This window comes from Lygodium microphyllum, chromosome 24, assembly GCF_053477565.2.
Source record: "Lygodium microphyllum isolate KBCC chromosome 24, Lygodium_microphyllum_v1.1.10, whole genome shotgun sequence".
In the NCBI taxonomy this organism is placed as follows: Eukaryota; Viridiplantae; Streptophyta; class Polypodiopsida; order Schizaeales; family Lygodiaceae; genus Lygodium; species Lygodium microphyllum.
The window spans coordinates 99862785-99934873 of record NC_141158.1 but is presented as its reverse complement, the minus strand read 5'-3'; the positions used below and the strand labels follow the sequence as shown (position 1 = coordinate 99934873).

Sequence of the window (72089 nt, the reverse complement as noted above, 5' to 3'; positions counted from 1 at the left end):
ATTTTGATTATGTCTATAGAGACATCGACTATTTATTATTATTTTGTATGCGCTTATGCGCCTGGATATGTTATTTTTATTTGGACATTGAGATTGGGCGTGCCAGACTCTTTGGGCACCGTTCATTAGCTTTATTTTCCTATTTTTGGTAGAAAGCAAACTCAAAAGCTAAAAGCTTGTCATATTTTTGTAATTGGGCTATTTTTGAGCAAAAAGATTGAAAATATATATTAAATACATGCTTTGTGAAGCGCTCACACAAGGCATGGGGGAGATTCAACCCAATTTGTCTCTTGTCTCATGTCGTGCTTGTTTTTACATTGGTCTTTGTGCTAAAAAGTAGAGTGCTTTGTTCTTGGGGACCTTTGGGAATTCACTACGTGAGCTACCTGCGTCCGATCTGTGCACCAGTGGTATCAGTGCCAGGAGGCATATTCCACGGTGGATTCCGTGAGGTTTTACGATGGATTCCGTAAACTTAGATGACCGGGGCTCATACGCAAAGAGGATTCTTTGTGCGAGAAGTTGATGGGGACGCCTGTCCTTTTCGGGCGTTTCATTAATTTAGTGTGTACATGGGTGATTCCATAGCGGGTGATTCCGCAAAATGCATATTAAATTAATAAACGTTTATGAGTTTAGAGTGCGCACTCGTAATAAATTAAGGTTAGGATTTATTTCTAACCAGCTGATTTATTTATGTAGCTGAAGACTGCTAGGTATTCACTTTTGTCGGTTTAATTGTGTTATTTTACTAACGATTGTGAATGCTTCAGTTGATGTGTAGAGATAGCAGCAGTGGCGGAGGAAAGCATTGGAGTCTAGCGGGTTTCCGACCTTTGGATATATTTTGATAGGCGCCACGCCTATATTTTGATTATGTCTATAGAGACATCGACTATTTGTTATTATTTTGTATGCGCTTATGCGCCTGGATATGTTATTTTTATTTGGACATTGAGATTGGGCGTGCCAGACTCTTTGGGCACCGTCCATTAGCTTTATTTTCCTATTTTTGGTAGAAAGCAAACTCAAAAGCTAAAAGCTTGTCATATTTTTGTAATTGGGCTATTTTTGAGCAAAAAGATTGAAAATATATATTAAATACATGCTTTGTGAAGCGCTCACACAAGGCATGGGGGAGATTCAACCCAATTTGTCTCTTGTCTCATGTCGTGCTTGTTTTTACATTGGTCTTTGTGCTAAAAAGTAGAGTGCTTTGTTCTTGGGGACCTTTGGGAATTCACTACGTGAGCTACCTGCGTCCGATCTGCGCACCACTAGAATCTCATAGTACTCAGGCAACAATATCGTTAAAACTCCTTGGATTGAACTCACAACATCTTCACATGTTTCCCTAGTCTCTCCACTTGCTAGGCTGAAACTGTAAGCTTACACCTCCTATTGTGCCCATCAAGTAGCATTTAGAATTCATTACAATAACATCCATGGGTGATGAAGAATGACACGTGATTTCAATAAACCTTCAATTTTGTGTTGCATCAATATATATGAAATAATGTCATGCATATATAACCGACCAAATATACTTCAAGACAAAACCAATAAGATATCTATACAATCCTAGAGCTCACAATTGGTGTCCTTTTTTAAAAAAAAAATAATTTTGATTAACCATTTATATAAATCTCTACAAAAAAATACTAAATAATACACATTAAGTGCATGGATTACATGTAGGTTTTGGCACATCTCGAAGAAAGACTTCAATGTCTACATTTTTCCAATCTTAATAAGCCTTCAACATGGGAGCTAGCTTCTAATTATCCATTTCATGGAGAAACAAATGAGGACGCTAGAAGAACTTTTTATTGGTTCCTTCTTCAAAGCTCCAACAAAAGGCCTAGCATCCTTCTCCATTTGTTTAGGAGGAAAGTCTTCCCCCCACTTGCTTTGTTGTTTCAATTTATTCTCCTCTTTTGTCTTATCATTTTGTGTCCCTATCTCAAACTAACATATGTAATGTCCTCCAATATGAATTATTTCTATGCTGATAATACAAATACAAAGACAATTAAGTGCTACAAGACAATAGCATGCATGCTCAATATATAACAACCCTAACAAGCTTAGCAATCTCTAGTCATAAAACAACATGATCATATCCATGGCATCTTCAAAAAATGACACATCATGTACACAATCTTAACTCTTTATATAAAATAGAGGTTTGATTGGTTATATTCTCTAGATTTCAATATGCTCTCTTGTATGTGTGGTAGTAATACATGCTCATGATATAGCAGCCCTAACATGCTCAACATTGGTAGTAGTACATGATTAGCATATAACAACCCTAAATACCACAAAGGAATTAGATCTTTATAATGCCCTATTTAAAACTTCATGAAAATGCTTGTTAAAAAACTAGATCATTTAAAAATTCATCTACAATATTATTCAACAATACATTGAATTAAGTATTTACTATGATTAACATAACAAAATATCAAAAACCCTGAATAGTAGAGAGCACTTAGTGCATTATCAAATGGGTGAAATTTTTTGCTAACTGAGTAGCTAGATAACTCATTAAAAACCATGTTAAAAAACATGTTTGATATGTGTTTATAGTGATTAACATAAGAATGAAACTTAAAACCCTAAATAATAGAAAACACCTTTAGCATTTGTAAGTATGACATAATGTCATTTCTTGATGCCTTAACTCTAGTATCTACCAACACCTTGAACAAAGCATTTACAATTGTTACTACATATTTGCACTCAAATCATTAGCATTGAAAATGCCTTCAGCCAATTCAGTCATGTAGTAGTCCAAACCCTTTCCCCCCATTCTTAGATTCTTTTAGATGGAGTAATGGCATACTTCTTATTTGAATAGTCCTCTGCCAAATGGATCTATAGATCTCAAAAAGTGACATCCCTTATCCTCACCTCCAAAATCTCTTATCTCTTGTGGTTGGTTCTATTACTAAGATTTATGGATAGGTGAGAAGACCCTTAAGAATGCCATCTTTATTTTATCCCAGAAGATAATTAAGTACATTCCCAACATGTGGTTTAATCTTATGAGACCTAAAATCAGCCTACCTATTTGTGTAGCCTATGGCCTCAATGCCTTTGCAAATATGCTTAAGCTTGGAATCCCTTGATTCATTGGCCTAATATTTATTTTGTAGGTTTCTCAAAATGTTAGTCATATCAAGGCTCAATAAGTTTCCATAACCTTGCATGCACCTAGAACATAATATATTTGTGATGCAAGCTTGGTAAAAAATTTTGAAATTCACATGCTTGATGATCTCAACAATAATTGACATATCCTTGATGGGACCCATAAATGAATTAAAGGTCCAAAGTTTCTATGAACACAATTGATTTATTTTGAGGTACCCCTTAATACTCGAAGAAAAGCCTAGGTAAACAAGCTACCAGAGCCCATGACCACCACATGCTCAAAATCTCCACCTCCTATGCAATTGTATTGGAGAAATTAATGTCATGTTGGAGCCTTGTTACTATTGCAAAGATGCTTGCTAGTCCCCCAAAACAAAAATCCCGTAAGCCCCAAGTATAATAAGTTAAAAGTTGACTCCAAAATGACCTAGACTATTTATGATACTTTTTTTTCTTCAAAGTATCTAGTGAAGAGTCCTCTCTCACATAGCCACTTTAGGATAAAAACTTAACAATGAATAAAAATCATGAAATCCTTGACATCTATCTAGGACACTTGGAGGAGAAACATGGGATTAGGCACTTGTTACCCAAGGAAGAGATTGCACTCACAATGTTTATACTTAGCATCCACCCAAATTTTGAGAAATTTTGTGTATAAAATCTTTTGAGAATGGCCAAGGTCATTGAGGATGTGAAAAATTAAAGCTATAAAAAACATCTATACTTGATCCCCTAATCTAATCAATGCAAACTTGAAAGATAACTAGTTTCTCATCCATGTGAATGGACAAACAAGTATCCTATCTTCAAACATGGCTTCAGTACATGAGTTATGCCACATCTCAACTTAAGGAAAACACCCTTACATAAACATAAGAACTCCACAAAGTAAGAAAGATGTGGCTTCTTTTTAGGACTCATTGCCATTGCTTGATGGGCCCTATGCAACATATGTATCAAGTCAAAGATATGATGCATGCAATCATATACAAGTGCTATACATAGAGCTTATAATATGTGTTCCTTAGTAGCATAGCATGTGGGTGCATTCCATGCCATGCACCATGAGTAGCTCCAATGTGGAACACTATGAAGACATACAAAGGCAATTCTTTAAATCAATTTGGGGTAATAAATGTAAAAATAATAAAGACAAATCAAAACAACCATAATTGTGCATAGTCCCAAAAATGAAGCTTTACTATACAGTTGAAGATCCATCACTAGAATGCAACACAAAATCTCTAGCTCATAGACTTGGTTACAGCACTGCACCTAGCCAATGGAATCCTTGCAAAGAGTCAACGAAAGCATAAACTACTTCAACTCATTTCAATGGAAGAAAATGACCAAAATTGAAATAACTTTTGGAAAAACTACTAGCCATAGTAACCATGACAAGCAAAAATCCTCTATCTACAAGACAAGTATAGGGAGCATTCCCATAATGCACATAGTCTTCCTCAAATATATCCCATGGTGGGTCAATGGGTAATGCATGTGCTCTTCACCAAATGATAAGTAGAAAAAGACAATATCATTCCCTAATAAACTTTCTTGCCATTTCTAATATATGCCCATGCTAGTATGCTGGTTTCTTCCATCATGTGATCATGAATTTTCATATATCGTCGATTTTTCACTTGAGATGCAAAGTTCATTGAATACTAAGATTGTCTTCCACATTTACAATCGAGTTCATATATGCAACAAGGCAGATATAATTATACACATGTGCTAACACATATATTGACTCATAAAATTTTTGTAGATACATATATCCACCTACAAGCCTACATGCATACCACATTGGTGCAACAAATAAGAATCAAGAACACAAAATAGTGGAAAGTTGTGATCTAGACATACTATGTGCTAATAAAAAGTGGAAAGAAGTGATTCCAAACCTACTACAAGTGCATCTATTGAGCCTCTAGTGCTCACTCCTCTTGGCTAATCTTGTGTCTACTTCTATGTCTCCTTCTCTCTCTTTGGCTTTATTTTATCATGCAACCCACTCTCTCTCTCTCAAGGAGTTTTCTTGGCTCCATAATACTAATAAACCATAAACCCTAAACCCAATCCTATGGAATTCATGGTTGTTATGTTGCTTTTGGGTCTACCTCATAGAGGAAGCACCTGCTTGATCTACAAGGATTAGCTTGAGGGTTCCTATGATGCACTAAGTCACCTAGCAGCAATCTAGTGTTGAGTTAAGAGAGATCACTTGTGTGGTCAGAAAGCAAGTTAGCATCGCACTTGATTTAATCAAAGAGAGAGATGAGAGGGTGTAGAATGTCAACCCCTCTACCTGTAAGCCATTATCTCACCTAGTCCTCTAAAATAGTGCTAAGTTAGTTCTAGGGCATGCGTCATAAACCCTAGGTTTGTTATTGCATCGATTGTATTAACTTGGTTCCTAGTTGAGAAGCATGTGACTTATTGGGTCCACCCTTCTAGGAACTTCCTTTGAAGACGTTTTCCACGCACTTTCCACACACATACCCATATGCGTACTTTAGTTTTCTAAATAGTCTTACTACATTTATTTAGGATACATAAAATAGCTTCATTGTGTCTCTTAGTACAATGCTCGTTCACATAACTTAGGCACAGACACAAAAACAATGAAATTATCCCTTGACAAATAGTTTTTTAATTTTGAGAAAAAAGAATAAAATTTATTCCACTCTCGGCTTATAGCCACCCTTAACTAGGTTAAGTCTTAGGCAATCCACCGCCACCCCTAGCTACCTTTAGGGACCTTCAAAGTCCATTGGGCTCATAGAGTGCCTATTCTTTATTTGGCATCATCATATTTATCATCAAAGCTCCCATGATTCTCTGAAATAAAAGTCACGACTATGGAGAGACCTCTTGGTTGTCAAGGGGCTAGTCCTAATGCCCGTAAGAGTAATTGGTTCTCTGTGGAGGAGGAACCCAGTGGGAGACATAGGGATATGTATACCCTCTTCCCACCCATGGTACTATCTGTATGGAACCACTAGGGAAAACTTAAACTCTTGTTTAGGATTTTTAATTTTAGAGAGAGAAAGCCTCTCGATCAACAACGCGAGGGCTATTGTTATGGTAAAATTGAGATTCTTAAATTCTAAATATTTTCAACATAAAAAATTTTAAGATAGTTTTGGGATGCAAATTTGTTGAGGCACAAAAAACAAGAGATTCTCAAACAACTTAAGAGTTAGATGGTAATACTTTTTATCATTCATATACATCCTTGTATCCCCCCTATCATTTTCTTAAAATTCTTGCTTATTATATCAAAATGCTCTCCATTTATTTTAGTGTCCTTATCTTTTTCTTGAAACTCTCCAACACTTCAATGAAGACCCTCCCCACCCCCCGCCCCGCCCCATATTTTGCACCTAGCCTAAGGCCTCCCTCGTGTGATTTTATCCTATGCAATCATAACAAAAAAAAAAGGACAGGAGGTGGGGGTATTCCTTAATAGTTTTAGGGTCCCCCTTCCCCCTTGCATTATTTTGGCCTAGGGGAGGCCACTATAGTGCTTGAAAAGGCCCTATCGCATTGTGCTAGCAGTCACTACTCAACTTCTTTCATAATTTGGTCTCTTATGTTTGTTTTGAGAATCTTTTTGACACCCCACAGGGCTTTCAAGCCATTTTGAATACGATACTCAATTGATAATACCCAAAAACGAATTTTAAATTATGAATATGGCAAAATCTATGGTGCCATTATGTTTAACATGTCCCACATTTCGTATATGGGATTAAAAATGTTCAAAATGGACACAAGGAGGCCAAGATATATAGAAATTGAAAACGTACCTATCTTTTCAATTTCTTCATATCTTGCCTCCCAATGTGTGTATTAAGTGTTTTGAAAGGCCCTCTCATGTTTTACCAATCCTTTTAGGTATCTTTTCAATTTCTTTATACCTTGGTCTCATGTGTCCATTTTGAGCTTTTTTTGACCCCAAATTGATGTTTTTGCTTCAAATGCAATGGAACCATTTCTTTTGCCACATCCTCTATTCAAAGTTTAGATTTTGATAGCATCAATTGATAATATATCTAGAATAGTCTAAAATCCCTATTGGTTGTCCAAAAATCCTCAACACAAGCACTAGAAGACCTCATTATGAAGAAGTTGTGTGGTGACGAGCACAAGATGATAAGCCCTTTCCAACCACTATGGTAAGCCCTTCATAACCACTTGTAATTATCTTAGACTAATTAGGGTCCTAGTCCACCAAGAGCCCGCACCTCAAGAACTCCACCTCCCACCCCTCTACTTTGACCCCAATGCCATAGATAACAGCACCATGACTCGCCTCATGATGCGCGCTTCTCTTTTGCCATCCTTCTGTGTTGCACTGCTCGAAGATATGAGCGACAGCAAATTCACCCAGTGCAACCACCCCTTCCTTTCTACCACCACTCTCAAAACTCGCCTCAACCTCAAGGGCTACTTGTTGAGTCATAGATTCCTTAACAAGGCCCCCCGCCCTCCGCCATCCCCTACCCGCCATTCTGATAACGAGGAGTAAACTCCTGTCATGCCCTTGTATCACATGTCTCCATGTATACGCCTCTTTATGGGGAAAAAAAAAGAGAGAGAGAAAAACAAACAAAAGAAGCACCACAGTCACTGCACCTAGGGTTCTCCCTAGCCCCCTCCCCACTTCACACTTAGGGCACATCAAGGGAAGGACTTTCAAACCTGTCACCCTAAGACTTGCCCCGCACCTCCAACGAAGCACAAACTGGGTCCTCAAGGGTGGGACGTTACCAAGGGCTTGCCCAAGGTTAGACCCATCTCCCAGTTCCACTGCCATGGGCACCATACACTACACGGCGAGACAGACACACCCCTTAGGGAGTGCACAACTTTTCTTGCAGGCTATGTTCGAGTTTCAAGAAATGGCTACTCCGCGGAAGAGGATCACCCACGGTATCCTTTAATGATCAAAACTTCTTTTCATGTGCCGGCATCCAATCATCTGCCTGTTGATGGCTACCATGATTGAACCAAGTCAAGGTAGAACTGCCATTGGCATAGATCTTGGAACCTCATCTTCCAATGATCCATGCCCAACGCCTCAAGATCTACGGATCGCTTATTGATTCCACAAGCCTAAAGACTTCAACTCAAAGATGAAGACCTTCAAGTCAAAGACAAGGATCTTCAATCAAAGCCACGGATTTTCAAGGCAAACAGCGTTTGGGGGGTTTCTCCAGAATAAATCCCTCCAATACCATCCTCCTAAGGGAGTGCTTATTGCTTCAAGCATTTCTGATACTCAAAGGACGACCCGCTACATAAGAAGCGCCACAACAATGTGAAAGATGCCGCGTATCTTCATGGAACCTAAAGCACGCCGGAATCTCTCCTAGTCATCGTCCTTAAACTCCATCACTTGTCATTCACCCAACCACCTCGAAAGCAATGTCATCCACCTACCTGTTCCACCTAGTAGCCGACCTAACTAGCCACTACGTCCCACCGTAGTGCCATGGGACTGGCACTTGGCTAGGAGGGGGTAATGTTACCGTGTTTCCTGCAGCACCGTGTTTCCTGCAGCACAGAGGAGTGGAAAATGGAAAAAAAAAATGGAAAATAGCAAAAAAGGCGCAAGATAAAAGCAGAAAAAGGCGCCTTAACCAGTCTCTGAAAAATTTAAATGTTCGGGCATAACCCTCAGAAAGCCTCGGTGTCACCCCAAGACAACAAAAGAGAAAAAGGGCGTACCATTAAAATGTGGGAGTGCCCCCGAATCTTTGTAAAAGAGTGCCAGACTCGCTCCTATGCAAAGTGTACGCATTAGTTGGGGATAGGATAAATTAGAATGGTGGGAAATGGAAAAAAGGGCCTAGGCTATGGCCGGCCATGTAAAAGAGGGAAAAGGGGATGACCGTCCAAAAAGGATTTAGGGCTTTGTATATAAAGTTGAAAAGTGAATGAGAAGCTCATTCTTTGGTGTGTGGCAAAAAGAGCCTTCTTCTTCCTCTCTTCTTCTCTCCTTCTTGCTTGTGTGTGCTTGTGAGAAAGGGAGTGTGAGAGTGTGGGGGAGTGAGTGTGTGTAGGAGTGAGGGATCAAGAGGGTGAAGGTCTTTACCATCTCCTCTTCTCTTCTTCTCTTCTCTTCTCTTCTCTTCTCTTCTCTTCTCTTCTCTTCTCTTCTCTTCTCTTCTCTTGCACGCGGCTATGGAGGATGGAGCTTGGAGATGGAGGAGGCTTGAGGATGCTTGAGCTAGCATCAAGAATCGTGGAGCTACCGGAGTGCAAGAGAGAGAAGGGTACTCGATCGAGCATCAAGGTAAGCTCACTACACTCGTAGGATCGACGGCGCATCGGCTAGGTGAGAGATAGCCATTAGAGCTCCTTGAAACGCTTGAAACAATAGGCGGTCCGTGGGTCTTGGTAGTTGAGCGTGAGCTCCCACATTTTGGTTCCGTTGCCGGGACCAACGGATTCAAGCTTGAGCACTTGTGCGCCTCATATCGAGCATCGAAGTAGGGTATTCATCCCCAAAACGGAGCTTGAGATAGGTAGGAAGTTTGGGTGTTTTTGATCTTTAAAGCAAATAAGTATTTTGGGATATTTTGGTTGTTTAATGATTGGAAAACATGGAGAAATTAGTTCAGTTTTTTGCTTTCGATTTGTGTTGTGTTTAGAGTAGGTTAACAATAGGAAATCACACCCGAGAGGCATAGGGTTTGCTGCTGTAAAACAGGGAGAAAATCGGGAAAAATAGGGGGAAAATGGAGGAAATGAGCATTTAAATGTGTAGGAATCGCAAGAAGAGTGATCTCTAGCATCCGGGGAATATCCAGTAGGGTTATAAGTTCTTGAAGGGCAAGGGAATCCTCATTTGCAACTAGTTGAGAGAGAGAGAGAGAGAGAGAGAGAGAGAGAGAGAGAGAGAGAGAGCTTGGGCAACCGTTCGATCGATCACGGCAAGGAGTGACGCTGCTATCGGTGATCCCCAGGTATATAGATCTCTCCCCCATCACTTCAACATCACTCCTGGTGAATTTTGTAGTCTATAATCATTGATGTCTTGAGATTTTGGATGAATTTGTGCTCGTAAGTGCATTCGGGCCAGCGGAATCGGACACCCAATTCAGTGTCCAATTCTCAGAATCGGACGCTCCCGATCGAACCAACCCGTTCGACTCGGACACTCGGATTCGGACACTCGGACACTCGAACACTCGGACCAACCCCGTCCGATTGGACTACTTGTCTGATTGTCCGATCGAGGATATCGGACTCACAAATTAGGACACATCAACAATCGGACCACATGCCTGGTCCGATCGGACCACTTGTCCGATTTTCGAAAATCAGACACCAAACCCCCGTCCGATTCTGAGACTCGGACGGCTCAAACTCGGACCCACTTGGTTCGATTCCTAGAATCAGACCACTAGTAAATCGGACCACTGGTAAATCGAACACACCTTAGGCAAAAAAAAGGGGGGAAAACATCAAAAATTGACTCCCACGAGCGACTGGAAGCGCAACCCGCTCCAGGATAACATGGCGAATGCCTTGTAGGCAGCTCCCGACATAGGAGTCAATACCAAGGGACAGGGGGACAGTGTTGGAGCACTCCCTAGCAACCTAACACGTCGAGAATGGAAATCCAATCGAAGGACCTTTGATCGACCCCCCTAATGAATGGCAAGAAGCAGCGCAGACCCTAGAACCTGCTAGAACGGCCAAGACTTGAGCAATGAAGCCTATCAGGACCAAAACAAGCGAGAGTGTGTAAGACGCCGAGGAATCCCTTGCAGCACTCACATTGAATTTCTACACTTGAAGTACACTTAAGAAACCTGAAAGCCTGATTGGGCACAAGTGCACAAGAAACGACACACTCACCGAGTGACCATAAATTGAGGTTTGCATTCAGTAACCAAAAGAACTCACTCAGATAAACCACTCAAGGAACCCACCAATAGGAGAGGACCCAAGACATAAACAAACAATTGAAGTGCAGGGTAGGACCAAGCAAGGAGCGCCAATGACGAGGATATGTCATCAAGACTATTCAACCTGATCGACAGCGCAGCGGGGTGCAAGAATTCGACCATGACGGAAGAAAGCTCAGACCATCAGTCTAATGGGGAGATCGATTTGAGTGTATTCCCAGATGCTATACAGTAGATGGTGAGCAGTTACGACGTGCACGCCCGGTACGAGCACCGCGATAGGACAACAGATGCAATCATTGTAGATCTAGAGGAGGAGAGAAGGCTAGCCTGCAAGGCATTGCAGGGAATAGTTGATTATAATAGGGATCAACAGGCGAGGAGCCAAAGGCAAAGCATGGAGCTGCATGAGGTGCAGCGAATGCTGAACTTGGCTGGCTGAAACCGAACGGACCATGAGAGAGCACTAGAGGGAGACTTGACATTGAGCGAGCTCCTCATGAAACGACTGCTCGATAATACCACAGTAGAGCAGAGTGCCACCGCACTAGCGACGTCGCTGCTCACAGAATTAGGGGCAAACCAAGGCTCAAGGAGCCATGCCAAAATACCCATTGTTGCCAAGCAACTCGATAAGTACCAACCTCATGACGACCCCTACAGCTTTGTTGAGCAGTTTGAGCAAGTCTGCGAAGCCAACGGCCTCAACGACCAGACTCAACATTCGCAAGCATTTGGGCTTTGCCTAGGCGACAAGGGTAGGACGTGGTATACAAGCCTGGATGCCGTAGAGCGAGCCAACTTCAATAATCTTAAGGATCTCTTCGTTAAGAGATTCGCCGAGCCAGGATACTCCGATAACTTGCTGGTGCACTTGATGAACGTCAAGCAGAAAGGGAAGGAGGACATCCGCGACTACGTGACCCATGTGAGAAGTCTCTTTAAGAGAATCCCTCTAAGTGAGCGACTGACTAACAGAGCAGTTTCAACTGTATTCATCAGCGGAATTCGAGACGGGGAGTTATATAAGGCATTGGCAGGCAACTCAAGCTTGTAGCGGGACGTGGTGGCTAGAGTTTTTTAGGAAGCCATCAAAGTCGATGACCAGCTGAAAGAGTGGAGCTCTAGGAGCTCAAATCTAGAAGAGACCAACCCGCGAAGCTCAGAGAGAACGTCAGCCTCTAGTGAGCGGTCAATCCCATCATCCCAAGATAAGGGGAAGACCACCGAGACTGGCTGAGGTCAAGATGGAATTAGCCAAGCTACAAGACATGTTGAGACGACCAACGCGCCCGCACGTCCAATGCGTGTACTGTGGCGGAAACCACTTGTCGGCCGAGTGTCAAGACCCTAGGTCAAGACCTTGTGCTAATTGCGGTAGGTTCGGCCATGATGTCGCACATTGTAGATTACCAAGAAGACTTCCATACTCGCAACCTTATGGCCAGCCTTATCTAGCTAATAGGCCGCAGCCATTCTTCGGAAGGGGAGTCCCATTGGCTCTTCCCGCGCCTAACGATATGAAACCAGCCATCCCTAGAATGGACATAAATCCTACATGCATTCCTAGACCGCCTAGTCCTTACGTGACCCACCCACCACCGAGCGACGCTCCAGTACACTATGTGGAGGAGCCGAATGATGAAGAGACCTACATATACCCTTACGTCTCGCACGACGACGAGGGCAACGCGGTCCTCATGGATTATCGACCGGTGTCGGTGATGGCGTTAGGACGAGGATGAGGTAGAGGCCTAGGAGGGCAGCCATAAGATCCAATCACTTGTTGGACTTGCGGACACCCCGGTCATGTCTCATCACGCTGCCCTGAAAGAGAGCAACAAAATAGTGACAAGGCTGACTAAAGGTGCATAGAGTGCGGAATCACCCATCTTTTCATAGACTGCCCAAAGCGGAAGCCACCATCTAGCTCAGGCAACTTGCCATCCATCCCATTGGGGCTGTTTGGTGTCGAAAACCCCGATGGGGAAGCCACACCCATTCCCTTGTGCGTTATGACCCGAGCCCAAACGAAGCACGCCGGCATCTCTCTGCCAGGACCTAGCAATCTTGATGCAACCTTGATAGGAAAGAAAAGCCGCAGGCGGAAAAAGAAGAGATCGGAAGCTAAGGTCACACTAAAGACCGAGAGTGCCACGACTCTACCTACAGGACAGAAGGTCTCAGACAACGCAGAGGCAGAGACTTCAGCCCCTAAGACAGCCGAAAAAGGAAGCGCTAAGGTAGGGGAATACCTGCATCTGAAGTGACAATTGGAGGCCATAGAAAAGGTGAAGGAATGGGTGAGGGAGGCTCAACAGCATCTCAAAGACCCTACCCTATGGCAAGACCTTAAGCAGTGGGTCGAAGGATCACAAGAGCAGGTAACGGCAGATCGAATTTTTCGTGGAGTAGAAGAGGCTAAAAATCAATGGAATTTGTGTTAGCATAGTATTTGTCAGCTCATGTGTGAATCTGAGCTTGATCTGGGCTAGGTATTTTTATTAGGTATTTTAGGTATTTTCTGGTGTGGCATTTTATGCTAGTGGAGCTTTGGGAAGGCTTTGAGATACACGCGGTCCTGCCGGTCCTAGCCCTGGGTGACACAACAAGGAAGGGAATCATAAACACGGGAGCCGAGGTTAGTGTGCTTAGCCACGCAGTGCTTCAAACTTGGGGAAACCCGCCTGTCGAAGCTGCTAGGTTTAATGTCATGCTAGCAAACGGTATGAGAGTGAAGCCATTCGGGGTACTGAAGAATTAGCCAGTGAAGATCGCAGGTGTCCAGCTCTTTGTCGACTTTATAGTCATGAAGGGAGTGGACTACGATGTCCTATTAGGCCGACCCTAGATGCGCAATGCTAGAGTCATCGAAGATTGGGGTAACGGCTTGATCTTCCTTGGCAATAGAATGGACACCGTAAGAATAGAGATGGACACTTGGAAGACCTCACCAGTCGACCTAGACGCCATCTCTGCTATGCTCATGCCCAGAGGATGAGCGGGATTGGATGCACGTCCTCGCTACAATCGACCTGCCATTCTCAGACCATGAGGCGTATGAGCAGGCTATCAAAACGATTGGCAAGACCAACGAAGCACTCTCTACACCAGTCTGCATGATGGCAGCAAGTCTCCATGGAAAGCCTAAGCCTGTCACCTTCCATGTACCTTCCAACAAAAGGGAACTCCAGGGCGTACTGGAATACCTAACGGACCAGCTAGCTAGCAACCCAGCTGCAAACTTCAAACCACTCTAGGATCTCTTAGAGGATTCCAAGTGGCAATGGACCAGGGTGCATGAGTTAAACCTCATGTATAACTGGGCCCTGGTTCCTAACCAATGACACGAGGCATACCAAGCCCTAGGAGACGACGAGCAGTCGAATGACAAAGATTCCAGCGATGAATACGAAGATTGCCAATCCTTCAGTGAGATGAGAGCGAGAGTGAAGTAGATACCATAGAATATGACACTGAAGGACGAGAAATTGAGCAGATACAAGCAGACGCCAAGCCACAGAAAAGGCAGGCCCTTAGAATAGAGTGAGGAGTCATGCGCATGGAATGTGATCATGCTTGGTTGGAATGCATAGGAGCCATAGACCTTGAGTAAGCAGGCCTAGCCGGCCAGGAACGACGTCAATACTTAGGATCGAATCGCCATCTGAACTGCAGCCACCAGGGGAGACCACCTCTTCTAGCGAAGATGGAGGGTTTGACTCTAAATCGGAGGTTACTTCGGATAGTGACCCAGAGATCCCTAGGCCGCCCATGACCATACGCACCAAGGGGGGCTTACCCGTCCACCTGAGGCGCAGATGGTTAAGGTAGGATAAGGCAAAGCACCCCGGGGATACAAGATCAGAAGAACAGCGGAAGTCGCAGGACCTTCCTAAACGCTTCACGAAATTCAAAAAAGGGGATAGGGTAGTAGTTCTGTTAGGTGCCAAACATCAAGGGCAGGCGAGCGAACCAATCGAAGGACCAGCCAAGGTCAAGGAGGTAGACCTAGCCCAGGAAGGGGAAACACCCTGACCAGTGTTCATTGCCGATGACTTGACTGGTAAAGAAGAAATGAGTCTTGTCGCTCTCTTGCGAGAGTACATAGACGTGTTTGCCTAGTCCTTAGAAGAGCTACGGGGGGTAGATTCGAGTGTTGTGACTCACAACATACCCATGACGACGAACGCAACGCCGGTCAAGCAGCGATCGTACCCTATGAATCAAAAACATGCTCATGCTGTCAAAGCGGAAATTGACAAGCTGATGAGAGCTGGATTCATTTACGAAATTGAGCACACAGACTGGGTCTCACCCATAGTCATTGTGATGAAGAAGAACGGAAAAATTCGAGTGTGCGTCAATTACAAGAAGGTGAACGCTGCTACGAAGAGAGACAACTATCCCTTGCCGTACACTGAGCACATGCTTGAGAGGGTGGCAGGCAAGGAAGCCTACAGTTTTCTGGATGGCTTCTCAAGGTACAACCAGGTGTAAGTGCATCCTGTAGATAGGCATAAGACCGCCTTTGCCACAAAGTGGGGTGTCTTTGCATACATAGTCATGCCCTTCGAGTTGACCAATGCCCCCTCCACCTTTCAACGTCTCATGTGCACCATCTTTAAGGACATGCTTCACAAGGAGTTAGAGGTCTTTGTCGACGATCTGTGTGTCCATTCGACCTGGATCGAACACTTAGACAAACTCTGCGCAGTCTTTGAACAGTGCCGCTTATATCGTCTCTCCTTGAACCCCTTGAAGTGTCAGTTTTGGGTGAAGCACGGATGCATCTTAGGACACGTGGTGTCAAAGAATGGCATTGCCACTGACTTCTCGAAGGTCAGGGTTATTGTTGACCTTCCACCCCCAATTAATTACAAGGGAGTTCAATGCTTTGTAGGCCATACAGGATACTATCGGCGATTTGTACTAAACTACGCGCTGATCGCCAGGTCATTGTACAAGCTGCTGATTGTCTTCGAGTGGACCGAGGCATGCCAACGGGCATACGAAGAATTGAAAAATGCTCTAACAATAACACCAATTCTACGAGCCCTAGATTGGACCATTACCTTCCACGTGCACATCGATGCTTCTAAGTTTGCCGTGGGGGCAGTGTTGTGCCAACCTGGTGAGCATAACTTAGATTACCCAGTGAGCTTTGCTAGCAGGCAACTCACTGAGACGAAGATGAATTATTCGACAACAGAAAGGGAGGGATTAGCCATGGTATTCGCCGTGAAGAAATTTCGGCATTATCTGTTGGCCACACCTTTCATCTTCTTTATGGACCATCAAGCCCTGCTCTATTTAGTGAACAAACCTTGTGCTACAGGGCGCATAGCTCGATGGCTCCTCCTGCTCCTAGAGTTCGATTTCTCCGTGGTGGTACGAAAGGGAAAACAGCATTACATGGCTGACCACATGTCCCGCATACCCACAAGAAAAGCCGTTGGACAAGGCATCATTAACGAGTTACTTGACGCCCACTTATTCCACCTGTCCAGCGAGAGAGATCTATTTAAGGGTGATCTGATGCCATACTGGGCAGACGATATAGCCCAAATTCTCGAGCACGGACTATCTGAGTGACCGATAGAAAAGGCACGACTTAGGCGCTTGATCCTGAAGATCCAACCCTACCAGCTGATTGCAGGCCAACTCTATAGGCTGGGGCAAGATGGATTGTTGCATAGGTGAGTGTGTGAGCATGAGATGTACGATGTGCTCTCGGAGGTGCACAGCGGCATTGCGAGAGGACACTTTAGCGAAGACACAACAGCACGAAAGGTGATGCAGTCTCAACTATGGTGGCCCACACTTTTCCACGACACCAAGCGATTCGTCAAGCATTGTGACGAGTGCCAACGGAAAAAATTCCCGATTCGTAAAGACCAAAGCCCTGCATAGAAAAAGGGAAGAGGAGCGAAAGAAGAAAGAAAAGGAAGATCTGGAGAGGGCTCGAAGGGAGTCAGTCAAGGATGAGGAGAAGAGAAAAAAGAAGACCGAAGAGGAGCTGAGAAGGAAGGAGGAGGAAGAAATAGAGCTGGCCACCCGTCGCTCCATCGAGGAGCAGCACAAAAGAGACTAGGAAGGCACAGAGAGCCCGCACCGAACAGAGGCACCTGGTTCCAGTACCAGTGTGCCAGAAATCACACCCCTGCCCCCAGCAGAAGGAAAAGGAAAAGATCCGATGATGCCAACTCTCCCCCTCTTCATACCTTCCATGCCAGCCACTCCTATCATGACGACACCCACTGCCACTGCCACCCAAGGTTCCACCCCAAAAGTCGATGAGAGCAACGTGGTCACTTTTTTGGCTACAATTCCTGGTGGAACGGGAGCTGGCAAGAGAAGCGGCCATGGCCACCCCAGCATCAAGAGTCAAAAGGGCAGCCACGGCTGATCTGGAGCCAAGGCCGTAGCTGAAGAGGCAGAAAACAGAAGACGCTGTCACCACCACTACCATGCTCCACCCCCACCTCCAGCAGGCCAATATGATGAATATGTTAAGGAGCTGCTCTCGCAGTTAGAAAGGGCTAGGGAAGAAAGGAGGACAGCCGTAGAGGAGTTGGCAGCAAAACGAGAATCACGAGCCACTCTCCAGTTGGAGAGAACAAAGCAGATAACATAATACCAAAGGGAGATCGCTGTGCTCAGGGAGGAAGCTAGCAATAAGGATGTAGAGGAATTAAAGGCCCTGAAGGAATGTGACGCTGCTTGGGAAGGAAGGAGAAAAATTTTGATGGAGCGTCTCAACGGGGAAAGGGAGACCAATGCTCACCTGCGGTGCAAGAACGATCAACTATCTGCAATCAACCTGGAAGCACAAAGCTAGCTTGACAAGATCAGACATGAGGCTGCAGAGCTGGACCAGTTAAGGAAAGAGCAGGTGCGAAGGATGTAGGTGAAGCTGGACCAACTCAATGCACAGATCGTCAATGAACGCTAGGAGCAGTCCCGCCTGCACCGTGAGCTCGAGGCCCAGCAGAGCAACAACTCATGGCTATGACCCTCCATTAGGGGGAGAGCCTGGAAGATATGGAAAAAAGAGCAAAATAATGGGCTGATCACAATGAGGGGAGAATACGGGACTTGGCACGCCGGCTAGCCAAAGCCGAAGGAGATAGGGTGCTGGCTGAGAATTAGGCAGAGGCGGCCCAGCTCTCCATGATAGCCCAACAGCACACCTTCCTCAATACACTGCTCCACTCCACCAAACCGGAAGGAAACGAAGCCAATGATCAGCTCTGCAGAAGAAGCTAACCATTGCACGCAGAGCTCTAACAGTAGGCCTGCACGTGCCACTGCAGCTAGGAGGCCTGCCGCAGAGCCTAGAGTAGCAAAGAAGATATCTTGCACAGGTAGGCCTGACGGCGTAGAAAATAGATGAACTCGGTTTCACAGAGGCGAAGGCACAAGAAGACGTGCAAGCAGAAGGGGGTGAACCGGAGTTTGATCTGGGACCTCAGGAGGAGGAATACGTCCCACCACCCCCTCAGCAACAACAAGAGGAAGTGTAGCCCCCTGATACGTCTACTGAGAGAAAAGCAGCCCAGGCTAACCGCAGGAAAGAAATGGTAGAGAAGGCAAGGAAAAAGTTGAATGTTAGACCTGTTCCAAGACAGCCTGCCCCTCTCCTACCGCTCCCTCAAGATCCCCCTGCTGAATTCCATGCCGAATTGATTATCTGGGAACAGCATGAATGTAACCGCGACCCCTTCAACTTGAGCTTTGAGTTTCCCGCTACCTTGAACAGAGTAATGCCCATTCAACTTGTAAATGACATCATCGCTATGGGTGCAAGGCTCAAGGCCAAGTGGTTAGCGAAGCGAGAGGCCTACCCAACTGCGTGGGGAGTCGAGGACCGCGAATTTTGGCAGGATAAAGTCCTCCAGGTGCCTAGATCGGTGGAAGGCTATAATTGCCAACCCACCTAAAGAAGACGCATTTTTTACGTCAACCTTGACGTGTGGATGGCATTTTGTAACACCCTCCCTTCGGAGAGAAACGACCCAACTTTCATGCCGTATCCTCAAAGGGTAGGGGTCGCGACTTTAATCCGTCCATCCATGGCAGGTTCGACTTTCCCATTATCTATAACACCAATAGCACCTCCCATAGGGATGCCCTTCTCTTTACCCTCCCTGATTTGTACAGCTCTATAAATAGATTTCTTAGCGAGTTCACCTCCTGTCCTGACCCCGCCTTCATAACCACTTGTAATTATCTTAGACTAATTAGGGTCCTAGTCCACCAAGAGCCCGCACCTCAAGAACGCCACCTCCCACCCCTCTACTTCGACCCCAACTCCATAGATAGCAGCACCATGACTCGCCTCATAATGCACGCTTCTCTTTTGCCATCCTTCTGTGTTGCACTGCTCGAAGATATGAGCGACAGCAAATTCACCCAGTGCAACCACCCCTTCCTTTCTACCACCACTCTCGAAACCTGCCTCAACCTCAAGGGCTACTTGTTAAGTTGTAGATTCCTTAACAAGGCCCCCCCCCTCCGCCATCCCCTACCCACCATTCGGATGATGAGGAGTAAACTCCCGTCATGCCCTTGTATCACACGTCTCCATGTATACGCCTCTTTATGGGAAAAAAAAATGAGAGAGAAAAACAAACAAAAGAAGCACCACAATCACTGCACCTAGGGTTCTCCCTAGCCCCCTCCCCACTTCACACTTAGGGCACATCAAGGGAAGGACTTTCAGACCTGTCACCCTAAGACTTGCACTGCACCTCCAACGAAGCATGAACTGGGTCCTCAAGGGTGGGACGTTACCAAGGGCTTGCCCAAGGTTAGACCCATCTCCCAGCTCCACTGCCACGGGCACCACACACTACACGGTGAGATAGACACACCCCTTAGGGAGTGCACAACTTTTCTTGCAGGTTATGTTCGAGTTTCAAGAAATGGCTACTCCACGGAAGAGGATCACCCACGGCATCCTTTAATGACCAAAACTTCTTTTCATGTGCCGGCATCCAGCCATCTGCCTGTTGATGGCTACCATGATTGAACCAAGTCAAGATAGAACTGCCATTGGCATAGATCTTGGAACCTCATCTTCCAATGATCCATGCACAATGCCTCAAGATCTACGGATCACTTATTGATTCCACAAGCCTGAAGACCTTCAACTCAAAGATGAAGACCTTCAACTCAAAGATGAAGACCTTCAAGTCAAAGACAAGGATCTTCAATCAAAGCCACGGATTTTCAAGGCAAACAGCGTTCGGGGGGTTTCTCCAGAATAAATCCCTCCAATACCATCCTCCTAAGGGATTGCTTATTGCTTCAAGCGTTTCTGATACTCAAAGGACGACCGGCTACATAAGAAGCACCACAACAGTGTGAAAGATGCCGCGTATCTTCATGGAACCTAAAGCACGCCGGAATCTCTCCTGGTTATTGTCCTTTAACTCCATCACCTGTCATTCACCCAATCACCTCGAAAGTAGTGTCATCCACCTACCTGTTTACTAACCATGCCAATACGTGTGTATACAAGAAGGCTAAGGTGGACATTTTTATCATTAAAGAGTCAAGAGACGAAGATGAGAGTCCAATCATGATAGACAATGCTGAAAATGAGGATTATGATAATGACATTGGGCAAGACCAACTTAATGACCCTCATGAGATGAAGGATTTGCTTTTGATCTAGGTGGCCATATATCTTTTAATCTAGGTGGACAAGAGAATAGTGAGCCTTTGATATTTCCATTTCATCCTATTTAATATCTATGGATGCATTTACAAGTTCCAAGGAGCCCACACACATAAAGAATTCAAGGAAGCATCCATGGAAAGACAGTGTATACTTTGGTGGATAGTGATAGTACACATAATTTTATGAATAAATAAGCAATGAATAGATTACATTGTCTTTGCAGCAAATTATAGCAACCCATAAAGGTTCATGTACAAATGATGATGAGGAGATCAATGTCCAAATGTACTCTAAAGACCCCCTATACTTGGCTAAAAACTATGAAACACGAGTTGACTTGATTGCTTTAGAGATGGGTCCTATTGATGTGGTATTGGACTATGGTTGACTTGATTGCTTTAGAGATGGGTCCTATTGATGTGGTATTGGACTATGGTTGGATGATGTAGTTGCAAAGAATAACTATGTATTTTTCTCGATGATTCATGGATTTTATTAGTGAGGAATAACCCATTCATTTAGAGGGAATCCATAACAAATCAGATTTCTAGCTCATTACAACAAAGTAGCTCAAAGACAAGTTTAAGAAGCACTCATAGATCTTTGTGTTGTACCTTAATAAAGAGGTCATGGATCAATCCAAGGAATCAACAAAGAATTTAGCATTAAGAGCTCTTTTAGAGGAGCGTATATACTTATATCATGTGCCTACAGCCCTACTTCCCAAGAGAGCAATGGATCACCCTATAGATTTTGAGACTCACTCAAAGCCAATAAATAAGCCACCTTACAAACTTTCCAATGTGAACACGAAGAAGTTACTAAGCAGATTAATGATTTGTTAGATATGGGTTTAATTGATACCTAGTTCTTCAGCTCATGTAGCTTTAGTATTGTTGGTCAAGAAAAAGGATGGTACCTTTAGAATCTATATTGATTATAGGAACCTCAACAAGATCACCATCAAGAATAGGTATCCCTTCCCTAGAGTTGATTACTTACTTAATGAGCTTAAGGGGCAAAGTACTTCACAAATATAGATTTGAAATCAGGCTACCATTAGATTCACATGAGAGAGGGTAACGAAATAAAGACAGCATTCAAGAGTGATTGAGGGCTCTATCATTTACTAGTTATGTCATTTGGGTTAACAAACACCTCAACTACATTTAAATATTGCATGCTTTTCTTTTTAATTTGTCTTGGTATTCTTCGATGATATCCTTATCTATAGCAAATCATTGGAGAATCATATAATATATATGAGGCATGTATTTGATGTTTTGAGGCACCACATATTATTTGCTAAGGAGACTAAGGTGAAGTACTTGGGACACATTGCTAGAGTGAGGAAGGAATTAATCTCAATCCTAAGAAGTGTAGTGTGTTAAAAAATGGCCAAACCCTACAAATACCACTTCTCTTCATGGTTTACTAGGTCTATCTTCTTTCTATTGAGATACTATGTGACTACCATGGCTCAAGAAATAAGCTTTCTTCTAGGATTCCATAATTGATTAAAGCTTTAAAGAGTTGAAGTAATTGCTTACTTTAGCTCCTATTTTGGTTTTCCTTAATGTTTCTAAATATTTCACTATTCAATGATATAAGTGGATGGGCATAGGTGCAATTTTTCTTTAGGAGCATGGAGTCATGGCCTTTGAAAGTCATAAGCTTAGATAAAAGAATATGGAAATGAATTTCTACAACTAAGAAATGCTAGGCATTATTCATGCGATCAACCATTATCTATATGGTAACTAGTTTAGAGTCAAAAGTGATCACAAAGTTTCTCAAGTATTTCCTCTCATAGTCTAACATCACTCCTAAGCAACGTAAATGGATGGCTACCCTACAAAATTATAATTTTGATATGACTCATATCAGGGACAAGCATAATTTTGTGATTAATTCTCTCTCTAGAATGTGGGCATGCAAGGTTTTAGCTATACTTGAGCTTCATGGTGATTGGATTAAAGAGCTCCAACATGGCTATTTATTAGAAGAAGAACTAAGTCATGTATTTTAAAAATTATGGCAAGGGTCAACATAAGAAAACTCTCAAATTCAGCTTTAAAATTATCTTATTTGGTTTCATGTGGTAAGATTTTAATCCTCACACTTCTCACTTCAAGCAAAAGTTAATGGAGGAGATGTATTCTTTGCCTATACTTGATCATCTAGATGTCTTTAAAACCTATAATAAAATTTCCAAGAGTTTTCACTTGAAGGACCTATGGAAGGATGTCAAGGACTTTATTGTTAGATGTGTGCCATGTCAACAAAATAAGAATAACACTCTTAAAGCAAGGAGGTTTATTGCACCCATTACTTGTCCCTAAAGGAAAATGGATGCATATAACCATGGTTTTTATCACTATCTTACCTACACCAAGGGATAAAACAACATTTATGTGGTGGTGGATAAACTTACCAAAGTAACCCATTTTATTTCAAAAAAGACTCAATCTATAGCGTCTCAAGTATCCGATCACTCTATTGGGCATGTGTTTAAGTTGCATGGACTACCATAGGTCATAGTTCATGATAGGATACCAAGTTTATGAGCAAATTTTGGCGCGTGGTTTTTAACTCAATGGGGACAAAGTTAGCTCCATCTACAACCTATCATCCCCAAATTGATGGCTAGATAGAAAGAGTAAATAAGTGGCTTGAGCCCTACTTAAGACACTTCTGCCAATGACACTGGCATAATTGTCTTGCTTCCTCTTGAATATGAAGTTACTTGCAACAGGTTGCTAGAGGCGCAACATGCATGGGATTTGTGGCTCCATTTGGTTGAGTTTTTGTGCAATAACTCCACTCATTCTAGTATAGGAGTCTCTCCCTTGGAGACTTTGTATAGGTGTAAGGTGCCTCTTCCTATGATTATGTTTCAATGAGAAGATAAATCATCAAGGAAAAGAAGACTCTAATTGTTGCAGGCCCTATTTTAGTAGTGTAAGGTGAATCTTAAGATAGCCTAGGACCAAATGAGTTTTTATATTGATGAGAAAAGATGACTTACAGAGTTCCAAAAAATATAGTTGGTACTTTTGAAGGTACCCATCTCACAGTATTCCACTCTCAAGGATGGCTCTAACAATAAGTTGGCACACAAGTTTAATGGGTCATACATGATCATTAGGTGTGTGGGTAATTTGGCTTATCACCTAGAACTCCCTTCCTCCACAAAGCTTCATAATGTTTTTCATGTAAGTTATCACAAGCCTTTTGTTGGGACTTAAGTGGAATATGTGAAAGAGCTACCAACTATAGACAAAGAGGGGATTATTTAGTACATTCCTGAGGATGGCATAGGACAGTGTCAGAAGAAGCCTAGATCCTATTCAATCTTGGAGCATTCAATTAAATGGTGGAGTCTATCTCTTGAGGAAGCTTCTTGGAGGCTAACATCCATTTTAGAGGAGGTTTGTTTTCCTTGAGATGTTGTTTTGGCTGAAAATTAGCTAAATTTGATCTTTGTTCTATTACAAATAGCCTCAAACAACATTCGCTTTTAGAATATTTTTTACTCTAATGATAGCAAAGTGCTTTGCATAGACTGAAAGTACATGGAAAGAGCTTCATTTTGATGTATAGCACACTTTGTTTGGAAGAGTCTATATGAAGTTATTCCAAATTTAATACAATAGGGTTTGTAATTGATAACAAGTTGTTTGCTATTTGCAGAAGCACTTTTAAGAATATTTGGTGGCTAAGATTTTAATTTGAAGATATCTAGATGCTGTACATTTGAGAGGCTTATTCTTGAACCTTTGATTCCAATCAAATTCTTTCAAATTTCCCAAGATTATTTATATCTCTATAATGTTGAAATAGAGTAGTACTCTATCACTTTCACAATTCAAATGATTGTAATTCATCCTTCTTTGTTAGCATTGCCCTTTAGGATATATGCTTACACAATGATGCAATGACAAGCTAGTATAAGTCCCATCATTAATTTTAGTCAAGTGATCCACTTAGCCTTGAAATGTGTGGATATCTTGCTTTTCAAGAAAGAGGAGTTTATTTTAGAAAAGTAAATAAAAAATGTGTGTGTGTGTGTGTGCGTGCGCGCACGCGCAAAAATGCTAATGCTCTTGCATGTGATAGTGCACTCTTATTTTTTAGATCAAAAAACTTTGTGTGGGTATGGAACATAAAGAGTGGAAAGACAAGCATATATTGTTTGGGGGAAAATGAGGAAAATACTAGCTACACTAGCTTGGTATAAAAGGCATAAGAGACTTATTATTCTCATCATTCAGTAATAATTAAAGTCTCTTCATCTTCAACTCCTTTCACATAACTCCCATGGCTTCCATGGTTTCTTTCTCTCTCTTCTTATAGTCTTTCACTCTCATGTTTCTCTCTCTTCTATAGTCTCTTCTCTCCTCTTTCTTCTCTCTCAGTTCACTTCTTGAGATCCAAATATTATCCCATGTCCCCTCATGTTGTGCTGGCCTTGGATTAGCACAACGAGAGGGAGACATAAGATAATCAAGGACCCCCTCCCTTGCTCATTGTGTGTTGGCCCTAGACTAGCACAATGTGAGGTCACCCTTGGGTTAGCACAACGAGAGGGAGACATAAGATTATCAAGGACCCCCTCCCTTGCTCGTTGTGTGTTGCCCCTAGACTAGCACAATGTGAGGTCACCCTTGGGCTGTCATAATATGAGGGGAACCCTTTAGATTGTATCAAGGACTTCCCCCTTGTATTGCACTGGCCTAGGGTCCCCTTAGGTTGTTCTAGCCTTGATCCATTCCCCCACCCCCCAACCCCATGTAGTTTGCAAGGGTTCCCAAGACTATTGATCAAAATGATGTAGTGTAGATTGGATATCTTCTCATTTGGAGTGACCACAAGATTTTCCCTAATGTGTCTAATCAATATCTCTTATTGGAAAGCAAGTCCAAATAAAATAATATGACTTGAATTAGATATCTTCCTCTAAGAAAAATAATCATTTTTTGGGAAAATACTCCTTTTGCAACCAAGTATTTTTCCTAAGATATTTTAATTATTATGAGAAGACAATTATTTCTTAAGTGCTTGATGCTCACAATTATGCATGCTAGGTTAACTAGACATTTCACAAAGATCATTAAATCTCTCTAATTGGATATGGGAGTCCTTTAGATCAATGTCCAATTGTTAAGTTCCAAGGTCTATTTTTTATGGTTCATTTTCCTTATTTTCTAGCTTATACATGTTGTATGACTTTTCCAATCATAATTAGAATTGGATTCAAGGTTTATGGCTTCATAGCCCATAGGATTACAAGTGCCCAATTGAAGTGCTCTAAGTACCCTATGAGGAAGAAGGGTTTTCTTCTTAAGAGAAATTCAAGTGCTACACGTAAGTAGGAATATAAACAACTCAATGAATCTATTAGTCCCCATATCCACTTTGATGAATAAGTTGGGATTTACACAAGAGTTTGATCCCAAAGAAGTTATGTCAGTGAACTTATTACAAAAATGGAGTGAGATTCAGTAATTTAAAACAATTTGCTTGTTCTTGATTGAGTTGGGTGTCATTAATTAGGTGAAGAATACCTTTAATTAGAGTCTCCTTCCTATAGTTATCTTAATAAATTTATGATCCTATGTTATGCTTCTACTAATTAATGTAAATAACATTCTTTTACTTTTCTTTTTTTGTTGATGAAGCCCTATTTTGTCATCCAAATAGAGAGTAATTCATGAGCATTGGATCTCTTATTTGATGATTTATGATCTATAATATGCTTTATGATTAACCAATTCTACTTCTTTAATGTCTTCCAATTTATAATCAAAAATCAAAGAGGGCCACCTAGAAGTGCTATGCACGTCCCAACCACATCTTACTTCACTCCAATTGTACATCTCTTTAGTGCCATCTTGCCTAAATCTTCCTTGTAACAAGCTCTTATGTATCCAAAGTTATAATGGTCTTGAAAACTCTTGACTTTTCAAGAGTGTGGAAAGCTTATAGTCTTGTGGAGTTTCTCGCTTTAGATTTTGATCACTCTAAATCCTTTCTAAATATACAATTCCTCTCCCTCATGGTATTCATTATATAAAAACCCTATTATATATCACATTGGTAGATGAAGTCATTAGCTAGCCTCTAACAACCCCAAACTCATACCATAAGAAAAGAACCAAGGATCTCCCTACTTAGTAGCCTCATCTAGTTGGCCCAGTGATAGCCAACAATCTCTAGGCCACTTTAACTATCTCTTGACCTAAACTTAAACTAAGAGTAACCCATATCCCTAATTGTAGATAAGCTATATAGTTATAACAGACCCAAGGACTAAGGGCATCTCAAATCAACAAGGCTAGAGCTCATTGATGATTACTATTGTAGTCAAGAGCATTATTTTTCATTCAATTGCATATATATGAAAGAACAAAGTCTTTACTTTCTAGGTATGGTATTAATTAGTGCAACAGACTAAATTAGAGTAGCTTTCATTGGCTTAGAAGCCAATTTTCCAAGATAGTCATCCAAAAACATACATATAAGCATTTACATTTAGAAAAATAAATAAATTACAAAAAAAAAACAAGAACTCTTGTCCTCATGAACCAAACATGAAGTTCCTCTCTATTGATACCGTCCAAAGTTCATTCAAAATTGATTTCAGCTCTAAGAACAACTTAAAGACTTATAGTAAATACCTAGAGTGTTGCATTCAATGTCAATCTATTAGACATCCTTAAAGTCCCGATCTTTTACTAATCAAATTATCTTTGGACTTCAAAGGATGAAACCATGAACCTCAAGGTCTATACTATATTCATTCATATGCTTCCCCACACAAAGTTGCATAAAATGGGTCATTTCATGATATCCAGCTTGTTGTCCTTGATTATATTTGTAGATGACATTTTTTCTAGCTATGCATTTAGATTCAAACATGCAATTTCTTGGTCCTTTCAAAAATATCCTATAAAGGACATTTGGGATTGCTTTAATGGTCAAACTTGTATATTTAATGAGAAAATAGGCATATTGCTATTGTTCATAATTTATATATGTATTATACAAATTACAAGTTGTATATGCATCTAAAGCCCTCATTTTTATGACCAATTCTGCAAATAGACTTGCTTAAACAGTTCCTTGTTGCATTTTCTCATTTTTATGACCAATACTACAAATAGACTTGCCCAAACATTTTCCTTGTTGCAAGTTCTTATCTATTGTTGGATATACAACAATTAGAAGTATAGAGCAACTGAGGCTACTCCAAAAACATCGACCATCTACTATCCATAAACAGATTACATAACAAGCTGCTTACTCCCAACATATCTTCGAAAAACTTTGTTCACAATCAAGCAACCTGAGTAATGAGATACCTTGTAACCAACATAAAAGGAGAGGATTACATCCACCATTTAATAAGAACAGGAGGACCATGGACAAGGCATCCACTAAGAACTCTCTTTTAATACAATTCCTCTATTTTCAATTCATCCCTCCATTGTATTTCACTCTAGCAATTTTCTTCATTAAGCACAACCATTGCAACCCGTTTCCCACACCTATGACTTCCTCTTTCAAACCTCAATTTGAAAGCACAATCCCTGCTCTTCACTTAACCACTACTTCTTCTACAATTTACCATTGACATTCAACTTACTTCTTAATGTCGACACAATCCTAAAGCAAGACATTTTCAACAAAAACCAAAGCACTTAGATTTTTTGTATTCAATGTGAGAAACTAGCAAAAATGAAAATCATTCTTGTTGTTTTCTTGTATTTTGGTCAATAATATCTCACAGTTTCCTTCTTCCAATCTCCCTCCACAAATCAAAAGGACAAATGAGGCATTATATGCAAACTCCACTAGAGGTGGATATTCAATCCACTATTTTCATTGTATGTTGCAATAGGCTCTAATCTTCAATTAGTCGATTTAATGTTTCAGTTTGTCCAACATCAATTTAGGGATGGTATGCTAAAGCTAAAGCATAATTGAGTTTTGATGGTATGCTATGCTAAAGCATAATTGAGTTTTGATGTCTTGAAAGGGATTGATCCAAAAACTTGAGGTAAGTAGAGTGTCCCTCTTACTTATTATTCTTTTTGGTAGGCCATGAAGATGGAAGGCTTTCTTCACAAAGAGCATGGTAATAGCTAATGCTTTGACAATTTTTTCACTAGGAACATCTAAGATGGAAAATTTTCTGCACAAAGAGCATGGCAATATCTAAGGCTTTGAATTTTTTTTTCACTAGGAAGATGTGGGTAACTTTTGTAAGCATACCTACTACGACCAAGATAGAGTCATAGCCCCTTGAACTGTGGAAAGTCCAATTACAAAGTCCATGCTAATAATTTCCATTTCATTTAAGAGATTAAGGGATTGTAATTTGCCAGCAAATCACCATTTCTTCCCTAACCCTTTCCCGTAACTTCTTCTGATAGTATATAGGGTTTTCACGCAGCTTGCATGTCTAGCTATAGGGGTATCAAGAGCTTTATAAAGGATTTTCTTCTTAGGTTCCCAATCCTTTGGAATAGACAGCCTATTGTGAAAGTATAAGTATTCACCTTCTACATGATAATCCTTTCTTGAACTGCATATACTATGGATCATTCATGATTTTCTCAAAAGCTACTTCAAGGATAGGGTTGCTAGGCATAAATATCAATTTTGCTAGGGCTTTTTCTTTGGAGGGTTCTTCTATGGCATTTAAAAATGCCTTACAACTTAGAACTTCTACTACCACGTTATCCTTGAAAAATATTTTATTTCAAAATCAAACTCTTAAAGTACTTCTATTAGCTTCCTTTATCTCTTCCTCAAGGAGTGAATATCCACTTCAAGCTCTTATGGTTTATAAAAACTGGGATAAACTTTCCACCTAGTAGGTAGTGACACCATATCAAATTTGCAAGAGGAGTAGGTGATTGAATGTCCCTCTTGAATAAGGACACACCCAAGTACAAGAGGACTAGTATCCATTATGATCTCGAACTCCTTGGTGAGGTCAAGTAGCTTAAAGATGGGTGCCACTATCAAGTTGTCTATGGAGGCAACCAATCCTAGACATCCTTCACTAACTAGCTTGAATCTCATGATCAACTTCCCTCTTTGGTGTTGAAAAACATGACATGGACATGGATTAAGTCTATATCCTATGTATATATCAAATAAAGAGTGAGGCTATGTGTAAAGTGACTTTAAGGTCAAAGTATATATTCACTTTGGGAGATACTTAGTTAGTATAAGCTATGGAGAATGAAAGATAGAGTAGAATGAAGATGAAGAAAAAGAAGACGAATTGAGCCACCATGTCTCTTGTATGTTTCCATCCATTGCATGCACATGTTAATCCTTTTAGTTGGTATCAAAGTAGCAATGAAGAATCAAATAGAGGACTGCATCGAATGAGATCTAATTGAATGCAAGCTTGATGTCCACAACTAAATTAGGTACATATCTTCATCTAATCAACTCAAAACAGGTGTAAAAATTTGAAGGGCTATTGTAGCTTTGATTTGGGGCATTAATGCTTACTTTGGATGCATTCAAGAAGCCATTGAAGGTTGCTGATGATGTATGATAGCAATGGGTTGGTTTGCTTTTGGTCTCAAATTGGTTCATGGTTGGTGCTTGCAATCTTAGGGGTTAATTAAGATCGAATCCTACTTAACTAGGGGGACCTGCTTGTTGAAAAGAGCCATAGGGGCAGCTTGCAAAAGCACATGCCTTACTTGACAAGATAAGTAAGGGGTTTGTGTATGTCAATCGAAGGAGAGATTTTTGAATATTGTTATGGTGGATTAGTGAGAGCCTAGAGCTCTATTTTTTCATCCTATAGGACATGAGGGTGTTGTTTTTGCAATTTGGCACCATCGTGACAACCTCAAGGCCTCATTTCGTTAAAATGGCAGCTTCAAATGCTATCATCCAGACTATAGTTAGTTTCTTTCTTCTTAAATTAAGCCTTTGAAAGGCCACTAATCACCCCCTTATCAAGTCATTTTCACACTATGAAGGACTAAACTAGTTCTTGTACCTCTGTTCACACTAAGGACTCATTGACCTAGATGATTGGAAAGTTGGTTTCAAGCTTGCTTGGGTTGAACTATTCTAAACTAGTTCATAGAATTGGATGTTTAGACTATAGAAAGAAGAGCTAGTTGTTTTAAAGGCAAAAAGAGTGATTTCTCTACAACTTTTGAGTGCCATTTCGGAAGGGAAATAATTGTAGAAGAATTTTAGAAAAAATACCATGGGTCGAACTTCACTTTTTGAAGCAGACAATGAGGAAAAGGTGGAGGCGCAAGCCAATAGGCCATTAAGGCTAGAGGAGAGACCAGGGAATACTGAGGGCAATAGAATTATTAAGAAACAATTCAATAGAGGGAGCCTTTCCTATCTAATTGAAGAAAAGGTGGGATCTTTGACAGGGCCAAAAGACTAGGAAACCAAAGAATTCCTATCAAATTAGGACCTCACTCTTGGAAAAATAAAATGTAGAAACGCATCAAGGAAAATTGTGAATTTAGACCCATATTTTGATGCTTTCTAGGTCATACGGGCACCATTCAAGTTCCGAATTTAGTGGTTCTTGCTTGACAACAGATATATGATGTGGGCATGTTGTATTGATGTATTTTGTGGCAATTGGACATATATATGATGGCCATATTATTGAAATGCAATTTATATGTATTTTTTGGGCCTCTTTAGTGCTTTTTTGTCTTGGAAATTAAGCGGTTGATGCTCGTGAATTGGTTCATGCTCTTGAACATTAGTTTAGCACACTGCATATTATGGTTTTTTAAAATTGTAACAATCATGATGTAAAAATTTGCACAAACCACACAAATTTTTGGGGATAAGTTGTCTAAGGATAACTAAAGTGTTTGATTCTATTGCATGGAAATTTTTTTGATGGAAAGAGATCTATGGGACCTTATAACATGTCAAAACACAAGTCCTGAGCTCCCTAATGAATCAACAGAAGAACAAAACAAGGCCTGTAAATATTGGACAAGCATAAATATGAAAGTATTGCATTGGATCTCTATTTGCATTTAAAAGACCTTGATTCCACACACCAAGAAAGCTAGTGTATTTATAGATGCATGGGAGATCATTTGACAAGATGTATGGCACTTACAAGGAGACAAGAAAAACATAGTTAAAGCAAAGGATGCATGGAGCATGGTGCATGAGTCGAAACATTAGTGAATATGTTATAGAGATAAAGTAGATTGCAATAGATCTTGCTTCGATAAATGCACATGTTGATGATGATGACTTGTTTCTATTACTTAAATGGATTTGGCCATGCACACAAGTCCTTGGACACTTCTATTTCTATGAGAGGTGTCTCTTTGTTTGATTTTGAGGATTGATTTCTTTGTTACTTTATTGAAGAATAAATTTGGGTCTTAATGCATCTAGCATTGGGGTAAATACTGGTGGAGACAACGTATTCTAGAATCAGAGAGGATGTGATAGTTCATGAAGAGCTAGAGGATCTTCTTACGATTGCGGAGATGTATTTGCTCATGGTCATAGCTCTTTTGGTCATGGAGATTTTATGTGTAGAGGTAGGGGGAGATCCTTCTCTAGTAGTAGAGGATGGTATAGCCCTCATAGAGATTGTACATATCATTACTATGGATAATTTCAACAATATGAGAAGGAATGCTACCTCCATAAGCAGAATGCTATGTCTAGAGGTTGTGGATGGATATAGTATGGTCATTATAAAAGTGGTTATGGAGGTACATATTATGGTCCTAGAGGTTATGAATAGACTCAGTATGGTCATTACACTAGTGGTTATGGAGGTACAGGTTACAGTTCTGGAGGTGGTTGATCACCTAAAGGTCATCTTTTAGCTATGGAGCATATACTTGGTAGCATGACACATTCCCCTAGAGAGGATGATTGGTTTTTAGATTGAGAGCTATGAATCATGACACATCATGTATAATGGTTTGATAGGAAGCAAAAAATACAAAGTGATATAAGATATGATACATTGCATAAGATCAAAGCACTTTGGCAATGTTCTATTGGTAACTAGAGATGGGATAGATAATAAACTTGGGGATGCTTTGTATGTGCCTATGAGTACTAAGAATTTGGCTTCTATTGCTAGTCAAGGGCTACAAATAAGGTTTAATAAATATGGTTGCTTCATTGAGAAATTTAGGAATGGCAAACTTGGTAGGTTGTTTGTATTGAATGCATGTACTCTTGTCATACAAAGCTCTATGCATGTGGAAGTTGGACATGGACAAGACAAGGATGTTGAGTCGCGACATAGAAGAATTGGGCATGAAACTTGCAAAGGCTTTAAAAAAAAGCACTATAGATAGGTTGTTCATGGTCCTCCATACTTTGATTATGTAAACTATGACCATGTATGTGAGGCACATTAGTTTGGAAAGCTATCTAGATTTCCAAAGAGGTGGGAGGATTAGCACAAGTCATATGGGGTCTACGTCAAAATACTTGATTCAATGGGAGATGTAGATTTACATTACTTTCATTGATGATTTTAGTTGGATGACTTGGATCAAATTTTGAGGCTTTTGAGAAGTTTTTAGAATTCAAAGCTATTGCGAAATAGCAATTTGGATTATATATTAAAGTGTTTGAGATCAGATAATGGAGGTGAATATATGTCAAATGAGTTTTCTACTATTTAAGAGATCATGAGATTAAGACACAGGTTACATGTAGATATACACCTTAGCAAAATGGCATTGCAAAAAGAAATAATCATATTATTGTTGAAGCAACAACCACTATGATGAACCAAATGCACATGCCATTGACTTATTCGACCAAGGTAGTATAGACTACAATTCATATTATGAACAAGATTCTTATTGCATTGACTCAGCACATGTCACCTTATGAGAAGGTGTATGGGAGAATATCTACATTTGCATATTTCAAGGTATTTGGTTGTGTATGATATGTTCATGTTCCTGATGACTTGAGGAGAAAAATGAGACCAAAGGTTGTCAAATGTATTTTTCATGGCTATCTAGATAAAAAGAAGTGATATAAATGTTATGACCTTGTTACTAGGGAAATATACATAAGCAAATATGTAAGGTTCAACAATAATATGACTCGTGGTATAAGCCTAAAGCTATAGTTGACTTGGACACTTATGACAATAGTGATGAGGACGGTTATGCAAAGAAATTTTCAGCAAACAATACCCATGGAAATAAGCATATTGAAGACATGTCTAGTCCACACAATAATGCAAAAAGTAGTGGAAGTTGTAGCCCATGGAGTGGCACGTTGAGAAGTGCACAAAAGAGGGAAAAACTAGCAAAAGAGAAGAAGACCATGGGTGAGAGTTCAGAAGATGAGTCTATGGATGATGAGTTTGGGATACCTCATGCCAAAACTCTAGGCATAAAAAGTATAGGAAGGTATGTACCACCATATGCAAGAGCAATTGAGACACCATCTAGTGCACCTCAATTGAGAATATCAAAAAGTGTAAGACATCGAGTTGATAGGTCGACATACAATGGTTATATGAAGATACATTATGTGTATGTGGTCTCTTATGTGTAGCATTTGGAGCCTACTTGCTTTGAAGTAGTTGAAAGGAAGGATTGGAAAAAGGCCGTGGATGAGGAATGGATGCTTTGAACAAGAACCAGACTTGTGATTTGATTGAGCTACCTTGTGGAAAGAAGGCTATTGGTTGCAAGTGGGTGTAAAAGTTCAAATGCAAGTCGGATGGCTCATTGGAAATATATAAAGCAAGGATGTTTACAAAATGATATATTCAAACATATGGATTGGACTATGAGGAGACATTTAGTCATGTTGCAAAGATGACTACATTTAGGATTAGTGATTGCTTTAGCTTTAATTTATGGATCACATTTGTATCAAATGGATATCAAGAATGCTTTCTTGAATGGAACCCTGGAGGAGGAAGTAAATATGGAGAAACCAAAAGGGTATGTACACCCTAAGTACCTGCATTACGTATGCAAGCTAAATGCATTGTATCTTTCATTCTCTTTCACTCATTCACAAGGAGCTTTTGAGGAATGGAACTAGGAATGCAAGCCTTGAGATCATTTTAATATAGTATTTCCAAGTCAACGGTACAAAGAAAATCATTTAATTCTAATCTAATGTAAAGAAAAATCTAATATGATATTTAGCTATGAGCTATATGCTAACTATAGTGCTCTTGTAGTGTTTACAAAGAAATGTACAACTCAACAAATGGTCAAATAAATGACATGGAAAGTCATTTTTTCAAGGTCACAAAAGCTCAATAGCACACATTAAACAAAGAATGTCATAGATATCCAGCAACATGCCAAATAAGAATGATAAACATCACTAGCCAACAACTATCGGTATAGGTGGAAGGCTTTAGAAACTACAATGAGCTCCAAATGTCGAGGATATGGCCAAGTGAATACTTATAAACAATCCACTTGACAAATAGTATTGAATTGAAAAACTGGTACAAATCCTTATGCAAACTTTGAAAAAACAATTCATTTGTAATTGAAGACAAATAATACAATCTCATTTGATATATAGGACTCTTGAAAGAGATAGTCAATAGATTTGAACTCAAGGTACGAAGACATGGTAGAGAATCCACTATTGACAATCATTGCACAAGTCTTGCTAGACATTAAAACAAAGGGAATCTTCACATACACAATTGAGTTGCTACATTATGTATAATCTCCTTGAGGCATTGGCAGAAGAGGACAAAGGATGAGTTGACAACACATTGAAAGATTTGATGAAGGACAACCACTACATAACGATCATGCAAACCCAACCATCACCATCAAAGAGATCACCTACTTATTCAGAGAAATCTACAATATAATCTACACAATCAAACTGATACATTTAGTGGCATCATTTATAGGATAGGCATTAGACAAGCTTCTTTGTAAACCTTTAATACACTTAACAAAAATAGACAATACTTATAACAATGACAATGTTCTTTGTATATGTATAGAGAGAGGTAGCCCTTCCAGACACTGCCCTCCTACCAACACCATGGTATCAACCTCAATCAATACAAATACTGCCACCATCTCAAGGACAACTGCATTGGGCACCGGCTCTGAGAAACATCCATGAGGCAGTTCAAGAGTGGTTATGTAGAGAAACAAGACCAAACACTTCATTTACAGCATGACATGCAAGTAGAACAAATTATACATAGACCATAGTATGAACATTGAAAAAAGAGTGTAGCAACACAAAAGAAAGCCCATTCAAAAAATAAAGAAAGACATTTAAACCTATCATCTGTTCAAGGATTTTGAGTGAAGATAGAGGCAATAGCAAATAACATATACAAGGCATGAAGCTTAGAGCAATATATAATCCTTTTAAAAAAGTGCGGCTTTTGAAAGCTATAATACCTTGCACGGATGCTTGGTTAGATGTGAAAAAATATTACTTTTTGAAGAGAAGAGGCCTAATTTAATCAAAAAATCGAGCGTACGTGATCTAATTTGATCCTTGGAATTTCATTGAAGATATCAAGACAATTCGATAAAATCATACTCTCATCCACACCACACATGAGAAAAGATCACACCACACACGATAAAAAATCCATGAAGAGGGAATGGACATGGACTGTCCCACAATTCAACACATCAATCTCTCGTCTTGACAAATACAACCTAACCATGCTTAATTGCACGTGTCTTTCTAATGCAAAGGTTTTTGAATGACACGTCATAAAAGTTTAAGGCACGAGCACTTCCGAATTTGAAAACTGACCGGGGGGGATAAAAAGGTAATGTGGGGGGGTATATTCAAGGTAGTTAATATTCATTGATCATGATCATGCGGGATGATCCCCCCGGCAGAGATCTGGGCGACCAAATAAGACTCCAGAGACGAGGAAAAGACGAAGACCCACCATTAAAAAACTCAGGCAAAGCAAGAAGCAGCAGCAGCAGCAGCAGAAGAAGAAGGAGGAGGAGGAGGAGAAGAAGATCAGTTTGCTCCATTTCTGCATTTTGGTTCTCTATATGGCTTTCCTCCTCACATGATTCTGTAAGTTCTACCCCACACACACACACACACACACACACACACACATTCATTTGTCCTGTCTGTCTAAACCATGGTCTCATCATTCCAACTAAGAGCCCGCCTTTAGATCTATCTGTGTTGAATTCGGTTTCTCAGTGCATTCCCCTTCATACCTCCACCCACCATCCTTGCTCCTATCACGAGCCGTGGCTGCCACGGTGACAACGCGAGTGGCAGAGATATTTGAGTGGCATTTTGGGGGCCATGAGGTCTCTAGATGATAATTTCGCAAGAGTCATGCCTGGCATCTGCTGTGCTTGTGACAATAGTTTAACATAAAACCGCCACATTGTAATTTCCGATTGCATATGGGGAGCTCTGATTCGCCTGTGCACCCTCTAGCTTCTAATTACAGCTGACAATTGCCATCCGCAAGGATAAATTGAGTGTTCCTCTATCTTCAATCAACCAAAAATCTGAAATGATATATAAGCAGCCAGAATTAAGTGAATTGTCGATCTGGATCTGATGAAATTCTTCTTGTTTCTTTTACTTTTCTGATGGTCTCTGTTGTATCCTTACTAAACTTCAAGCTCCTTATGAGGATTTTGTGTCCTTACTTCTGGATTCAGGTTTCAATGTGATGGGTTTTGAATACGTTCTCACTTTACTTCTGTGCAATAGTAAGTTTCGCGGTCTGCTGCCCTTTATGCCAAACAAATTGCAGGTGTTTCAATGACCAACAGGCCTACAGGCAAAGGTCTATTTGCTTATTTTTACTATGCACACTTTTTTCAGGTCTTGGAATTTCAAATCTTGCAGTTAGAGCTTTTTCTCTTTATTTGGAATTTCAAATCTTGCAGTTAGAGCTTTTTCTCTTTATTTGGAACAAATTCTACTGCTGTAAACCGGCACCTATGTCAATTGTGACACATTTTGAAGCTCTCTCTTACTGAGGTTGAACTCCAACCACCTACCTATTAGAAAATCTGTACCTCTCCATAACTTCGAAGTTGCAAAAGCTACCTCACTATGAAGTGAATTCAATGCAAATATCTGTTTTTATGGGCGAGTACTTAGACACTTTGCTCACCATTATTTGTGGACAGCATGACACGTTTCAGGCCTTTTCTGTGTGTAAAGATTAAGATGGTCAATTTCTCTTGCTGCAGGCTAGTTTATTCTGTAGAACAGTAACCCCAAGTTGTACAGTTCAATCACTTTCTTGTATGCACTTTGTCAAAATTCACCATTATTTATGGAGAGACCTTGGACAGCACAGCACTTCAGAATTTTTCTGTGAAAAGATTATGGTGGTAAATTTTTTTTCTCTCTCTTGCTGAACTACTTTACTAAGTACAAAGTAAGCTCAATTCGTTCGCAAGTCAGTTTTGCCCAAATAAAGTCAACTAGTAGTAAATCAAATCATGTCTTCATTTGTTGCCCCTCCTTCATAGGCAAAAGGGGGTCATGCTCTAGCATCTGTAGCTTATTCACCACACTCCCGAGATGCTTGCACTGATCACTGGTGGAGAGCCGTTGGTTATATGGCTACTTATTATAGCGAGCAAATGGATTCACAAACCTGAAATAAAACTTACCACAACTCGTGTTGCTGTGTAGTACACTCAGATGTAGATTGATCTCTCTACGAATTCCAATACTTTGGACTTTCACCGATAACCAGCAACATTGGGATCCAATTTGCCCCTTGATTCCAACAAAATTCAGGCACAAATTGAATCGAGAACACTTGAATGCAGTTCAACTTCAATGTGGATTTACAATCTCTATCAGATCTGTTGTATTGGCTTCGATTCCAGCAAGTGCTTTGATCTTTGGGCTTTTGTTTAATGGGCACACACTTTGAGGTGGTTGAGAAACCCTAGTTCCTGCTGTAAATTAGGGTTTTGATAGCATAAACATTGCTGTCCACTTTCGAACATTTGAACATAACTGAGATTAGTTGAGATTCAATGGCATACTTCTCGAGATAGTTGAGAAACCCTAATTACAGCAGTAATTAGGTTGGAGTTCAGCAAAACAGTGTTGAATATCTTTAGGTTTGATGTAATGATGGCGGATAGTAGAGGAGAGAGAAAACTTCAATGTTATGCCAAGAAAATGCTGTAACAACAATCCCCTCCTGTTTTAGAGAGAGAAAATCAAGTCATCTGCTGGTTTTTAGGGTTTTGCTGCTGTCCGAAACCCTAACTTCTGCACCAGCAACTGTTTATGACCTCGTTTTTAGGGTTTATTCTGTTTGAAGCCCCAAAATCTGCTCCAGATCAGGTTTCCCTGCTGTCCTGAAGCTTCAACAACTATTCTCCTACTCACAATTGAGTTCTCCAGCCTTAGACCTGCCCCAAACAGCGAAGAATGGGAGTAAAACAGCCCAACATAGATGATACACTTGCATGCAGCCCTAAACTAGCCCACACTTGACATTTGTCAAATTTCCATTTTCATTGGGGCTTCCACATGCAAAAACGAGTTGCCTAGCCTAGACTTGACTTTTGGCAATGTTCCCCACTGCTAAGTTTGGGATTATGTGTCACTGTGACACACATTTAACTTAATCTCAGATTTGCACTTGACATGCACACAACTTTAAGTGTCCTGACTCCTAAGTTAAGTATCCAAAGAGCATTAAGCTAAACAATTCACATCCATATGACAGACCTTCCCCTTAAATCCTTGCAATTGTCCTCGATTGCACTACAATGTGACACAAAGGCATCAATTACTATTGGAAACACATGCTGGCATCATAGTCAAACAACATGTGCACCTATTGCTTAACTATGCTCATGCCCTCTGCATTCTCAAATTCTGCATGGCATCTTTTTCATTGTGCAAAGCTAGTCATAATCCATTGTTGTAACAATTTAGATCCTATTTTATTGGAAAACTAATTTAGGGAGTCTTGCACACATGCACATGTTGCTTGTTTAGGCAGCAGGAGTGAGTCAACTCTTGAAGGAAAGCTTGACAGGAGATGTAGAGGACTGGAATGGCTTCAAAAGGGGACTGCAAATGAAAAAGAAAGAGAGAACATAAAAATGAAACGCAAGACTAGTATAATGCTGAGTGAAACATGACTCCATACAATGCAGATGATGATAGACTGAGGCCCCTGCATGAGTGCTGGAAAGGTGGGGCAGAGAGGACACCAGACAGAGCAGTAGGGGAGGATAGAGATCTAACGATGAGGAGAGAGAACAGTGGCCAAATAGGACGACTGCAAATAGCAGAAAATGACCAGGACGGCAAGGGATGAAGAAGTGAGGCTGAAAGGCTATAAAGCATCCTCCAGCGGCTATATTATCCTTCAAGAAGCAAAACTGCTCAACCTGTTTTAAACAGTTCGGACCTGAACAAATTTGCTGACTTGCCCCTGCACTACTACCAAGGCTGCACAGGCATGTACAAACCTAGTGGATAGATCATAGAAAAGAGCTCAAAATGCTGCCTCCATCTAACATGTTGAGGATGAAAAGACTTACATGACCAATGCCAAAGCTCTCAATGACCTCTTATGACTCAGACTGGGGCTCACAACCAAGAGATGGACATGGTGAGAGAGATGGAATGACACAATTGCTGATTGGTTGGCAGGGTGCCAGTTCACCTGGTGAGTATTTACACGCTTTCTTTGTCTAGTAGTATGTATTGCTGTGTAGGAAACTCCAAATTACGAACATACCCTATGGCAAGCTGCAGGAGCAGGACATATGGAATTACAAGATGCAAAGCTACACTACTCATTTATTTACTAGACAGCTAAAAGTTTCCTGCAGGAAAATTATACCAAAACCATAAGCTGCTTGGCAGTGACAGCTGAGTATTGAAAGATGAAATAGCTCTCCTTGCCACTGTGAGGAGACAAATAGATAGAACAAGCACCAACACTTTCCCCTCCTGCAAGCTAAATCCATTCTCAAATGAGGACTTTATTTTCTCATCATTAAGCTGGCCTTACTGTAGTATGGATTGACAAATAGCATCAGACCAATTTTGAGTGATAGAAATCCTTTTGACTTCTGGAACCTATTGTGAGGGATCCCAATTGTATCCATGTGAGCATTATGGGGAGCCAAACTCAGGTTTACCCTTGCCTTTCATATCCATTCAAATCCATTCTTTCTTTTGATGCTTTAAGAGAGGCTTGAAATCCCCACACCCACAAATATCAAACACCCCCTGCCTGGGCTGCCCTGAGTCCCATGCACCCTGTCTTGCTCTGTTCCCCAGAACACCCACCCACCCACACGTGTGTGTGTGTTGGGGGGTGGGTGAGTGAATGACTGATGCAGGTTGACCTATCATGCCAAAAGCAGAAACAAATTTTTGGGTCCTGAGCATGCTGAATCCATTGAAGCAATTGGTGAGATTGTGCAATTCATGTAGGCAGATCATCTTTAATATTGGTGATCAGCATGATACATAGTAGTCAAGCACAGGGCGCCTTTAGAATGCTAGAACTCTACTTTCTGCAAAATTATATACATATTTCTAGTCCTATTATTGTGGGGTGGTGCTTTGGGATGTCAAGCAGGTGCATATGTCTGGGTGCATGCATGTGTGTGTGTGTGTGTGTGTGTGATGTAGGTTGACCTATTAGCCAAATGTAGAAAACATTTTGTGTGCCCTTAGCACGTTGAAGCCATTGTTGAATGTCTTAATGTAGTTTATCTGGTATATAGAGTAATTGGCGAGATTGTGCAGTTCATGTGGGTAGACCATTTCTAATACTGGTGATCAGCATGGTACATAGTGGACCAGTACAAGGTGGCTTTAAAATGCCAGAACTCTACTTTTTGCAGAATATGTATTTATTTAAACATTTCTTGTCCTATTATTATGGGGTGGTTCTTTGGGATGCCAAGCAGGTGTTTGCCTTCCATGAATGCACATTCATTGCTTAGATCCGGCCTTTTATATAATACATGATGTTTAACCATATACACACTCCAGGCTAATAATCTAATTAGAATGTCTTTGCTGAGGATGGACGATTTTGGCCACCAGCAAAGGCTGCTTTTTATAGTTCCGGATACCATTAACTTTAATGCGTATTAAACTAGTATGCTAGGCTGGGGCCATTTGCTCATTATGCAAAATAGAGCCTGGTCCTCATAATTTTACATTGATGTGACTGTGCAGTTATGAGTGAGTGCAAGGTCTAATTTTATATTTGATCTTGTTTAATGCTGTTCAATCAAGAGAGTTGTTAATTTCATTTGTTATGCAATGTTCTTGAAGGCTTTATCTTCTTCATTTTTTGGTGTGTTGGTAGTCATCTGATTCTGACATCTGTACATGCATGAACAGGATATCTGACACAATCTTGAAGGCCCTAATTTCAGATTCATCCTTGTATATTTGAAACATAGAAGCATGGATGATACTCAAGAAAACAATTGTGAAACTGAAGCTCAATCCAATGAGCAGACAATGCCTTCAATAGAAGAACAGGTACGCAGTTTTCCATTCTATATTGCACAAGACATGTTAGCTGCTTATCTTGTGTGTGTAATCTGGTAGCTTTAACTATCAAGTTAGTCTCTGATTTTGTTAAGATGAGTTTACAGTTGTGATAGACAGCTGCATATGTAGATAAGGGTGTGCGTTCTAGTACATGAGATAGTATGGTGAAGTTTCAAGCAGTCTCTAATTTGAGTAAATGCCTGCTGAAGGAGTGGCCTGTATGTATGAATAACTCTACAGGAAGCTGCAGTGAAGAAGAAATATGGGGGTATAATACCTAAGAAGCCTCCTTTGATATCAAAAGTAAGTTTCAAGTGTTGTCACAACTCAATAAATACATGCTTGTGTGGACAATGAGAGGACCTTGGGTTTCTCAAAGTGTTTTGAGCTACGTGGAGAATAATTTTCGTTTTTCTTTTTACCAGGATCATGAGAGGGCATACTTTGATTCTGCTGATTGGGCTCTTGGAAAGGCAAATTATACTGCTGATTTTTGCTTTGCTTTACATTTTCGTGCATTAAACCTGTTTTAAGATCTTATGCTTGGTTCACCTCTGGGTAAAGTGCTACATTCTCAATTTTTCCTTTTCATCTGGGAGCTACATTGAAATTGAAATACTTCAATTCAACTTTGGGAAATTCTCATGGTGGTACTCTTAGCTCTCTAGCTTATCAAGCCCATTTTGTTCATAGATGACTTCTTTTTCCAAATATTGTAGGTCCTGTCATTATGAAGCAGAGCTAAATGTCAATGGGCATGTCATTAAGTTTGCAGGGAAAAGAAGCAGCTTTATGTTGAACTAGCTTCAGTTTTAAGCCAGAATAAATCAAAGCTTTCAGTACTATCAAGTTTCCATGCAGCTTGAAGCATATGCCAGTTGAAAAATTAGTTTGATCTACTGTGGAAGTTAATGCACCACACTGAAGGTCTGAGAGGATAGGTTTAAAGTCGGATAGATCCATACTAGTGTGCATCCTTTTCTTGATGTGTCCCCAAGGTTGCATGTATGCATCGTGCTCTGAGCAAGCGCAATCTGTGATGACTTGGATCTTAAAACAAGAATCACATATTTTTTAGTGTTCAGACTCTTTTAAACTGTAAACACAGATCAAGAATGTATCACCCACACTATCCACACACAACCAACCTGGGAAAAAAGATTAGGTCTCAAAGCAGACTAGGGGTTGTTTTCTGTATTGTGTATTGACTCGCGGAGGCTTGTCCTTGCATGTTCTGTGGAGTTGGTGAGCATGGATTGTTGTCATGCTCAAAGATATTCTCAAAGAGCTTTCACGGTGTTTTCTTTTGAAACCTCTTTGAAGATGATGTTGATGTTTGGCTGAACAGTAGGCTCAAAATTTAAGGGAGTTGTACCCATGCAGCAATGGTTGAAAGCCATATAGATCCTTACTAGCATGCATCCTCTTTTTGAGGTGTCCCCAAGGTCAATGGTCGAAAGTCAGATAGATCCATACCAGTGTGCATCCTCTTTTTGATGTGTCCCCAAGGTTGCATGTATGCATCCCTCTCTGAGCAAGCACAACCTGTGACGACTTGGATCTTAAAACAAGAATCCACATATTTTTTGGTGTTCAGAATCTTTTAAACTGTAAATGCAGATCGAGAATAAATCACCCACATTATCCACACACAACCAACCTGGGAAAAAGGATTAGGTCTCAAGGTAGACTAGGGGTCGTTTTCTGTATTTGTGTATTGACTCTTGGGAGGCTTGCCCTTTATTGTTCTGTGTAGTTGGTGAGCATGGACTGTTGTCATGCACAAAGATATTCTCAAAGAGCTTTCACAGTGTTTTCTTTTGAAACTTCTGTGAAGATGATGTTGATGTTTGGCTGAACAGTAGGCTCAAAATTCAAGGGATTTGTGAGAGTTGTACCCATGCAGCAATGGTTTTTGTGAAGTGTCTCGAGCAACATGAGTATAAGTTGTTGATAATCCTTAGATGCCACCCAAATACTTCAAATGATGCCTACAAAGGCTAGTACTCTACTGCTAGTCCATATGTGCCTTGTATGATTGTAAATGATGAATTTTCTTTGTTAGTATTATTAGGCTCCAGTACCCTCACTTGCCAACTGTAAAACAAATTTATCTTTTTATGGGATATTGGCAATCTGGTTCCACCATCCTTGGCTTTGAAAAGAGGACCTCAAAGAGGAAACTAATGTTCAAGTGGGAATCGTTTGCAAGGGCATTTTCCAAATGAGGAAAATTTAGCATATAATTGAAGTGCACATTTGATATATCATACGGTTACCAAATCAATCTGGATTTTCAACCCATTATTACAAGGCTCCATCATCCTCGTTTTAACGGAGGTAAACAGTATTTTGTCTCTTATGGGATACTGGCAAGCTGGTTCCACCATTCTTGGCTTTGGAAAGAGGAGGGAATCAACAACTTGCAGTAGCATGTCCAAAATGTGGAAATTTAGCCTATCAGTAAAACGTACATTAGTATGTCATATAGTAAACATATTGATCTGTGCACCTCGAAGTGTCTTTCTCAAGGATTTATCTTTATGATAAACACACCAATTGTCTTTATCAACTCTTCATATTGCATAGGATGCGATAGAAGATTGTCTTCTGGTGCAAGATAAATGTTTTCTTGGTCAATGTAATTATGATTAAGGTCTGGACATAGTTTCAAGTGCTATGATGGGGCAGCTTGCATGTATCCTCCAGACATTGTTAGACAGGTTCAGGCAATCTTTTGGACTGACTTGAGGAAAGGAATGACTTTTAAGACCTGGAGAGATAGAGTGTTCTTATGTTTTACTATGCTTTTGAATTGTTATAGGAGGGAAAGACACCTGCTGAGAGGCCTAAAACTTTAATGGAGGCCCTTCGGCCAAAGTTACAGGTATGAATGAGCCTGAGAACCCTAGGTTAATTGAAGTCTAGGACTTTGTCCTAGGCTTTAAAGTTTGTATGCTTGCATGTTTGTTACATGTTATAGTAAGCTCAATTCATCTGTAGGTTTGCTATATGCAAAGATGCAAACATTAAAGTTCTGATTTTTCTGCAGCCGACTCCCCACCAGCCTCTTCCCTCCAGGAAAGCTTCATATGCAGCTGGAGATGAAGGTTGGTTCGTGCTCAAAATTTTGTTCCAGCTCATGTGCATTGACAACACCTACCTTTTCCCCCTTCAAAACATATCTCCGCACTGCGTTCACAGGGAAATTCAATGCTTCTCACTGTGCCTAAGTTAAGGTGTACAGCTGTTGCTTATATTCCTGTTTATGTGCAGATGCAAATACAGCAGATAATTCCACTGAATCTGAAACAGCAGATAATTCCGCTGAACCTGAAACACGATCAACTTAGTACACAGAAACTGAGATCAGCAGTAACAGTAAAAAATGAGTCGTCTACAATCTGCTTGCATGCTAAGGTTGCCCTCATGAGCAGGTGCTACTTGCAGAAGATCTTGATGGGCACCTGCTGCACAGATTAGCATTTGTGACTTCCACAAGTATAAGAGGTAAACTGCCATATCATCAGGTGGGTTATGTTGCTCCTTCCAAAAGTTACTCAAGAGTCGATTGTTCAGTTTTGAGCACCCAAAATAAAAGTGAAGCCTTGTGGGCAGTGGTGCTTGCGCACTGAAGAACTCTGGTTATTGGAGGAGGCATATTCAATCACGAGGACATGGATATGCTAACATGTATATGTGACCATATACACATTTCTATCTATCAATGATGTATGGATTATAAATTATGCAGTATATTATTTGGAGTTGAACCTCTTGGTGTTTACTTTGAAATTCCTGTAGGATCTGTTATGCTCCAGCAGAAGGTAGGGATTCAATGAAGGCAGGTCTGTGTCCGCGATCCCTAGCCCATGCCCCCCACTCTCATATACATGTTATCCAGTGCTTGGGGATATTAGTTGTAGCTCTAAACATAGAACCTTCCCTCTACCATTGAACACTACTCACACTATCAAGACTATGCAACAAGGGATTGAATCTTGCACTATTTCTTATGCTGTGCTTTGCACAAGTGGAACACTCATCTTGGGAATGGCTTATACATTGGGTCTTTACACCTTTTGAATATCTAATCAATGTGTAAACCACATTTGGCCACAATAATATGGAAATATGATTTATGCTATATACACTTGATAAAAATAAGGATTTGTAATATGGAAGAAGATAAACCGGATGAGTATTGAGTTCCGCTCATAAGCATGCTAGACCTTAGGCAAAGGAAAATGCCCCTCTACAATGGACTAGGCAAAGATGAAAGCCAAACCCACTATCACCAAGTGTCTAAGTGGACTTAATCACTTAAAAGACATATCCATTGTCATATATTTAAGTGGACTTTCTTGCTTCGATGACATATCCATTATTATATATTGGAAATCATTCCTACAATAAGTGGATTTTGCTATAGTTTATTGGCTCCATATCCAAGTACTTTAAAGAATTATTAGTGATCCAACCATGTGTGTATTTATGAGGACTCTTTTAATGCTTTGCAAATTTGTTGTAAAAGGCATTAATCACATTTTATTTATTGCATAGTTTAGTTAATCAAACCAAAAGCAAATAATTCATTTTTCTAAATGACATTGTTGATGCTAGATGTTATTTTATGCATAGATAGCTCATTAATAGTGATAAAAGAGAAATCTCTATTTTAGCTATGTTGAATGCTTGTTTGCGAGGTAATGTGATTTCATGGTCTTTGTTTATTAAAAAAAGGACAATACTAGCATGCTATTAGACTTGGAATTCAAGTGAAACCAAATAAGTAGACTAAGTTCACACCATGAACTAGAATTTATTAAAGGATGGGGTTCTTTTTCTTTAGCTCTTTTAGGATGGCACAATAATGACTCCTAAAATAAGGAATTGTACAAATCAAGGCTAAACTATGGTTTTTTTAAAGGTATACTATTGCATGCATCCCTCTTGTACCACAATATTTATATAAAGATACATACTTAAGTGTGGACCTCATGGTCACAAAAGTATCTTTAAAGTTATTTTAAACCCAAAACAAGAAACTTAAGTAGACGTGTTGCAATGTTGGTTATGTTTAAAGTACTAAAGTCCATGGTATTTAAGAAAGTAGCACTTTGTCATTTATGCAACAAAAAGTAGCTTATAAGGAATGTAAGCATTTCACCACAAGCAAGCCACTTTTCATACACCATGCATGTATTTATTTCACCATAATAACCTAAGTTTCTCCATAAAATTAAAATATATTTAAGTTTGGCAAAATTCCAAAGGCTCTTAGCAACCATTCACTTTCAAAGTTTGAACTCCTAGAACAAAATACTTGAGCTATTCACTTGCCTTTGATACTTTCTAGTGTTCATGGGTAAAACTTCACTATTACATTTCATTCCAATGAGTTCAAAAATGTAGTTAACTAAGTGCACCATCCATATCGTCAATTTATAGTGAGCAATAATATTCACAAGCATTAGCCAAGCCAACTTGAGAGCTAAGCCCATGGGAGGAATACCTAAATTAGCGAGTTCCAACTTGGAAGGAGAGAATGTATTGTTGAGGGGATCAAGTTCCAAAGTGCTTATGTGCTTGGTGGAGAGAGAGAGAGAGAGAGAGAGAGAGAGAGAGAGTATTGTAGGTGGCTATAGCTAAGATCAACATATTGAAGATGAAGTCATGGAAATGATAAGAAATTTATGAGACACTATCTTCTCAATAGCTAATAAAGCTATATTTGAAAATAAGATTACATTCCATGTATTTTTAGTGGCCTTCCTTGATGGGCAGCATGAAGAAACATAAGAGGATCATATGATGAAGGCCACAAAAAAGTATGTTCAAAGTTGTAGAGTCTAGTGATCAAATTGAGGATAATATTCAAAGAATAAGGGCACTAAGGCTAATATTCAAGGAGCAAGGGTTTCATTGGATGGCACCATGGAAAATCACAAAGCAAACCAATTTTTTGCCAACAATGATTAGAGGATGTTGTGGTGATAAATTAGAGAAAGGAGTTGAGTGATTACTTTGGAAGAGGGACGACCAAACTGATTTGAATTGGTTTTGTTAAAGTCCACTCTTCTCACTTGTGTTCTTATGATGCCTACATATCTAGGATTCTACTATACTCATGTTGTTTGCATTGCATTGTGTACTAAAATTTATATTTATATACTTATGTATGGCATTCCACATACCTCAAGCGAGTAGAATACCTAAATGATCCAAAATGACCAAAAGTTCAAAACAAATACACCATTAATCTATAACTTGAAAGTACACATGTATAAAATTAAAAACTTCTCTAACTCCAAACCACCATGCATTAGATTAAAAAGCAACTATGCATTTTTGTCTATTTGTAAGTTGACAACATGCAAAAGTGTGATGGATTGGGAAACATGAGAGAGAAGGATAGTGCTCAAAACTACCATAAGAGCATGCACTACTGCTCAAAACTACCATAAGAGCATGCATTACTTAAAGAGATTGACAAGGAAAGGAGATTGTGTGTTCAAAACCAACAAAAGCATGTGCATATAGAGTGAGTGAATGAGACAAAGGTGATAAGTCTAGCATGATTATAAGCTTGTAAGAGCTACCCAAAGTCCTTACCCTAGATGTGTGTTAGATATTTGAGTAGAGGATTGGATGCACCACCCTAATAACCACCATCTCTCATGGACTTGGCCTTTTTGACATAATAATCAATTAGTCTCTTCATATTGCTAGAATAGCCTCTTCATGATGTATACCTTATCCTCCATTCTATAAAGGACATTCTTTAGCGAGATTTCTTAAAGACCCAAGAGTGGCATCTCTTCTTCCTATCCTCATGGACCAAGAAAACGTTTGACTTGCACAAGAAAACATGTTCTGTCACATCCTCTGACAATCTAAAGCAAGGCCTAAAGAGGAACTGGGCGACAATCGAGCATCGTGGCAATCATAAGCATCTCTAATAATATCACGCGCATTTTTAGCTCAATAGCGAAGAGCCGCTACATTTTTAATGTGCGCCCAAAACCGTGTACTTGTTCCATTCTATCATGTGTAGGGAAGCTAAGCAGAGAGACAAACTTATGATTAAAATTAGTTAACCAACACTGCCAGTTGTTTTCTCATTAGGCGGGGATAGCTCAGTTGGGAGAGCGTCAGACTGAAGATCTGAAGGTCGCGTGTTCGATCCACGCTCACCGCAGTCCACTTTTATCTTCCCCCTTCATCTTAGTGACTCACATGCCCACCTTTTTCCATTCAATGCTTTCTTGTTCGGATTTTTCAATATTCAATGCTTGTTGTTTTTCATTTACTTACTTACACTTTCCCATCTATTTATTCTTTGCACATTGAAAAGGATGACGCTCGTTCACATGACATTTGTAACTCTTTATTCCCTCTGGCAAGATCGAGGCCCAAAACTTTGGTCAGTGTTCATGAAAAAGATTTTTAGTCGTACATATAAAAACCTCTAACTTAAATTTTTGTAGAGATTATTGAATCAAATTACATTTATTTGCCATTCTTATAACTAATTTTTCTAAAGAGTTTGAGGTTTTAAACCTTCTTCTTTTAATTTTGAAAGTTGTTTTTTTAAAATTTTGCAATTCACTTTACATTAAACCTCGATTTTTCATGAACACTGACTTTGGTTCTTTCAATGAAGCAAGCAAACTACAACTATAATGCATGGGGACAATGACAAGATATTGAAGGCAAAGAGCAAAACATGTTCATACTAATAAACTCGAAAAACAATTCTAAGAACTCTCTGTTGTTCTCCACCTATTCCATGGATAAATCCATTACACAAGGCCATCTTCTCTCTATTGTTTCTCCACCTATTCCATCGATAAATCCATTACACAAGGCCATCTTTAGACTATAGCTAGGGGCTATTACCAACGTGGTACTTTCAACTTAAAAATCACTTAAACAAATACATTTCACTTCATGCTGCTTGAAATCAAGTGCTAACAATAATCTCATTGGGTGCAAAGACATTTAAGGACTCTCATAGGGGTATTACATCAAGGAATGAAAGTTAGGCTTTAACTATAAAGACACACATAACATAGACATAATTGCATCTTGACATGAAACGTGTATATGCTAGATTCTCTAGAAAATCAAGTGTATACAAAACAAATGACCCATTGTGTAGATACTTCCTTCAAAGGACTTAGCTACTTGGGTCTTGTTGTTGTTGATGAAGAGCTAGGCTTACATATCACAACTTTCCAACAAAACAAGAACTAAGCTCTTATAGATCTTGAAACCTTATATAGATGAATACTTTTAAAATTTGATTTGATAGTAATATCAAAGTACTATTATATGAAATATCACCTTGGATTGAATTAGAAAAAGGAGAAACAATGCAACGTATAGAATTTAGCAACTCTCAAAACATCACAAGAACCCATACTCAGTGATTGCATGCTTACCTTGATAAAACTACAATATACCTATTTGTAACAAGACTCGAAAACAAATTATATTGAGGGATATCATGGATAGTTTGTTCCAACATTTCACAATATTTAAATGTCAATTAACCCTTAGAATTTAACTTATCAAACATACCAAAACCATCCTGAAACTCTTTCATGAGGTGTGTAGGCATTGATGTTCACACTCCATCTTTATGTCATGATATTAAATTATGGTCAGGTTCATGATGTACTAGATAACCTATTAGCAGAAGTAAGGGTGCATACTAAACTTGCATATTTTGTGTACCTAGTTATGTGTTGTACAACTCACTATGAGATTACCGTCAAAGGGTGTTTCTTGATTCACATGAAAAATGGGTGGATCACCATGCTAAGTATTTTGTGACATCATTCAATCAAGTCAAGGTTTCACATTTTTTATTTCATTTCCAGATTCAAGCCATACATTTTACCTATAGGCTTTAATACCTCATAGATAGCATGAAGCCTCAAAACACATCTATAAATGTATTTTTGGTAAGCTAATCTATATCTATATCAAAAGAATGTTGAAATATCAGAGTGAGAGCATGAGAGTGTGCACAAGAGGGAGAGAGAGAGCTCAAGTACAAGAAGAAGATCTTGCTTAGTGAGTTGTTCACAAGTACAACTAGTACACTCTCCTCTACCTTGAGAGTGACCTTTAGGCTATTTATATAGCCTCTGGATGGCTAGGGTTAGGGTTTCCCCCATCCTCCAGTTCATTCACACCCAGGTACCCTTATCCACCCTTGCATACATAGGGTTTACATGCCTATCTCTCAACAACCCCCCCCTCAATATACTAGAGTGGCATTGGAACATAAGGCATGTTAATGCCCCCCCTCAAACAAAATGGAATGCCATTATAAATCAGGCTACAAGAGTGCTTATAAGTAGAGGAATCAGAGTTTTTTTAAAAAAAAAGTCGATCATCAGATGTTTTGGAGACAAAACTACCCTCCAAGTTTTTTGGTACTTCAGGGGTGATAGGACATTTACTGGTAATATGCCCTGTCTTTTTACATTTGTTGCACTTCATTTTGTTGGTATATTTTTTCCAAAAATTATTGACAAGATGTCCCTTTCTTATTGGAAAAGGAGCATTTGGTGGAGATAGTATGAACCAAGAGTTTCTCATGGTCTGTTGAAGTAGATTCTTGACTTCTTTTATCCTCATCTAAACAAGACTGGATGGTGCTTTCCAAAGTTGGATTAGGAATATTGGTAAGAGTAGTTACAAGGGTTGGAAAGACCTTCTTTACAGCCTTCAAGAGAATTGCAATGGCATCTTCATCATGAATTGGAGCTTGAACTAAGGCTAGCTGTGCCATGAGCCCCTTCATGTGAGAAATGAACTTACCTAGGTCTTCTCCTTGTTTATACTCCAAACTAAAAAATTCGATCTTTAGGAAAATTTTAGAGCTCTTCCCTGTAGCACCATAAAGCTTTTCAAGTTCATGCCATTTCTCCTTGGCAGTGGAGAGTTGGTCAATATGATGAATTAGGGACTCATCTAGATGAAGCATGATGATGGCTTGGGATCTTTCATCACCTTCTACATCAAGTGGGTTTGATGGATCAATAACCTTAGTCCCTTTGATGAAAGGCTAGTAGCCCCGTTTCATAATTTATACTTCACTAGTACCTGCCATGGATGAAAGTCTTTTAATCAAATTGATGGATTTGAGGTCGAACATCAGCATAAGCCATGACCATGATAGGAAGGTCTTACCGATTGCCCTGGGCAATGGCAATGTCTAGTCCTTTACACAATGGCCAATAAGTACAAACCACTGAAGGAAATGATCCATGTGTTCATCAATACCACATAGCCTTACAACTGTGTAGACTTAAAACTACAAGGATAAAAAAGGTTGAAAGTCATACATGTGGAGTACTTCAAAATATGATTTTGGCAGTCCTTTCCTTTGGACAACCCTTGGTTTAGGTTTGATTATCTTCCTGGACTTTAATGAAGTGAACTTTGATTAAACTTCTAGCTCCTCCCAATCTTGTGGTCTACTGGATGAATATTTGGTTGAACAAGGTCGATCGAGAACTTCGACATTCAATTACATCCACATTCTTGTTTCATCATAAGGCACTAGCAACTAATGACATTAAATGCATTTCAATGCTAAGAAGCACTTATCTCAAGGTTAAGACCACTTGAGATGTTAAGTATTCATCTTGGCAAGCTTAGTGATGCCAACCAAATGAAGAATCATCATTGACATGAAGACTGTAGGTCATTAATTGACTCTACATACAATGAACCAGTGATTAAAATCACTGTTAATGTCAGCAAAAGATGAAAAAAGTAAGAAAGTTAAGCTTTCAAGCTTCTGGCTATAGCTACCACAGTGACCCACAGTTAGGGTTTTGATTGTAGCGGCCAGTAGGAGGGGAATTAACTCAAACCCTTTTAGGGGGAGATGGCCCTCTAGGGGGGCTAAGAAAGCCCCATGGTAGTTGCCCAGATTGTGCCCTTGTCAGCACACATAACAACCTGAAACGTGTCACTTACAGATCTGTGCCTATTTCAGGGAAACACACAATGCTGCCCTCCTCATCGACCAATATCAACATTTGATGTGATGTTGTTGGAGTGCCCTGAGCTAGGGGTGAAGTCTCTAGAAGAAATCAGGAGCTAATATTTCCTCCTTTGCACACACTAGCTCCTCCAAGGTCAGGGGGTCAAGCTAGTTATGGTGGAGAAGAGGGTAAAGTGAGAAAGATGAGAACTTCTTGTGCACTTAGGTCAAGATGTAGCTAAAGGAAGGTTGTTGGATCATAGATAGTTATGATACCATTTTGAAATATTAGAGTGAGAGCATGAGAGTGTGCACAAGAGAGAGAGAGAGAGCTCAAGTACAACAAGAAGATCTTGCTTTAGTGAGTTGTTCACGAGTAAACTATTACACTCTCCTCTACCTTGAGAGTGACCTTTAGGCTATTTATATAGCCTTTGGATGGCTAGGGCTAGGGTTTCCCCCTACCCTCTAGTTCATTCACACCTAGCTACCCTTATCCACCCTTGCATACATAGGGTTCACATGCCTATCTCTCAACAAAGAAGGATGATAAAAATGTGTTTTGCTATTATTCTCTAATCTCTTTTTTGAGACCATTTATCTTGCTTTGGTTCAAAGCTTGCACTATTTTTTCAATGGACACCCTTGCACCTTTACTTTTGGTGTTAGTGACTTCCATGTCCACCTTTTCCATTCAATGCTTGCTATCTTCTTGTCCACCTCAATGCTTGTTGTTATTTTTCATTTATTTACTTACACTTTCCATCTATTTCATTTGATCCTTCCATTTCTATGAGAATGGAACCCCATGATTGGGATGAGTTACTTGCACTACTGTTACATGAAGAAGTAAAGCTTGGCTTGAATACATGTTCAAGCACATCTCAGGGCAACACAGAGACACTATCTTTTACTCTAGTTAGCGAGCTAGAGGTGGTAGAGATTGTGGAGATTTTCAGGGTTAGGGAGACACTTGAAACACACATGGACAGGAGCAACATGCTTGGCATAGCTCAAATACGTGAGGACAATGAGGATCTAGAGCCTTTAGAGGCAAGGGGCGATCACCTAGAGCAAGAGATGGCTATTGTCTTAACAGGGATAAAGACTGTCATTATTGTGGAAGATATTGGCATATCATGAAGGATTGCCCCATAAGAAAGCTAATATGAAGGCAAAAGGCATGCATCATGGACATTATGCATCTTCCAATGGTACTCAGGATGACTAGGGAGATATATTGTTTGCTATGCAGCATGTATCAAAGAATACGCCTAAGTAAGGCAAAGATGAGAAATGGTACATAGACTCAGGAGCATCCAATCATATGTCTCCTCATGGCGAATGGTTTGATGAGTTAGTAGCAAGGTCTCAGGGATTTGTATGTATTGGTGATGATACACATCATGATATTTAGCATACAGGTGTGGTTCCGTTGCCTGATGGCAGAAAGAAGAGCCTACATGATGTACTACATGTGCCTTCTATTACCAATAATTTATTGTCAGTATGGCAGAACAAAATTTGCAAGTCGGATTCAACATGAATGGTTGTTTTATTGAAGAATGGGGCAATGGATGTAAATTGATTGCCAAAGGCAAGAGAGATGGCAGAATGTTTACCTTGAATGCATCTATCCCAGAATTGAAGGCAATCATGTTTGCCCATGATAATGGAGCAGTTTGGGATGTAGAAATTTGGCACAAACACATCAGTCATGTTAATGTACATAAGCTAAAAAATATGCAGCAGAAAGAGGTTGTACATGACTTGCCGAAGTTCAAGTACACTGATCTTGGACATGTATGCTTTGCTCGTTAGTTTGGGAAACAAGTGAGATTCGCGTTCATGAGACATGTTAGAAACAGTTCTTAGCCTTTGCAGTTGATACATTCGGATGTATGAGGTCCTACCCATAATGCATCTTTTGGTAGTGCTAGGTATTATGTATCCTTCATTGATGATTTCAGTCGATACACATGGTTGTACATTCTGAAGCACAAGGATGAGGTGCTCGATGTCTTTAAGGACTTTAAGAAGCATGTCGAAAATGAACTTGGCTATTATATCTTATGTCTGAGATCTAATGGAGGTGGATAATATATATCCAAAGAGTTTCACAGGTACCTTGATAAATATGGCATAAAAAGGCAGCTCACATGTAGTTATACACCTTAGCAAAATAGTGTGGTGGCAGAGAGAAAAAATCGGGTGCTCATGGAAGCTGCCAAGGCAATGCTTAATGAAAATAAGTTGCCAAATGATTGTTGGGTTGAAGCAGTGGTTTATTGTAGTTTCTGTGTTGAACCAAACACTTATAGATGGGGTTCATTATTTGACTCTGTATGAGAAACTGTATGGGCACCGATATTAGTCACCTAAAAGTATTTTTTTGCATTGCTTATGTACATGTGCCTGATGAAAAGAGAAAGAAGTTATACTCGAAAACTATCAAAAGTGTTTTTTTTGGCTATATAGAGGAGAGAAAGGCTTACAAATGCTATGATCTATCAAAAGTGTTTTTCTTGGCTATATAGAGGAGAGAAAGGCTTACAAATGCTATGATCTATCCACTCGAGAAACCCTGATTAGCAGGGATGTAGTTTTTGATGAGCTAGCCTCATGGTATGATAATCTGAATGTAGTGGTCTTTGATGGACCAGCTAGCCCTACTTATGCTAAAAATTACCCTTTAGCAAATAGGTCTATGAGTGGAACAACAGTGACGGTTCCTCTATTGTTAGTCCATGGACAGGACGACTCCGTAGTCGTGCTACTGCATCCACTAATATGTATATGTCAATGCATGAGGGGGACATTGGATAAAGGCAAAGAAAAGATGTTTAATGATGTGATTGGCCCCACTTAGTCAGTGTGAGTAGTCATTAGGTCACTAAGACCTAGATCTTTCTAGTCATTTTTATGTGTATGTGTGAGATATATGAAATAAGGAGAATGTGGGAGTTCATTTCTCCTTGTTTCCTCATCTCTCTCTCCCTATCTTATTACAATTACATGAAGGAATGAAAGTGAGGTTCTAAGTTTAAAGGCACACATAGTGTAGGCATAACTACATCTCAACATGAAATGTGAATATGCTAGGTTTTCTAGAAAAACAAGTAGTGTACCAAAAAAAAAAAGACTCATTGTGTAGCTTCTTTCTTCAAGGGACTCAACTACTTTGGTCTTCTTCTTGTTCTTCTTCTTCTTCTTAATGACGAGCTAGGCTTACATATCACAACTTTCTAACAAAACAAGAACTATACTCTTATGATCTCGAAACCTTATATGTATAAATATTTTTTAAATTTGAGTTGAGAGCAATATCAAAGTACTATTATATGAAGTACCAACCTAGATAGAGATTAGGAAAGGAGGAATAATGTAGCCTACATAGTTTAGCATTGCTTAAAACATTACAAGAACACATACCATGTGCATGCTTTATAACTATAGCTTGACACAATATGCCTATTTGTAACAAGACCAACTTGAAACAGATTACATTGAGGCACGTCGTGGATAGACTATTCAAAGGTTTCACAATATTTGAATGCACACCATGAACATTGCATATTTTACACATTGTACAAGTGATTATGATATTACCAATCAAAGGATGCTTTTCACATGAGTGGATAGATCACCATGTTGATTCATTCTTTACAACATTCCTCTTCAAACTTTGGGCAAAATACAACTCAACACTTCTTTCCAATAAAAAACACAATTGGCAAAAAAGGATGATACATGTATTTCAAGCTAAGCCTTGTAATGATCTCTCTAGTTTATTGGGAAACACATTCTTTGGTGTTGGTAGGAGCCAACAACCTTATTTACGTCAAATGGTGTGAGAGCTCCTACTGTAATCTTCAAAATATGCCACCTCACCTCCATTTTATTCATTCCAAAAACAATCCTAAAGTAATTCTATCATGTAATAATATTTCAACCCCTCCCCCATAGTGTATATTTCCAATTATCCTCTCACTGATAAATACACACAAACTTATCTATTAAGCACATGGTACACCTAATTGAAACAACAAAGGTCAAAATGTTATAAAACACAATAATGGTATGCTTGTGTCATACAATATAACATTTTTCTTTCTCCTACTCCATAAAAACTAGAAATGGAAATTTATACACAAAAGACAACATGTGATATATGCAATAAACTCATTTGGAACATGTACAACTTGGATGAGAAATAGAGAAAATGGGTTTGTGATAAATTGAAATACTACTTAATCATCATGAGGGTGGATCAAGGAGAGATATGATGCTCCTATATATATATTATTATTGCTTATAAATTTCTCTTAGGCTTCTCAACCATGTATAGATTATTGAATTTATTGGATATAAAAATTTGATGGCATCCACCATCACATGTCTTTCTATATCTCTACTTACTATCATAACAAATTGAGAGCGTTGGCCCTAATTGCCACTATGGATGAATCTAGTTATGTTCCTTTATGTAAATTGCCTTCCATTTTTGTAATCTTATGACATTCTCTCGATGCTCTTGCTATTGCAATGGACCATATGTGATCACACTATAAATGCATCATACAAATCCATGCTATTGATCCAGAATTGGCTCTATGTAGGGCAAGATATTAAAAAACCCCCATGTGTAATGTCTTGTCTCCTAATATACCAAGAATGATTTGTCTTGCATATGTATGACCCCAAACAGAGCTTTATGAACTAATTGTGCATTGTTAGCAGGTGCACCTTTTGGGGAAAGATTTATGTTACATGAGAAGGCTTGAAATGAATTGTCTTGACTCACAACTTAAGAATAAATGGGATTGTTTTATCTAAATAAATATGGCTAGGACAACAAAAGATGGTTGGGGACTCCTAATATAAAGGAGAAGGATGAATAAATAAAGATGATGAGTATTGTCATTTATCAAGAAACTAGTACCATTTTAAATTTCCCTCGTTATTTTTGATCGTAAATAAACTGTAGTTGAATTGTTTCATTCGTTAGCCATTACATGATACATTACTTGTCTACTTAATAAAAGATTTATCAATCTAGTGTCTATCATTTATTTAAGAGCTTCTTATCGATGCATCATTTATAAATGAAATATTTGTTAATTATATAAACACAACATTGCTTTCATTTGTGAAATATAAAAGATAAATACTTGCGTTTCATTGTTTGAGGTGTTGACATTTATGGCCACCTTAATTGTAGTTGATAAGGGCTTTACCGCATTGGATAGTCCTATCATATTATTGCATTTATGAGGGGGCATTGCAACAAAAGGAGAGTGAAGGTTCAAAAATTAGGAGGGAGGGATTGCCGATTGTGTTCGTCTTATGTGGGATATGATCAATTCACCTTTGCTCACTTTTCTTGCTTTGCTCTTCTTTCTCTCTTTCTTTATATATCAATTATGTCTACTCATGGGCATAGACGTCGGCATGGAGTTTGGGGGCGGGCACTCACGAGTCATCGGGCAGGCATAGTCATGCCTATTGCGGTAAAGGCACATATGCCTAGTTGCCTATGTATTAGTTACACTGATAGTTCCTGCATACCCGCATCCTGCACACTACAGGTGGGTGGGCACCCATCAGTGTCACTCCATTCTTTATTCTTTTAGTGAAATTTGAATAAAGGGAAGGCCAGTCACACATTGTGACTGTTGGAGTTCCCACATCTTGTGTTTCTGTGGAGGTTGGGGATTCCTCTCCTGCCGCTGCTCTACCGGTGTTGGTCAAAGCTTTCGCTAAGCTTTCAATAGTTTTTTGCATGAAGGCATTCCAATCTATTTCATCTGGGGATCCAGCTACGATGCTCTCCAACAATGGTACCACGATATTGTTCATAAGGGCATTGTAGCTTCGACTTGAAAAGAGAGCACGTACCATCTTTGCTTGCAGCTTGTGATCTTAGGATTTGGGATGTCCACTAAGCTTATCCCATCCACTGTGCGTATGACAGCCTTTTTCATCCCTAGCATGCTATACACGTCCCTCTTTAGGCGTCGCTCTGTCTGCTAGTCAAACCTAGGGCCTTCTCCACCACTGCAGGGCTCAATTCCACCTCTACTTGGTGGGCTTCTTCCCCTTTCCTGATTTGTCACCATGCCATAGTTCCTTTCGGCATTGAAGCTCCTCAGAAATTCTGTGCACTTTTCGTAGTTCCGACTTTCTCTACATACTTTTGTAGGTTGCAGTGGTCCACGAGTTGTTTTACTAGGTGGCTATTCCATGATGGGGTCTTCTAGGTTCATGATGGCGTACTTGAATGTGAACTGGTTGTAGCCCCTTGTTTCTACCGTCAAGCCATACTTAGCTTGCTCTTTCTCCGTAAACAGAAGCTTGCTATTTATCTTGCCCTGCCATTTTAGGTTCCTGTCATATATCATGGTTCACCATTAGCATTCTTAAGACATTTTCTTGCTTGAAGATAAACAGGATTTGATCATGCTTTTATGGAAAGAAGAACATGCTTTAAGCATAAAAAGAGCCTTAGTTGGTGATGGTTTTGTAGTCTGGATGGGTCCTGATGACTCATGACCCCCCTCCCTAGGCTTGGTCCTAGGTAGCTCTATCGATGGCATGGTAGGCTTGGGTGGAGCCTTGTTGCCCTTGATAAAAGTTGTCATGATTTGAACATTGCCAATGGCAAGGTGAATACGCTGTAGATCATAATCTATGTTGCATTGTGCTTGCTTCTTGAAAGTGCATCCTAACAATGATTCTTGACGTGTATCTTTTGTATTTTGCAATACATACAAGATCATTAATAGGCTCTCCGACTTGATAGAGACTGCAATCTTGCATTTTCCCAAAAGTGTGTAGGGTTGTCCTCCATAAGGGGTGAGCTTAGCATTAGTGGGCTGCAACTACGGTTTGCCAATTTGGGTTCAATGATCATGGGTTAAGACATTAAAATCAGCTCCCTCATCAATCAATGCCTTGATGGTGCATATGTGCTTAGTAGTGACCATCATGTTTAGGTAAGATGGTGCTACTGCTTCCTCATCCTCACTGTCCAACATCTCAATGATAGTGGATACTCATACGTGGACAAGGGGTGTTGGCATTGGGGGCTCATGCAATGGGTGAGCGGGAGGGAAATACTTCTTTATGTGGCTGCCATTGAAGAAGCCTATGCCCTCACCCTCTAGGGTTTTGAGTTCTACATTGCTAGTTCGGCTGATGGTTCGAACCTTAAAAGGTCCTAGCCCTGAAACTTCAATTTTTGCTTGTCCTTTGACTCAGTACAACAGTATCAAGTCACCCTGTTCAAAGTTGTGTTGCTTGACATGCTTGTCAAACCAGCTTTTATGTCTTGCCTTCTCGCATATTAGCGCATGGGTGGTAAGAAGCCGGGTTTCTGATAAGCGTTTGAGTTCAATCAAGTGTTTTGTCCATGCCTCCTTCCCATCCCATCTTTCTTGAAGGGCTATCTTGAGGCTTGGTACAAAGAATTCCAAGGGAAGGATTGCCTTTGTACAAGATGTCAATCTAAAGGGGGCCTGTCCTCTACAGCCGTCTTGTAAGCCATGCAATAGGCCCACAAGGCTGCACAGATGGTCAGCCATGTAATGCTGCTTTCCTTTATGCACCACCATAGAGAAGTTAAACTCCAAAAGTAAAAGAAGCCATCTAGCAATGCGTCCTATAGCACATGGTTTGTTAATAAGATAGAACAAGGCTTGATGGTCAATAAAGAAAGTAAAAGGCATAGCCAGAAGATAATGTAGAAATTTCTTTACGACAAACACCATGGCCAAGCCCTCTCTCTACATTGTTGAGTAATTCATTTAAGTCTCAGTGAGTTGTCTACTAGCAAAGCTCATTGGGTAGTCCAGGTTGTGCTCACTAGGTTGGCACAACATAGCTCCTCTACGGTGAATTTTGAAGCGTCGATGTGCACATGAAAGATGAATGTCCAATTTGGGGCTCGTATTATCGATGCTATGGTTAAAGCCTTTTTCAGCTCCTCATAAGTGCGTTGGCATTCCTCGATTCATTTGAACATGATCAACAACTTGTATAAAGGTCTAGCAATCAAGGTATAGTTCAACACAAACCATTGATAATACCATGTGTGTTCCAAGGAGCACTGAACATCCTTGCAATCAGTTAGGGGTGGAAGATCAACAATGACCTCAATCTTTGAGAAATTTGTGGCAATGCCATTCTTTGACACCATGTGTCTTAGGATACATCCATGCTTCACCCAAAACTGGCACTTCAAGGGGTTCAAGGAGAGACGGTATAGTCGATATTGTTCAAAGACCACTCGGATCCTGCTGTCTAAGTGTTCTTCCCAAGTAGAGTGAACACACAAGTTGTCTACAAAGACCTTTAACTCCTTCCTCAACATGTCTTTGAATATCATACACATCAGTAGTTGGAAGATGGCTGGTGCGTTAGTCACCCAAAAGGCATGATTATGTAGGCAAAGATGCCCCATTCCGTGGCGAATGCAGTTTTATGCATATTGTTAAGATAATCTTGCACCTGATTGTATCCAGAGAAGCCATCCAAGAAACTATAGGCCTCTTTGCCAGCCACTCTCGCGAGCATATGCTTGGTGTACGACAATGGGTAGTTATCTCTCTTTGTAGTTGCATTTATCTTCTTGTAATTGACACACTCTAATCTTTCCATTTTTCTTTAATACAATGACTATGGGGGAAACCCAGTCCATGTGTTCAATTTCGTAGATGAATCTTGCTCTCATTAGCTTGTTGATTTCTTCCTTGACAGCATGGGCGTCCAAATACTCTCACAAGAGAGCAACGAGACTTGCTTCATCTTGCTTAGCCAAGTCATCAGATATAAAGATAGGCCATGGGGTCTCCCCTTCCCTAGATAAATTGACCTCTTTGACCTTGGTGGGTCCCTCGATTGGTTTGCTTGCTTGCCCATGTTGTTTGGCTCCCAGCAAGATCACCATACTATCTCCCTTTTTGAATTTCGTGAATCATTTTGGTAGGTCTTGTGGTTTTCGTTGCTCTTCAGTCCATGTTTCTTTAGGTAGCTTGCGTTGTTCCTCCCTTAACCATCGGTGTCTTAGATGGACAGGTAGGTCCCCCTTGGTGCGTCTAGTCTTGGGAGGTTGAGGTATTTCAAGGTCACTATTTGAGTTGACTTCCGATTCAAAATCAAAATCTCTTCTTCGCTAGAAGAGGAGCTCTCTCCTGGTGGTCATAGCTCAGAAGGTGATTCCATTTGCAGCAGTGGTGTGTCACTCGGTTGGGCTAGGCATGCCTGCTCGTAGTCAATTGCACCTGTGTGCTCTAACCAAGTTCAATTGTAGTACTTGTATCTGACTTATTTCTCTACTCTAAGGGCACTCCGCTTGCGTGGTCTGGAGTCTACTCATATTTGTTTGATTATATGATCCCCAACGTCGTATTCTATGGTATCGATTTTCCTTTCATTCTCATCACTGAAGGAATAGGAGTCCTCATACTCGTCATCAGAGCTCTCTTTGTCCGGTTGGTCATCATTCTCCAGGTTTTGACTCATCTCTTCGTGCTGATCAAGGATTAAGGCCCAATTGTATCTCAAGTTTAAATTGTGTATCTTGGACCATCGCCATTTAGGTTCGTCCAAGAGGTCTTAGAGTGGCTTAAGATTTGTTTGCTGGATTGCCAGCCAACTTGTTGGCCAAATACCCTGGGATCTCTAGGAGCTCTCGTCTATTGTTTAGGACTTGGAATGCAACAGGGTTGGGTCTTCCACATAGGCTCCCAGTCATCATGTAGATTAGCATTGAAGGTGTATCGTTGAGCTTGCCAGTTGCCTTGATGGCTTGTTCGTACTCCTTACTATCTGAGAATGGTAGATTGATGGTAGCAAGAACATGCATCCAGTCTCACTCATCCTCAGGGCACATGATATACTTGGTAAGGGCCCCATAGGATCCCCTAGTTTGTCTGTTGCCCTTCAGCATGGTGGAGATGGCATCTAGGTTAATTGGCATAGTCTTTCAAGTGTCCATCTCTACTCTTATAGCCTCTATTCGATTGTCTAAGAAGATAAGACCGTTGCCCTAGTCTTCTACGACTCTTGCGTTTTGCATCCAGGGTTGGCCTAGCAGGATGTCGTAGTCCACTCCCTTCATAACTATAAAGTCAACCGAGAATTGGATTTTTGTAATCTTCACTGGTCAATTTTCCTTCATTCCATTAGCCAGAGTGATGTTGAACCTAGCAGTCTCGACTAGTGGGTTACCCAAGTTTGGTGTACTACATGTCTTAGCACACTTACTCCTGCCCTTGTGTCTACAATTTCCTTTCTTGTGACATCCCCCAAAGCTAGGACTGGTAGGACTGCATGCTTTTTCGTGCCTTCCCAGAAAGCATTGATGTGTAAGGATTTAGGCATGGAGTGCAGCGTCAGACTCGATATTTGAGTTTCTGTGTCATGCTCAAGAAAGTCTATGGTAATTGGCTCATTTGGTTCTTCAACCCACTACTTCAGCTCTAGCCATAGCATTGGATGTTGCCTAAGTAGGTCACCTAATCCTAGAGTTACAGGGGTGGTCACTAGTGTGTTGAGGAGGTTGCTAGCCACTTGCCTCTCTCCTAAGTCTGCGGTTCTTGGCCAATGGTCTTGACTGTTTTGCTGGCTCGAAGCATTTAGCCTTTGTTTAGGTAGCCCAGCTTGTGGTGCCATCGTCTCCCCTGATCTTGGTCGTGGGAGAGAGATTGGCATTCTCATGCTTGAGAGATAATCTATCTCCTCTTCTAGTATGGGCTCAACGTTCTTTAAGTGTTCTTGGGCCTCCTTCACCCACCATTTTACCTTCTTGATGGCTTCAAGTTGGCACTTCATGTTGAGGTACTCCCTGACCTTAGCACTTCCTTTTTCACCTGTCCGTGGGGTTGACGTTTCTTCCTCTACATCAATGACTTTCCCTCCAACCGACAGTGTCGTGGCACTTTTGATTTTGAGGGTGACCTTAGCGTCTGGTCTTTTCTTCCTTCATCTCTCTAGCTCTTCTTTCCAACCAAGGTTGCTGCCTGCTTCGTCTGCATCCGGGTCATGACATGCAATGGGATAGGTGTGGCCTCCCCATCGAGTGTCTCGACACCAAACAACCCCAGTGGAACCGATGGATCATTTGCTGTGAACTAGAGGATGGTCTTCGCCTAGGGCAATTGACAAAGAGGTGAGTGATTCCACGCTCATCGCATCTTAGGTCTACTTTATCTCTATTTGCTTGCTCTCTCTCATGTCAGTGTGAAGAAAAATGTCCTGGGTGACTGCAAACGATGGGCTCTTGGGTTTGCCCTCCTAGGCCTCTATCTCTCTCTCTACCTAATGCCATCACTCCATAAGGACTACATTGCCTTCCTCATCGTATGACACATATGGGTTTACATAAGGCTCGTCATCACTGTTAGGCTCCTCCACATAATGGACTAGACTATCACTCGGTGGGTGGGTCACGTAGGGTCCAGGTGGCCTAGGGATACTTGTAGGATTTATTTCCATCCCAAGGATGGGTGGCTTAGCATCATTAGGTGCCATGAGAGTCAATGGGGCTCCCCTTCCAAAGAAGTTCAGTGGCTTGTTTGCAAGGTAGGGTTGACCATAAGGTTGCGAGTATAGGAGTCTCCGAGGTAGTCTACAACGCATGGCGTCATGGCCAAACCTACTTGCGTCGATGATTGAAATGCCTAAATCTCCTATCTACCTCAAGCTTCAATTCGAGGGATGAAACTCTTACTTCGATGCTCGATTTGAGGCATGCAAGCACTCAAGCTTGAATCCATTGGTCCTGGCAACGGAACCAAAATGTAGAGGTGTCAACCGCCAAGACCCACGTACCACTTATTGTTCAAGCATTTCAAGTGAGCACTAATGGCTACCTCTCACATAGCCGATGCGCTATCCCTCTCTACGATTGTAGTGAGCTTACCTTGATGCCCAATTGAGTTGCTTCCTCCCTCAAGCACTCCAATAGCTCCACAATTCATTATGCAAGCTCAAGCATCCTCAAACCTCTTTCTCCAAGCTCCATCCTCCATAGCCATTTGTGAGACGAGAGAAGAGAAGAAGAAGAGAGAGATGGTGGAGAGATTCACCTCCAAGATCCCTCACTCTCACACACTCACTCCCTCACTCACTCACACTCCCTCCCTCAAGCACTCACAAGTAAGTAAGAGAAGAGAAGAAGAGAAGAAGAAGAAGAGTCCACTTTTCAATGAGCTCTTATTCACTTTTTGAACCTTATATACAAAACCCTCTTTCCCTTGGGTGGTCATCCCCTTTTTACATGGCCGGCCATATCCTAGGCCCTTTTTTCCATTGTGCTCCTATCTTCCTAGCTTCTTTCCTACCGCCCATCTACCTTTATAATTTGCACGGGGCACTCTTTTATAGAGGTTTTGGCTGTGCCATTATGTTTAAAGGTGCGCCTTCTTGCTTTGTGGCTTCTATGGTTGCGTCTTGTACTCCTAGTGGTTGTCCCATTCTTTTAGATTTTTTTCAGGCCCACTCTCTTGTAGGGCGGATTTTCCTTTTTTCCGCCTTGTGCTTTTCTTGTTGATGCCTTGTTTTTTGCTTCCTTCACTTTGCAGTAAACAACAACTCCATTTTGTGGTGGAGTATATCTACATGTATACTACCTATGTATATCATTTTTCTACATAAAATCACAAAACTCATTGGAGATATATTCACCCCCTCCATCTGATCTTAGGTATTTAATACGTAACCTATCTTCTTCTCAACCAAAGCCTTAATATTTTAAAGTGAGTGAATACCTCACTTTTCTCATGTATAAGGTAAACCCATACTTTGCGAGTATGATCATTAATGAAGGAAAAATAATATCTACAATCACTCAAAGTTGCAGCCTTTGTAGGACCTCACATATCAGAATGTATCACTTCAAGTGGCTTCTTACATACATGTTTTTCATGTGGAAATATGTACCTTGCTTGCTTTCCAAGTTAATATGCTTCACATACTTTGTGCATCCCATCAACTCTAAACTTAGGCAATCCATCCACCATCTATTTTGAATGCATGTCTTTCAATCGCTACACATTTACATGACCAATTCTCTTATGCTAAATCTCAATATTAGCCGTAACACCTAAACCTTATGCAAACATGGTAGTATCCATTTTAGATAGACTTACATCAAGAGTAAACAATTTGCCAGACGTTTTCCTTTTGCAATCAACCTACAATCATGTTTTAGATCTTCTACATAACAACAATCAAATGTGAACTGAACATGTAAGTCCTGTTCTATCATCTGACAAATAGAAATCAAGATTTTTGTAATAGTTGGTACATCTAGAACATCAACCAAGTACTTAGTTTTGGCATCTTGCATACTCAAAGAAACATTTTCAATATGAGTAATGGGGTGAGCTGTATCATCCGCTCTCCATGAAAAGTCATGTGGTTAGAAGCACCTGAGTCTACATACCATACATCATTCTTTAACAAAATATCAACAATCATAGTATTCATAAAGTGTTGTATAACAAACAACTATTCACTTATGTTATCATTGTTTCTAAACTACTAGATGCATAATTACTTTACTACTTTTTTCCATTTCTAATTTAAGCCTTTTTTTGGAAGAAATTTTTGGAAATGTGACATTTCTGACCACAATGCCAACACTGTCTGCTATCACCAAAATTTTTCTACCTATTAGAAATTTTCCTCTTTGACTCCCCCTTCCTCGAGACTATCCTCCTCTATTTCGCTATGTATCATAACCTTGACCACGGCCATCATCTTGGTCTTTGCCATGATCTCTATCTCTACTACTAGAGTAAAACACTTGTTCAGACTTATTCTTTCTTTGAGAAGAAGAGGAATCCAAGCCAAGGTTCTTCTCCTCAAGTATTAGTATATAAATCAAGTCTCCAAATTTAAGTATATCATTCCTCATATTCATAGATGACCTAAAGCTCTTGTATTCATCTCCAATTCCATCTAAGCATGCACACATCATCATCAATTACCATACTGATAGATCCAAGAGCATTCACAAAACTCTCAATAATTAATTGATAGGGTCCCTCTTTTCACTTGGCTCAACCTTGACTTGAGTTGTAGCTTTCTAGCCTTTGTATTTACTTCAAACAGTCTTGCTAAATTCTTCCATGCAATAGCAAAGGTTTTAGATTCTTGCAAATAGCCTATCATGCTATGTGTGATACTAATGAATAGCCAATACATGACTTTACTCTATGTCTGCTCTTAATCTTTCTTAGCTTATAATTTTTCTATAATAGCATTTTGTGTAGGCACTTTATGTGCTACTACCATGTCTTCTTCAATGTAATTCCAAAATTTCCATCCCGAACATCCATATAGGATAATTGTTATTATCAAGCTTCTCGTTTGATAATCTAGTTGAAGTTGTCAGACATGCTGACAAAACTGAAAATCTGACAAAACGTGTAACCTGCAAGCAAGCTGATACAAGGAGGTGTATCACAACTAAACACACAATCTTTTTAATAGATTGCAAAATAATATTTGTAATTTGTAATTTACATGCAAATGTCTTTTGTGTCTGTAATCTAGCAGACACATGAACCTTACAGATTTGAAATCTGTAACTTGTGCACCTATAAATGATGAATATAACCAAAACTGTAGTATATCCAAAAATTGTTATCAAGACCACTTGTAGATTTAAAATGGAGGTTGTGATTGAAGGCTATAGCCATGTCAATATTAGGACCCTTCTACGACTATAACCTAAGGAAAATCGAGCAAGGTGAAAGAGCTTCTTACTTGTTGCTTGCTTGCTTGCTTTTGTGCTCTAATGCCTTTAATCAAGCTCCATGCAACCATGAGACGACTGTGATACCACGAAAACAGATGGTGAGAGAGGTGAAGCACCCAAGAGTACACACATACAAAAGGAATGGAGACTTGAGCACATAGAGAGATAGGGATGAAATATTCTTCTTCCCACAAAATAACTTAGTGTACAACATGATAAAAGACTAATAATAAAGTATCATGACATATGTATATGTGGTCATTACGTGTGCAATTGCTAGGAAAGAAGAAGTGGCACAATAAATATACCATAACCAAGGATGGACTACGTGGGAGTAGTCTAGCTATAGAATCACTAGCATATCTTCATGTTGATAACCTAGCACACCAATGAATAATATCATGCCACATCACCAAGGTACATAGTGAATGCCATCTCATGTAGAGCTCAACATCTCAACACTTTGCTTTTGACTTGTGCTTGCTTTTAACCACTGGCTTTTTCTAAGATACCTTCAGGTTTAAGAGGACTTTCCTGATTGTTGGCATTTGTGACCTTCTTGTCAACCACACTAGGCTTAGCATGAGCTTTGCTTGTACTTGGGTCATCATTTTAAACCTCTTTCATTTTTTGGCCCCTAGTGAGACCATTGTTACATTGCTAGAGGTTGTTACATTTTCTGGCCCCTAATGAGACCGTTGTTACATTGCCTTCATTTTTTGGCCCCTAGTGAGACTGTTGTTACATTGCTAGAGGTTGCCTTCTCATTGATTGGAAGCACCTCTATTAAAATAACCCCATCGGGCATTTTCCCTGAGGTGGTTTTTTTCATTTGCAAGATTTTCCTAGGGCCCTTCACTCAAGTATTCACATAATTTGCACGATGATTCAATGTCCCAAGATGTTACTGACTACGTTATTGGATTGAACTAATTCTACTCCAACATATATTGGCCATATGTCCTAACTTCCCACATATATCGCACTTTACATGAGGAAAATTCCACGAGAGGTGCTCACCACTACACTCATTATAGCTAAATCTTGATGGATCCATGTTATCATGATTTCTAGTACCCATTTATTGACATTTCAAGAAATTAACATCCAGTGCTTATCATGTATCAGGTGTAAGGTTTCATTATGTCCTTAACTTTCCCTACAATATTTGATAAAAAGGATTTGTAATAACCATTGGCTTTAGGATCCATCTCCACATTAGATTTTACAATCAGTAAAGGGATTGATAGTCGCACAAGCCCTTGGTTTACAGTGGACGCCTACCCGTTGCTCATAGGCGTCGTAGGTCTTGGTTGGAAAACATTTGGCTCTACAAGAGTAGTTAATTGAGGCAACCCTTGATTTAGGTCTCCCTAATTTTTCTATAGAAATTACATAGCATAGTGGAAAAAATCTAAGCAAGGAGTAGAGAACACATAGAAAATATGAGAAAAACAAAGACTGCGTTAATTTCCAATGAGCTAATACAAAGATGGTTTTGTCCACCCATGCACTTTCACTATGAAGCTTAGATGGCGATCCAAAGAAATGATAGACAAAGAGCTTAAGGGTAGTTGAAACAACTCTGACTGGGTGAAATATAGATTGACAATGGCTTCAGAGGGGTCTTCCTTATATAGCCTAGGAAGGTAGTCTGGTCAGCATGTTTGACCATATTATCAATCTTCCTTGGTTGTCCATAGAATATTCCCTTTATTTTCGGGCCAGGGGTGCTGCGCTTGGATCCCCATCAAGAGGGCTAGTGACCTCCTTGAGACCCCTTAGCCAAGGGCTGCTTTTATGGCCCCTTGAACCCCAAAATAAGGACCCCTGATAACTCAGATACCATGCATTTGACTCAAGTTGCTACCACGATAACTACTCTATCTAATCTAAAGGCTAGATCCAAAAAGGTCATATTTTTTTCCATCCAATCACATAGACCTCATCTGACATACAAGTTAAATCTCACCCAATGTCCGTGCTCACAAATGGCTTCTCCTCATAATAGGGGCCACCTTATGAGGGTGGGGCATTGAGCATATCTAACACCCCTCCTCAATGTCCACTCGCAGGTGAACTACATTATTGGCTCAACATCAAGTCTATTAAGATGAATTCAAAGAAAATCTTTTGTAAGAGCTTTGGCAAAGATATTTTCTGCATTATCCTCCATTCTAGCTCTACTATCCCATCCTTGATCAAGTCATGCACATAGTGATACCAGATCTCAATGTGTTTGGTGCATCCATGAAAAACCAAATTTTTGGCAATGATGATGCAAATCTAATTGTCACATCTTAGCATTATTAGATCTTCATCATGTACTCCCACATGCTATAAGATCCTCCTTAACCATATTACTTCACATGTAGCAAAACAAGCTGCCTTGTACTTTGCTTCGATAGAAGACAATGCCACAATTGGTTGCTTCTTACTGATCCAAGAGAAGACTCCTAAACTTAAAGAGAAATAGTATCTAGAAACTGAATTCCTGGAATCACTGTTGCTTGCCCAACCTGAGTCACAATTTTCCATAAGAGCACTTTCGAAATTGTATGTGATACCATAGTCAAGAGTTCCCTTTAAGTATCTGAGCACCCACATCCCAGCCTTCCAATGAATTTCTTAGGGTTCATTTGAGAACTTACTCAAAATACGAATACCAAAACTGATATTTGTCCTAGTGTTATGCAAGTAGATGAGGCTACCAACCAACATCCTATACCTCCCAATGTCTGCTAGTGCTCATGTATCCTCAATGGATAACTTCACATTGACTTCCATAGGTGTAGCTATCTCCTTACACTTGTTCATGACAAATTATTTTAAGATCTTCCATGCATACCTCTTTTGAGAGATGAAATTTTTGGCCTTGGGAGACTTCAATCCCCAAACAATAGTGCAACAAGCCCAAGTTTGTCATTTCAAACTTAGAGCTCAAAGCCTTTCAAGTCTAATGGATCATATCTTTATAGTCACATCTTATAAGAAGGTCATCCACATATAGGACAATCACAACAGATTTTTCACCATCCCCATAAACATATAAGTCATCTGAGGCACATCTTTTGAAATTCAAACCTAGAAATAATTTATCTATCTACTCTAGTACCATGCTCTAGGAGCTTGTTTCAACCCATAGAATGCCTTCTTCGACTAACAAACTTTGTTCTCAAGATGGGAGGGCTCAAACCCTGGTGTCTAAGCCATGTCCTACTTGAGGTCACCATTCAAGAAAATTGATTTAACATCCATTTGGTAATCTAGCTAGATTTAACATCCATTTGGTCATTCTAGTAGTTGGAGCAAATGATTCTTGAAAATCAAATCCTTCAACCTGTGAAAATCCCTATACAAATAATCTAGCTTTGTACTTTTCTAAGCTATCATCAGCCTTGCACTTTACCTTCTAGACCCACTTGGTACCAATAATCTTCCTCTTTTCTAGTGACTAAAAATTCAGGCACTACATCCTTTATGAGAAGATTGTCCTTTATACGAAGGCGGAAGGGGTACGACTGCTGATGAATAAGCTACAATCGCCTGCCGACCGTTTGGCAAAGTGGTTAATCACATTGCAAGAGTTTGACTATGAGGTTAAGAGCAAGCCACCCAAGTTGCAGGGTATCGTAGAGTGCCTTGTGGACTTTGGAGAGCCAAAGGAAGCTATGGCTGAAGGTAGTGACTAGGACTCATTGTTTAAGATTGACACACCATCTATTCCCTCCTGCTATGCAGTGATAATGCATTATTTGTCAACGGGAGAGATCGGAGTTGGTCTATCGAAGTCAGAAAAGTGAAAGATCAAGCATCAGGCTTTAAAATTCACAATAATTGCAAGCACATTGTATTGGTAAGGGGTAGACGATATCTATCGCCGATGCTTAATGCCTGATGAGGTCCCTTTCATCTTAGAAGAGTGCCATGACTCTACTTGCGGAGTCATTTTGCTGGGTGGCTAATTGCGCAAAAAGCCTTGAG

General features: G+C 40.1%; 1 protein-coding gene and 1 non-coding gene across 6 annotated transcripts; both read left to right on the top strand.

The window, feature by feature from the left end:
- Positions 1–36628: 36628 nt before the first annotated feature.
- Positions 36629–46102, top strand: LOC148015445 (uncharacterized). 5 transcript variants are annotated; one of them, XM_087665104.1, is made up of 8 exons: positions 36631–36858; positions 37470–37597; positions 42172–42315; positions 42568–42630; positions 42753–42800; positions 45152–45214; positions 45380–45437; positions 45604–46102. In XM_087665104.1, the coding sequence occupies exons 3-8, from the start codon at positions 42238–42240 to the stop codon at positions 45678–45680; spliced, it is 387 nt and encodes a 128-aa protein (XP_087521230.1). In that variant the 5' UTR covers positions 36631–36858; positions 37470–37597; positions 42172–42237; the 3' UTR covers positions 45681–46102. The 5 variants fall into 5 exon arrangements, with proteins under 5 accessions (XP_087521233.1, XP_087521230.1, XP_087521229.1 ...); XM_087665103.1 differs by lacking the exon at positions 37470–37597 and having other exon boundaries at positions 36632–36858; XM_087665105.1 differs by lacking the exons at positions 36631–36858; positions 37470–37597 and adding an exon at positions 38010–38153.
- Positions 46103–49455: 3353 nt separating this feature from the next.
- On the top strand, positions 49456–49528 carry TRNAF-GAA (transfer RNA phenylalanine (anticodon GAA)). Its single transcript has one exon. It is a non-coding gene; the product is annotated as a tRNA-Phe (tRNA).
- Positions 49529–72089: the final 22561 nt, after the last annotated feature.

What these genes read in the sequence shown, in the direction of transcription:
- LOC148015445 (XM_087665104.1), top strand. Translation starts at nt 42,238, where the DNA reads ATGGATGATACTCAAGAAAACAATTGTGAAACTGAAGCTCAATCCAAT. An exon ending in AGCCTCCTTTGATATCAAAA is followed by an intron (nt 42,631 to 42,752) that starts GTAAGTTTCAAG and finishes TCTTTTTACCAG; the next exon opens with GATCATGAGAGGGCATACTT. An exon ending in CCCTTCGGCCAAAGTTACAG is followed by an intron (nt 45,215 to 45,379) that starts GTATGAATGAGC and finishes ATTTTTCTGCAG; the next exon opens with CCGACTCCCCACCAGCCTCT.